Source organism: Ylistrum balloti, unplaced genomic scaffold (assembly GCF_031769215.1).
Source record: "Ylistrum balloti isolate Yb309-2 unplaced genomic scaffold, AGI_CSIRO_Ybal_v1 Utg372282, whole genome shotgun sequence".
In the NCBI taxonomy this organism is placed as follows: domain Eukaryota; kingdom Metazoa; phylum Mollusca; class Bivalvia; order Pectinida; family Pectinidae; genus Ylistrum; species Ylistrum balloti.
Window position 1 is genome coordinate 77,482 of NW_026783061.1, and position 53,269 is coordinate 130,750.

The 53,269-nt window shown below is 36.0% G+C and overlaps 2 protein-coding genes across 2 annotated transcripts; one reads left to right on the forward strand and one right to left on the reverse strand.

The window, feature by feature from the left end:
* Positions 1-3,888: 3,888 nt before the first annotated feature.
* Positions 3,889-22,801, reverse strand: LOC132564446 (uncharacterized). Its single transcript, XM_060229100.1, has 10 exons — positions 22,739-22,801; positions 20,076-20,140; positions 17,131-17,373; positions 16,507-16,662; positions 9,288-9,475; positions 8,227-8,311; positions 6,814-6,925; positions 5,699-5,820; positions 5,034-5,084; positions 3,889-4,229 (listed from the first exon to the last, which is right to left on the reverse strand). The coding sequence occupies exons 1-10, from the start codon at positions 22,744-22,746 to the stop codon at positions 3,889-3,891; spliced, it is 1,371 nt and encodes a 456-aa protein (XP_060085083.1). The 5' UTR covers positions 22,747-22,801.
* Positions 22,802-46,607: 23,806 nt separating this feature from the next.
* LOC132564448 (uncharacterized) lies at positions 46,608-50,479 on the forward strand (the record flags this gene model as incomplete). Its single annotated transcript, XM_060229101.1, is given in 5 exon segments — positions 46,608-46,784; positions 47,134-47,272; positions 47,392-47,503; positions 49,265-49,359; positions 50,310-50,479. Coding segments are annotated over 5 exon segments (693 nt in total), but the record flags the coding sequence as incomplete, so codon positions are not given.
* Positions 50,480-53,269: the final 2,790 nt, after the last annotated feature.

The window sequence follows — 53,269 nt, forward strand, 5'->3', positions numbered from 1 at the left end:
GATCCCAGGTGGGACAACATAACACGCACATTATAGCATAAAGTTAGAAGAAAACCACATTATTTTGAAAATCACAAGAAAAAAGTCTTGGGCAGATAGATGGATAGAATGACAGCCAGATAAAACAGACAGACAGCATATGGGAACTCTAAGTGACACCAGTAACAATGGATAAATAATATTCATATACAGTACGAAACATCTACACATACTGTTAACAATATAAAGTATAAAATCACAGTATCACAGTCAATAAGATGGTGAGATTCCTCAACAAGACATTTCATAATAGTGTAAATAAGTATAGAATACAAAAAAAAAAAAAAAAAATCCTGGGATGGAGGGGTGAGGTTAAGGTAGAATAAATGACACATTATCCTAGGACAATTCAGTGTTAAGAAAATGAAAAATAACTTTGGTTTAATTTGAATGGGAAAGTCTGCCTAAGTCAATGACTTCTCCAATTAAAAGAAAATTCTAAAAATACAACAGTTTTACATAAGTAGTTATTAACTTAAAATCTTTGCTCTTTGTGAAATATTATGTACCTAATAAACTTTACTTCGTTCATGGTTCTTGTAGTGTCTTGATATACAGATATTTAAATTGTAAGTAAAACAACACACATTCAAAACTTCAGAGAGATGTTCATGATTCAGATGATGACGGAAATTACAAATGTCATTTTTCATGATAATGAAATACACAATCACATTTATTTCATTGCACAATACAACATTTGAGCCATGTGAATAAGGTTTTCTTACAAACTTGTTGTTTAACAATGAGAAAATAAACATCTACAAATAAAATTGTAAAAATCCATACTGTTTGGTAATATCTAGTCAGAGTTTGTTTTTTGAAAAAAAAGAAAACCTTTAAATTCAGTTACATATATACGATATCATTTCATTTGATGAACTTAATAAATTCTACTTCCAGAAAACAGAGGTCATAATTTGATAAAACATAATATTCATACATAAAGATGGTAAAGATAGTAATGAGGTCCACACACTCAATATGATTTATCAAAAGACAATATACACTGGCATACATCCAGAGAATTTTGAAATAAATCTACAAGAATCAACCTCATAGCACAAGTAATATAACGGTACACATATTCAGAAAAAAAAATCTGCTTAAAATTGTGATTTAACTAAATATATGTTATTTTGACAAATGAACATTTACAATCAAAATTCATCAGATTTATTTGTCTTTTTTAATTGAATTGTTGACTATCTATTTTTAATTCAAACCCATTAAACATGGATTTCATAATTTCTATCAAATAAACCTGACCAAACATAAAGTGATCAACCAATAAATCTGATAATATCTTAAGACTGTTCCAATTATTAGGGTGGTGTCAAACTGAAAACCCATTTCTACCATTTAATATTCACCTACAAAATATTTTCAAATGAAAATTACATACATGGCAAAGACAAAACAATGGATAAGCCTCATAAATGCCTAAAGGGCAAAGGTCAAATAAGGAGCATTAAACTTTACACTGTAAAAATTCAGAAACATTGAAATGCAGTGTTTCAGTTCACATATTATTGTAGAGATACACACTGTACATTTAAAAAGTGAGGCACATAGAAGAATTGTGTTTCAGACAAGTCCCAAAATGATTCATATAAACTGGTAGTTTTATGGAGGTGTGAAGATATTTTATTGTCTCTTTATTGATTTGCATTTCATACCAAAACAACAAATATTTTTCACAAATTCTCTGCTTTAGCTTGCCCGATGAAAGTCCAAGTTTATGAATTTGTTATGAAATGGAAATTGATAATATTCCTTTTTATTATTCTGTCTTTTTGTAATGCAGAATTATGTGATGTTACATGTTGCACAAACAAACATGTGACAAAACAACTGATACCTGCTCACAACAGCAGATAAGTTAGCATTAAGAAATGACGGAATACTATGTAGAAATCAATTTTTTGATGCACATTTTAATTCTGAAATCTATCTTCTCTTAAAAACTGACTTTGATAGAAGAAAATTTGGTCAATTCTTTTAAAAATTCTCTACATCTAGAACAAGTGTCCAGTTATTATAACAGATACAAAAAGTTTCTATTAGTAGGATTGATATGTTCAAAGTTAATTAAATACCAAACTTACAGGCATAGGTTTTGTCATGGTCCCTGATCTTACAAATATTGTCATATTTTTGATGAGTTTGATTACTAGATTATAAACCGGCTGCCCATTATGTAAATTGGCAAACACACTACACTGCAATCTACTAGTAAACCACAGCGTTGGGACCTTTTCCAACAAATGATCCTTCAGTTTTCAATCTCAGTTGATATCAAGTTACCTTTATTCCATACAGGTTCTCTGTACATGTAATGGTCACCTCTGGTAGTGTAAGTTGGAGGATGATTATACCCGAAAGATTCAGTAATCCTCTTCTGATTGTCGGGCAAAATCTGAAGTGTTTTACATACAATGTACAGTCAAACCTGTTTATAAAGGTCACTAAAGGGAGCAGAAAAATGACTCTTAAAGACATGTGGCCTTTATATAAGAGGTTGAATTACCATGATTAATTGTATTACACCATGAATAAAACATGTGACCTTTATACAGAGGTTAAATACCATTAATTTGATGGTATATATATCTAATTATATGCAAGCCAGGACTGCTAGCATCCTAAGACAAAGTTCATCTTACCTGAAATTTTACATTATAAAAAAATGGAACTTTCGAAAAAAAAAAAAAAAAAAAAACCCACACATACAATATTGAAAAAAGAAAACTGGTAGGTAGGCACTGTGTACGTAGATGATTAGTGTCTGAACCAATGTTCAGACCTAAATATGTATGATTATATAGCTTATTTCTTAATAGTTGTAAAAAGATTATAAATAAATTCATTGCTTAACATCTTTTTAACCATCAATAAGCAATTTAAATTCAAAGCTACCACACTCAGTTTGCCTCGTTATATGAAGCAAATTGCCAAACAACACAGTGACAAGTGGCATCATAGTTATTTCATGCATAACATTTTTGTATTCTTAGAAATAAAAGTTATAACCATACAGCAGTGGATATGTAAACCAAAAGATCTGGAGGACATTCTTCATGGATTGAAATTTGAAATAAACCGTCAGTAGTAAAGGACAGCATTAACAAAGAGTATTGATTTAATCAAAATGTGATGCTGCCTGAGAATATTTTTTTTTCTACTCTAACAGCACATTCATATTCTTAACTTTTTTCATCAATAATTATACACAAATATCACATTAATCATGCTATGAATTCAAATGAACAGTCCTTAACTTTTGACTCTGAATCAGGGCATGGGCTTGTTATTGGACGATGAATCAACATCATACATTGTACTGGAGGTAAAAATCTACACAGGATTTAATTGTGCTATATTCACAATCATTAAAGAAAGTGTGAAATCAAACACCCAGCAGACAATGAATTAATATTTCAGGAAATGTATAACCTGCTATACCAATGTATCCATGAAATTTAATTCCCATGAACAAGCCCATGCATGGTCAACCATGTATTTAAACATTTATATATAAAATGCTTTTTCTTGGAGGTTTCAATTTTTGATACTCTTAATCAACAAATTTCTATGTCCACAAAATAATAAACAAATAAAAACTGACATAGAATTTAGACTGAGTGGAAAGGTGAGCAAGATTTATACACATGATTAAGTACCAATGAAAATGTACATTTTTTTGTAAAACCTCAAAATTTGAGGCGCATCAATATATTCATATATTTTTTACTGTTTACAATAAATACTACAAGAGTATCATTGGCAATGGGCTTACTGCAGGACAAAAATGGTGATATTTGTAGTAATGTAGGTTAAACTGCTGATTTATTTAGCGATCTGGTGCTGTATGGACTCTTCATATGAAGGTGGTGGTCCCTGTTCTGGTCCCCAAAATAGAGTTGTGCTGCCATCCATGTTGATAGGGGGCGCTGTAGGCACTTGAGAACTATGGTTCAGAGATAGGTTAGAATTACTTCTGTGTTGTTGCTCACTACCTCCTTCTTCAATATTTGGCTGATGTTGACGATTAGGTGCTCTATAGTCCCGTCTCCGTGGCGTTTTCTTCTTTTGGTGACAGAAATAACAGATGATAAGGAGAGCAACACAGGCTACTCCACCAATAACAGCGAGGACAATTGCCCAGACCATGGTCACATTACCTCCAACTGTTAAACAAAGGAATAACAGTAAAACACTACTCAATCAATAACAACAACACCTAGACCATGGTCACATTACCTCCAACTGTAAATATAATATTTTCCTGATGAAAATAAAAGCAATTATATGTTACATTACTAAAAACTCAATTACACTGTTGAAACGTTTCGACAAAATGTTTATATCATTCTTTCAATAAAAAGGAAAAGTAAACAAAAGTTTTGATAACAATAGTCAAAACTTGAAATATTCAAAATGAAAAATAAGAGCAATCATTGTTATAAAAATAATGAAATTATTGACCTATGGTTCTTTGTATGTCATTATCTCAACCTTTGAAAAGTTGTGAAAAAATGAAGTGTAACCTATCCTTGTGAGGGGAATGGTCTGTTCGGCCATATACTGGGTATAAGAGCAGAGCTGATGTAGAAATATAGTGATCGGCTATGATAGAACTCAGGGTGTGGTAGGGCATAAAAAACTTTAGACCTTGAAGAATTCTAAAATCACTTCAATCATTTATAATGACCTGGTTTTAAGCAAATTTACCTAATTGTAACCTGATTCTGATGTGATAGTTTACAACCAATGTATGTATGGAGATCACCAGTATAATCTTGTCATCATTTTGTCACTATTTTCCAACTTGGTATACAAATGTTTACTGATCATTTGTCTGATGAAGGTGACAATGTTATCATCAAAATGCCACACATACCAGTTAATTTTCTATTAAACAAGAATTAATGAATATTTAAAAATTATGTATAATGCTATGTTGCTATTTTTGTCTTTTTCAGTTAACTTACCAGAGTCATCATCACTAGCCTCGGGAACAGAATACACTGTTGTTTGTCCAACTGTAAAAAATGATTATAACAACTTGAGTAAAACATATGTACATATATACCTATATATCTATCTAATCCAGATAGGTGACCAATTTATAGATTATTTCTGATATTTTCACAAGTGCAACACTAAAGTGAAAAAATGAAAAGAACCTAGCATATAATGTTTTTTCTTTATCTGGAAATAATTCAGCTGAATCATATTTTAATTATGTTTATCAAATTTCCCAGCTTTTAAAATGGATTTTATTTATTGTACAACTACTGTGTAGTTTTCTCCAATCATGGGACTAAATGTGTCACAAGCATCTAAGGTTTGTGTTGTAATTAGATTAGATTCCATCATAATAACTACCGTAGTTCTCAACTTACATAATTAAATTAATATACTCACTAATTAACAATAACACATCTGATGCTGTACCTGATATGTCCATTGAAACTAAATTGGTATATAGCAGTTTTTTATACTAAAAGTATAACTGACCTGTTATATTAGATTTCTTTTTCTAATTTCAATTTGTACATAAAGGTTTTCATATTTCAACACAGGATATACAAAAGAATAGTTTGTGGTTTAAAAATTGCTGTCATAAAACTTCTGCTAGTAATATTTGACCTACCTCTGGCTTTAGCACACAAGTAGTTCATTTTCTCATTTTCACAATTCTTTGCCACCCAATGCCTGAGGTTAAAATCATGGATGACACAGTCTTTTTCTTTGGACCCAGAAAATCTGTCCATTCTTGAAAATATATAAAAATAAAGCTATACATTAGGAAACAGAGGCCCAAACCTCAAAGATTTCCTTCGAAAGAGCTTGATAACAATAGTTCTGATAAACCTTAAAACATCAAATATCAAGATACAAAAGGTTCATTGTGAGCATTCGCATGGAGTTTCAAAACAGGCTTTAATATTTTTGTACCATTCAATATGTGAAATGTTTGGGTTTATGAAATGGACTTTTTTTGTTTGTGTTTTATTCAATATGTGAAATGTTTGGTTTTATGAAATGGACTTTATTTGTTTGTGTTTTATTCAATATGTGAACTGTTTGGTTTTATGAAATGGACTTTATTTGTTTGTGTATTATTCAATATGTGAAATGTTTGGTTTTATGAAACAGTCTTTATTGGTTTCATTATCAATCAATATGTTAAGTTGTAAATTTTCCCCTTGATCACCTTACTGACATTTGATAGTTATAACATTTTCTTTTGTTCAGGTTCTTTTGATTTCAAATGTGTTATTCATTAAGATTGCAGTCTTAAGTTTGACAAAGGGCTTTAACAGTAACACAACTGAAATAAGTGTAAAGTTTGGCCAAATTGATGAGAAACTTCAAAATGGCACATGACACACTGTCTTGCAATAATGTTTAAATTCTATCACATTTCCTTCAAATGTCTGCTACAATAAATAAGTTTAGCTTGGGACATACTATAAATCACCCCTCAAAGTATTATTTTGCCAGAATTCATGTTTGTTCTGCAACTGAAACCTAAGCCTTATGGTGAAGAGATGGGATTGAGAGTGACTAAAAATTAACAAAACAAACATACTTAAATCATAATTGAAACTTTCACTCCTTACAATTTCATCTGTAACTCAATAAACACTTTTCAGTAAGAGTGACATCATTATGGACTACAAATTAGAGAAAGGCTATTGAAAAATCATCATTATGGACTACAAATTAGAGAAAGGCTATTGAAAAATCAACGTTTTCACTCACTTTTCACTGAGGTAGGTTTCAGAGCCATCTAACCACTGGTAAGTTCCTTCTGTCCTCAAATCATTCAATCCAATCCAAATCTTCGATACCATGGCAATGTTTTCACCAAAGTCTGAAGCAAATATTTAACATCAAAATAACCATGGGGCCTCTTACCCTTTCAATGCTACCATTCATCTTATTTTGTAACAATTTTAGATTAAAAAGAAAAGATAAAACATCAACATCTAGACTCCCACCAATTTCCATCTATCACCAGGTTATCAGCTCATTTTCCAGCAGGCAGAATTTATATATAAACTCTGCCAATGAAACTGAACTCTAATGACACTACTGTGTTGTTATTACCACATGATAAATTTTAATTAAACCATGACTGAGCCTTAATTTTAACCTTAACTATGCAAATATTGATATGGTTATTCTGATAACGGCTAGCTAGCCGAAACATGTCAACCAACAAGAGGCCCAGAGGGCCTGTATCGCTCACCTGGATCTTTATGACCAACTGTACAATATCTGTGCATATGTTCAACAGTAGATGCTTAAAGCAATATGACAAATTACTCCATATGGGTTCTGTCCCTTAGTAGTCAGCCCCCTCATCTGTGCAATTTTGAATTGAGACTTTCTTATGATGTTTCCAGTTAAATGTAATTGATAGCTTTCTTTTAAATCAAGGAAAGAAGATGGTCAAACAATATAGCAGAAAAACTCTTAGTTATAGCTGGACGGAAGACCAAGGACAGCAGAAGCTTACTTGCCCTTTAGATCATTGTTTACAAACACAGATACAACATATTTGAGACTTGTACAAGTCAACAATATATAGCAACAATTAAATATAAAGACAGGAAAAATTAAGGTAGATGTAATTATAAACCACAACTCAAAACCAATAATAAAACGTTTCATACATATCTTTAGTGATGTCACCATGGTCAGTTAAGCCCCGGTTACTGGAGATATACTGATAACAGTTTACTGTATGCCTATAAACACTGCATAGCAAATGGGGTCAACTTAGAATATCCTATTTATTTATGCTATAATTATGAAGAATCTTAAATCAAAATGAAGCTCTTGCAATTCTCTTTCTGATCATGTTTTCTGTATTGTAATGCTGTGAATAGAACATAAGTAACTGGCTAACATGTAGTTTTTCACATTACTTTGTGCAATCCTCTCTGACCTCCAGGGGGCTTGGCCTAATCTATTTTTGGAACATTGTGACATCACAGTGAAAGTTCTTTATAATTTAGTCCAAATTATGTCAAGAAAATTCCCATCCAAATATATTCCTTTAATAAGTCATTGGAAGGTTCTACATATTTGTATATAAGCCTTAGAGAAACTTCTACTGGCCAAATATGATAGCCTTTGGTCAATCACAGGTGTTGTCAATGATTTTACCAAAGGGCCGGATTCCAAAACAGCCCCTTCTCTGATTCAAATTTCCTGTTGGTGGTGCATTGCCCATGCCCTTGTGGTCATAAATCTATAAAGTATAAAGATTTAGGTAACTTGGTTTGTTTTTTATGGCTCCTCAAAATTGTACCTTTCAGAAGCTGTCTAAGTGTTGATAAAATGTGCATGTTATATAAAATATTAATGAAAATCTAATCAAGTGATAGTCACCGTAAAGAATACATTCATGGCATGATTGTGACAAAAAATCATGTTTCCATCGTGCCATTTGGCTGTTTTATGGAAGAAACAATCTCAAAAATGCCATTTTCGATAATAACATTTTAGACACAAAAACTGTGTTTTTTAGAGAATACACCCTTTTATGGGCGTTGGATGCAAACCAATTTTTATCCTATTAAATAGTACGTAATATGCTATTGATGAGAGGAAAAATCATCAAAATGTAAGTGGTGGAACATTTTCAAATGTTGGGTTGAATTAGCCTATGGTTGAATTGCCGATTTTCGAATTTCTTTAGATAATTAACAAAAAAACGAGAGTATTTGCTCGGTATGTTGAGAATATGTACACAGATATGAAAAAAAGTGAGAGAAACACTTTTTCATAAAAATATCCAAGATGGCTACTTCACAAGTCCCCGTGGTTGAAGACATTGGCTGACAAATAGACAGAACAACAAACAAAACATGTTCCTTATGATTTTGGTTGGTTTTCGCATTTACGGGAGTGTTCATAGCTACGGGTGATTGTATAATACCTACATTTATAAGTTTGGTTAGTCACATGGTAACGGGGATCTTTCATATCGAGCCCCAAACATCGGGTGAAACGGTGAACTGTATCCAAACGTTATATTTCGTTTGGCTTTTGTGTCGAGAATGTATTTGACATCGGAGAAGGTCTGGGGAGTGCTGTTAAAGCCACACCTCATAATCTCCGTCATCACTTAAATGTTCGGCGATGTAATCAGGAGCCAGAGATATCTGATACGTTCCACACGTAATGGTTCTCAAGTAATCAAGATCGAGACGGGGAAACAGTACGGAAGATGCATCCATCTTGACAAACTCTGACCTTGCCCATCTAGATAGATCCGGATCTATCTTGACTCTCTGAGCTAAACCATTTGGTGTTGTCAAAAGGTCCTTCATACGTTCAGCCATTAGCCTATCTTTGGCATCTCTCTCTGGAGATCTCTGGTAGATCGGTCCTCTAATACCATTCAGACAGGCTGTGACGGTTCGAAGCAAAGCCTCAATGACATTGATAAAGCTGTTAGACACCAATTGCGTTCGGAAGAACGTCCAGTGTTTCTGACGACCATGATAGGATTCCACAATCCACCTCGATTTGGTGATAGTTCTGTCAAGATTTGCTTGGACGTCAGAATGTTGACTTTGACCGGGTTTCAGGTATGACGGCATGCTAGCATTGAGGCCAGAGGCTTCGAGAACTGGTAGGACATCTCTAAAACCTCGGTCAACGACAACGTTGTCGTCTGGTTGTAGCCAAGTAACTAGCTTGTCCATGACTTTTTTGTAATTGTAGCATCATTTTCGCTGCCAGTGAATGGTCCTACGGTGTCCAGAATGTAGCCATCTGGTAAGGCGATGCTCATGAATTTGTCATAGTTTCTCTTCTTCTGGCCACAGTAGGACATTCTCTGGAGCTTGTGGTCGGAGCTTTTCTGGATATAAATATAGGTGCAATCTAATATGGCAGTGGCTTTATCTCCAAAAAATGCTTCTGAAAAGACAGTATTGTGCCCAAGGAATTGTTCTCTTGTCAAGTGATCCGGACCTAGAAATTGTGGGACTATCGATGTGTCTAATGCCTGTACTATGGAGTGGAAAGTTTTGGACACACTTGACTTGGAAATTCCAAAAAGAGAAGAACACTGACTCTAGGAAATGTCAGTTTTCAGTTTTACCTAGAACAGTAATAGAGCATCGTGTGTAGTCTTGGTATATATACCAGATGAAAGATATGGGGAACAGTGCAAGTGGATTTCGAGGAACTGATCTTTGGACCAACCTGTCCAGGCCATGCATGCCGAGTCATCAAGAGAAGAAAAGCTTATTGTAAACGCAGACTGGTTCTGTGAAAGGACGTGCGACACCTCGAGGAGGTCATTAATGATTTCGGACGATTTTGATGGTAACTGAGATTCCAAGGAACCTCTACCATCAAGGACAACCTCTGTAGACGGATCTAAGTCGTTACCAATAAGGTGAATGGAGCAGACGCGGGATGAGGTGGGACACCACAGTTTGTGTGAATAGTTCAGGTGATGTCTTGCACGTTTTGGTAAGACTGATGATTTTGTTCCATTTTTCGGAAAGGTAATAAGACAAAGACAGCATTTTTTGTGTGAAGATGATACATTCAAAAGATCATGAAGGGTCAGCAACGGCAGTATATGGGACGGGGAGTCGTCTTCTTCCTCTATTTCCTGGTTCTGCTCGGGTTCAGGTTCAGGCTGATTTTTGTTCTGAAGAAACTTCATGTAGCACTTCTGGCAAATAAATGCTTGTTCCTTTGCTGACATCAATCCTTGTTGCACCAGCGTATCTAGGAGCCATTTATATTGTGGACTATTTACATTGCGTGCACTTCTGTTCTTATTGCCACTACATTTCTTGAAGTATACTTGACACTCTTCTCCAACACATTTACCCTCCATCTTGAAACAATAACGATTGGTTTATGAAGCGTTGATAAAGTAACAAAATAGCAAGCCACCGATGATTGCTGTAAATAGCTAATACTTAGTAGTTTGGTACAATTATGTGAAAATGTGTGATAAATAACGAACGACCAATTACACAAAATAACAAGACAATATAATAAATCACATTCAATACCTCCAAGAAGCGCAGAAGTGATTGATTACTTAGAACAAAATAAAGTATTTCATATGGATAATCTATCTATTCGATGTGGCGTGGTCGGCAGGCACAAAGAAAGTGAGACAAGTCAGGGTCCCAACCCTGACAGAGCCACAACGCTTTGGAGATGGGACAATAAAACAAGGAAATTGAGACAAGAATAGCTAGCATCGAGTGAATGATTTCGTAAACGTATAGACAAAGACCAGAAAATACGGATAAATGTACAAGGCCACACGCTCAGAAAATTCAGAAGAGGACAGCTTGAGATAGAACAGTATTCATGTATCAGGGTGTCCTCAGTGTAAATCTTTATATCGATACTATTTATTTAGTCGTTACACATCATAAAACTGTCATGAAAATATCCGCTCTGATATTCAATATAAAAGTTTGTATATAATAAGCTATATAATTGGGTTTCAGACAAGGTTGTTACTCATTTCCCCTTTTCTTTCAATTTACAACCACATTCAGGCGGCGATATGAGAACGTTCCACCACATGGAATTAGCTGATTTTTGGTACACATATGAAACAAGTAAAGCTCTATCTGATTTTCTGATGGAAATTTGCATCCAAAACTATATAACGGGAGAAAATTGCAAATCTATGGCATTTTTCTTCATCATTGTGTCTCTGCAAGTGCATTTTCATCCGAGAATATTTTTTTTTTATGTTTTATGAATAAACACGATGTTTTGGAAATATTTATCAAAAGAAATTTATACTATGTTGCGAATTACAATTTCGTGATAACCTTCTTTTATTTACGAACTTATGTCTTTGATGCTGAAATTGACAACTTTATAAAAATACATTTTCACTGAAATTATGAAATCTGGTTGTCGGAAAGGTGTAAAATTATTTTTCGGAAAAGAAAGTTGAGCTAGATAAGAAATTATACGGGGGCAGGCTCCTATGGAGAATTAACATTACTGGAAACAGGCCCTTTAACCCCAGTGACTTTAAATAATTTTTTTATAAATATTATGATTTTAGGCCTTTTGGTTAAACAGAAGTTGTTCAAAGGTTTAACACATTTGACCATTGTGACTTTGAATACCGGTATGGGTCTTTTCTCAAATATTATTGAGAACCTGATTTGGAATAATATCACTATCCTAGATATCTGGTTGGTCAGAAAAAGTCATTTTAAGGTTTTTAACACATTTGACATCTGTGACCTTGAATATGGGTCAAGGTGATCTCTTTTTGCAAACTTTCTTGGGCTTGATAAAAGGAACATACAGGCAAAATATAATGATTCTAGGCTTTTCGGTATTTCAGAAGGAATCGTTTAAATGTTTAAACACATTTGACCCCTGTGACCTTGAAGATTGGTCAAGGTCATTTCTTTTAGCAACTTTGTAGGACACCATTAGAGAAACATAGAAGCCTAATATAATGATTCTAGGCCTTCCAGTATTTGAAGAGAAATCATTTGAAAGTTCTAACATATTTGACCTCTGTGACCTTGAATATGGGTCAAGGTCACTTCTTTTTACAAACTTTGTTGGGCTTCATCAAAGGAATCTTCCAGCCAAATATAGTGCTTCTAGGCCTTCCAATATTTTGGATGAAGTCGTTTGAAGGTTTTAACACCTTTGACCTCTGTGACCTTGAATATAGGTCAAGTTTATTATTTTTTGCAAACTTTGTTGGGCTTCATCAAAGGAACCTTCCACTTATATATAATGATTCTAGGCTTTGCGGTATTTTGGAAGATGTTGTTTAAAGTTTTTAACACATTTGACCTCTGTGATCTTGAATATAGGTCAAGGTCATTTCTTTTTACAAATTTTGTTGCGCTTCATCAAAGGAACCTTCCAGCCTTATATAGTGATTCTAAGCCATCGGGTATTTTGGAAAATGTCATTTAAAGGTTTTAATACATTTCACCTCTGTGACCTTGAATATGGGTCAAGGTAATTTCTTTCAGCAACTTTGTAGGACAGCATTTAAGTAACATAGTAGCTTAATATAATGATTCTAGGCCTTCCAGTATTTGAGGAGAAATCGTTTAAAGGTTTTAACACATTTTACATCTGTGACCTTGAATACAAGTCAAGGTTATTTTTTTTGCAAACTTTGTTGGGCTTTACCAAAGGAACCTTCCAGTTATATATAATGATTCTAGGCCTTCTGGTATTTTGGAAGATGTTGTTTAAAGGTTTTGACACATTTCACCTCTGTGACCTTGAATATGAGTCAAGGTCATTTCTTTTTGAAAATTGTGTTGGGCTTTATTAAATAAACCTTCCAGCCAAATATAGTGATTCTAGGCCTTCTGGTATTTTGGGAGATGTCATTTAAAGGTTTTAATACATTTTACCTCTGTGACCTTGAATATAGTTCAATGTTACTTTTTTTTCGAAAAATGATTATTGGGCTTCATCAAAGGAACCTCACAGCCATATATAATGATTTACTGGTACATGATTTTGTATATGTATACTCCTCGTGTACTGGTACATGATTTTGTATGCTCCTCGTGTACTGGTACATGATTTTGTATACTCCTCGTGTACTGGTACATGATTTTGTATACTCACTGATACTCTCCTGGACCCAATTTGTACTGGTACATGATTTTGTATACTCCATATATCTGCTTTTGTACTGGTACATGATTTTGTATACTTCGTGTACTGGTACATGATTTTGTATACTCCTCGTGTACTGGTACATGATTTTGTATACTCCTGGTACATGATTTTGTATTGTACTGGTACATGATTTTGTATACTCGTGTACTGGTACATGATTTTGTATACTCCTCGTGTACTGGTACATGATTTTGTATACTCCTCGTGTACTGGTACATGATTTTGTATACTCTCGTGTACTGGTACATGATTTTGTACTGGTACATGATTTTGTATACTCCTCGTGTACTGGTACATGATTTTGTATACGTGTACTGGTACTCGTGTACTGGTACATGATTTTTGATACTCCTCGTGTACTGGTACATGATTTTGTATACTCCTCGTGTACTGGTACATGATTTTGTATACTCCTCGTGTACTGGTACATGATTTTTATATACTCCTCGTGTACTGGTACATGATTTTGTATACTCCTCGTGTACTGGTACATGATTTTGTATACTCCTCGTGTACTGGTACATGATTTTGTATACTCCTCGTGTACTGGTACATGATTTTGTATACTCCTCGTGTACTGGTACATGATTTTGTATACTCCTCGTGTACTGGTACATGATTTTGTATACTCCTCGTGTACTGGTACATGATTTTGTATACTCCTCGTGTACTGGTACATGATTTTGTATACTCCTTTTTCGTGTACTGGTACATGATTTTGTATACTCCTCGTGTACTGGTACATGATTTTGTATACTCCTCGTGTACTGGTACATGATTTTGTATACTCCTCGTGTACTGGTACATGATTTTGTATACTCCTCGTGTACTGGTACATGATTTTGTATACTCCTCGTGTACTGGTACATGATTTTGTATACTCCTCGTGTACTGGTACATGATTTTGTATACTCCTTTTTCGTGTACTGGTACATGATTTTGTATACTCCTCGTGTACTGGTACATGATTTTGTATACTCCTCGTGTACTGGTACATGATTTTGTATACTCCTTTTTCGTGTACTGGTACATGATTTTGTATACTCCTCGTGTACTGGTACATGATTTTGTATACTCCTCGTGTACTGGTACATACATGATTTTGATTTTGTATACTCCTCGTGTACTGGTACATGATTTTGTATACTCCTCGTGTACTGGTACATGATTTTGTATACTCCTCGTGTACTGGTACATGATTTTGTATACTCCTCGTGTACTGGTACATGATTTTGTATACTCCTCGTGTACTGGTACATGATTTTGTATACTCCTCGTGTACTGGTACATGATTTTGTATACTCCTCGTGTACTGGTACATGATTTTGTATACTCCTCGTGTACTGGTACATGATTTTGTATACTCCTCGTGTACTGGTACATGATTTTGTATACTCCTTTTTCGTGTACTGGTACATGATTTTGTATACTCCTTTTTCGTGTACTGGTACATGATTTTGTATACTCATGTACTGGTATATGATTTTGTATACTCCTCGTGTACTGGTACATGATTTTGTATACTCCTCGTGTACTGGTACATGATTTTGTATACTCCTCGTGTACTGGTACATGATTTTGTATACTCCTCGTGTACTGGTACATGATTTTGTATACTCCTCGTGTACTGGTACATGATTTTGTATACTCCTTTTTCGTGTACTGGTACATGATTTTGTATACTCCTCGTGTACTGGTACATGATTTTGTATACTCCTCGTGTACTGGTACATGATTTTGTATACTCATGTACTGGTATATGATTTTGTATACTCCTCGTGTACTGGTACATGATTTTGTATACTCCTCGTGTACTGGTACATGATTTTGTATACTCCTCGTGTACTGGTACATGATTTTTTATACTCCTCGTGTACTGGTACATGATTTTGTATACTCCTCTCCTTTTTCGTGTTCTTGTAGATGATTTTGTATACTCGTGTACTGGTACATGATTTTGTATACTCCTCGTGTACTGGTACATGATTTTGTATACTCCTCGTGTACTGGTACATGATTTTGTATACTCCTCGTGTACTGGTACATGATTTTGTATACATGATATACGTGTACTGGTACATGATTTTGTATACCACTTTTCATGTCAACAAGTTAAAAAAACCCAGATATTTTGCCATCCTTGAATCTCCAGGAGTTACGATCACTTTCGCTCTTTGTTCCCTTGGAACATGTCTTGGGGAAATTGCAGGCACAAGTGAAGTAATCTTATTGGTTCCAGGAGAAAAAAAACTGACCAATCACAGACTGATATGCTCTTTTTGAAGATTACAAAGGAGAGACACCCAACTTCAAAGCCATAACAATATACTGATACATGACCTCGAGATTCTTTTGATATACATCAAAGAATCAAATTAGTATTTTCGTCTTGCCACAAGGAGTCACACATGGAACCTTAAAATTTAGCAATGACATGTTCCAGGGATGCTGAGAGTGAAAAGTTATCATATACATTATCTCTGGAGGATTGAGGATGATACTTTGCTAGGTATATATAGAGAGTTTAGAAGATCATTATGAAATTTTATGACAATTTATATTACATGTAGCACTTGTGAATCTTCTAACTTCACCTTGACATAAACGCTTTAAGTAAAATTGCATTTAGAATTTTTTTATGAATATTGGCTTTCATAATGTAGCTTTCTTTACCTATAAAAACTAAACTTTGAGGTTTATAGACTCAACTCATATCATTGAAAAATCACTTTAAATTCTAATTATTCAGAATTAGAATTAACTTACCATATATTTCGAAATCAAGAGTGACCCCAGCGTGCTCGTAGAAGTTTTTATCGTTGGATGTGAAGTAAAGGTAAAAATACTGACCACTGCTGAGCAACTGGTACGGGTTGGTACTATAACAGATATCTAGTAATAATTTAGCAGATTTGGTCTGACCTAGAATCACAAAAAAAAAAAAAAAAAGAACAAAGACAAAGTATAAAGGAATCCTATGACAAAGGCAAGAGTTGATATAATATCATTTCATGATGGTAGACGTAAGTGTGAAATTTTTGTATTTGTTATTCTTAATGTTGTTGAGTTTTGTTGATACATGTATTACGTTAATCAAGGATTTAACCTTATGCATCATATACAATTGAGAGACACATAAATCTACAACATTACAGTAGATTTTTCTGGTGAGTCCAGAGCACCATCTGTAAGATTTTGATAAGCCCACAGTTACCGAGAGATATAGACAAATGATGCAAGTCTCACTGGAAAAGCTTGAGTCCAGGAGTCAAGTTATTGAGTCCCAAAAATCACTGTAATAAAGTGACACAAAAAGGGCCACAAGGATATAAACATATATGAATAATGTCAATTTATATTGTCCTTGTTAACTCTATACAATATACTGACCATCTCTGATCGACAGGTGGTCGTATCCACTACACAATGCATAGGAGGCTGCCCATTGAAGATCAAGATTTGATACCGTCAGTTTGATTCGTTTGCCAACACCTGCATCAATGATCCAGCCACAGCCCAGATTATCACTGTAGTGACTTTCCCCAATCTGACGGGTAATGATGCTGCCTTTGTTCTGTTCTGATATCCTCCTGATGTTGCCATTACTACAGAAAAAGGTCACTTTGCTTTTGCCTATTAAAACAAACAATAAAACAAATCATCAATCAGCATTAAATGGAGAACACATTGAATGAAGAACACATTGAATGGAGAACACATTGAATGGAGAACACATTAAATGGAAAACACATTAAATGGAGAACACGTTGAATGGAGAACACATTGAATGGAGAACACATTAAATGGAGAACACGTTGAATGGAGAACAAATTAAATGGAAAACACATTGAATGGAAAACACATTGAATGGAGAACACATTAAATGGTGAACACATTGATTGGAGAACACATTAAATGGAGAACACATTGAATGGAGAACACATTGAATGGAGAACACATTAAATGGTGAACACATTGATTGGAGAACACATTAAATGGAGAACACATTGAATGGAGAACACATTGAATGGAGAACACATTAAATGGTGAACACATTGATTGGAGAACACATTGAATGGAGAACACATTGAATGGAGAACACATTAAATGGTGAACACATTGAATGGAGAACACATTAAATGACAGTAAAGTCTGTATAATCAAGTCTTTTTGTCACTTCAAATTTCTTTTTTCTCTTCTTCAAAAAATTACTTTTTTTGTAGGCACTTGATTTCCAAGGTAATTGGTACATGGAAATTAACTAAAACATACTAAGTATCATGCATGAATGCACACTGCAGATTAGGTATCATTGACAGTTAGTAAGCAGATTACAGGTCTATTCCCCTGGGTTTGTATAACCATCATGACAGGAAATAACAAACTTATTGACATCAATATGTAATGAACTTATTTAGGGCATTTAAGCATAAGTATGAATTAAGCAGTTAAACTGGTTGATCCGGTTGAACCTACAAGAACAAGGCCAGGTACAGATAGGGACCAAGGCTGGATTGTGGAATATTTGGCACAAGCAAGTTAATTTCAGCTGTACATGTCCGAAATTATCTTGCTGATTATCATCAGTGTAGTCATATATTTCTGGGAGCTATAAAGTATGATTGAAATGGATGGTATCTTGATTCTAGTTAATTGTATTATGTTTGACAGGAAATTCTGAAACTGTATTTTAAGCTTTACATATATCAGGTCCAACATCCGGTACATGTGCGTTCATGTGTAGTGGTAATATTCAGACCATATGAATTGTTTCAACCGGTTACACAAATACAGACTTTGTGTTTGGCACTCATCATATTTTGTAAATCAGTGTATACGTATGCATGTACATTGTATATGTATAGTGATAACAATGTTGTCATGCTCTGGTGAATCATATAGCTGATATGATTATTAACAAGAGATCCCAGAGGAATCTTGGCACCCACCATTGTTTGATCTATATACACTGTGGAAGTTGGATGTTTTCCTTTATTTCTTGTCTCTGTTTTTGCTCTTAATAATAAGACATTTGAACATTCCTTTGCAGAAATAGCGATGATAATCGTAGCTGCCAAATCCAAAATGGTCACCTGGAACCCATATTGTTTATTCTGATCAGTCATAAGAAAACAAACGAGCACAAGGAGAGACCAAAGGGAACGTGTGAACTTTGAGATATATCCATTCAGTACTTCTTAAGAAATAGCAATAACATTCTTTATTGGCAAAATTCAAGATGGTTGCCTGTCAGCTATTTTGTTTTGCTTGGCAGTCGCAGACTCAAACAGGCACAACTAAGGACCTAAAGGAACCAGAAATTTGAGAAAGATCTACATAGTAGTTCACAAGAAATAGTGATAACAAACTTTCAAAGTTAAAATAAAAGATGGCTGTCTCTCAGAACAAAAATCAAACTGGCACAACCAGGGACCAAGGGGAACCCAATATGAAATATAAGAAAGATCCATTAAGTTCTTCTCAAGAAACAGCAATGACAAACCATTAAGTTCAAACCCAAAATCAAATGGGCACTACATATGAAAGTTTAAAAGAAATAGTGATAGCAACCTTTCAAAGGTCAAATACAAGATGGCAACCTGTCAGCCATTTTGTTTTTTAATCCAACCCAAAATCAAATGGGTACAACTAGGGACCAAAAGGAAGCTAAATATGGAATTAGCGATTACAAACTTTCAAAATCAGCCATTTTGTTTTTCTGATCAGTCTCAAAATACGATGGGCACAACTAGAGACCAAGGGGAACCTACATATGAAATTTGAGAGTGATCCATTGGTTACTTTTCAAGAAATAGCAATAACAATCTTCACTGAAAAAATCCAAGATGGCTACCTGTTGGCCATATTATTTTTTTGATCAGTCACAAAATCAAACAGGCACAACTAGAGACCAAGTGGAACCTACATATTCAATTTAAGAAAGTTCCATCCAGTACTTTTCAAGAAATAGCAATAACAAAAATTGTTTACAGACATACAGACCACGGATGCAGAGCGATTTGAATAGCCCAATGATGATGGTGGGCTAAAAGTTCACATTTATCTCATAGTATATATATACCATAATTACAATATTAACACTGAGTACTTAAAAATCTAGTCTCACAAAAAAACGCAACAAACATTTCTAACACTCAAAATAATACTGACATTTAGTACACATGTTTTCATCTAAGAGGACATGGCTGTCAAGTTTTCAAAAGTTTATATTTAATCTACAGGTGACCGGGAAGTTGGAGAAATCAAATGTTAATATTAGTGGACTTTACAATAATCACTGATACCTAGAATGAAATTGTTGTATAATTACTCACCAGGAACAACAAAGGCAAGAAAGGCTAGTGTCAAGAAAACAACATTCTGCAATTCCAGACAGATTCTGTAATAAAATAAAGTTTCAAATAAAAACAAGCAAATAAAGACAAGAGGCACACAGGCCTTAATGGTAATCTGACTACAAAAACTTTCAGCAGGGATAAGGGTTATTTTTTTTTCCTATGAATGAAATCTTACTAAGAAGCACTGTTTTTCCATGATGCAGATTGTTAATTTTGGTGAGGAGTAGGTAACTGTAACCAATGTAACCTATTTGTTGACAGTGAAGCTGGAGCTCAATCCAACTGATGAAACTTGAGAAGTCTGAAATAGTTGTTGCACAGGAAAACCATAATTGCATGCACAATCATGTTACAAAGCCGCCTCCTCGACTGTGACAAGGTCAAAAAATAACAACACTTTGTTGGCTACCTTTCCTTAACATTCCCAACAATTTTTTAGCTCAATGGCACCAGTGTAACTGGAGAAGAAGTCAAAAATACGTTATTCAAGATGGCAGCCAATTTAGATTTCAGATATACCCGAAATATAACAACACTTGGTCAGGACCATCTCAGGATCATTTCCAATACCCTTAAATCTTTATTTACTGTAAATTGATACGAGATTCACAAGGGAACTTAGGACCTACCATTGTTTCATCTTCATTTGTTCTTTAAAAGTTGTCTCTTTTCCACCATTTTTATTGTCTCCTCTTATTTGCTCCTAATGATTTGAAATTTGAGAATTCCTCTCCAGAAATAGCAACAACGAACTATCAAATACAAGATGGTCACTTGCTTAATGGACCAAGAAATCTAGATATAAAATTTGTGAAAGATTCATCCAGTGCTTCTAATGAAATAGTGATTTGAACTTTCGATGACAAAATCTTAGGTGACCCAATGCCATCAGGTGTTTTGTTTCTCTGATCTGACTGACTATTGAATTGAAACAACTGAGAACAGAGAGGAACCTACATATGAAATTTGTTACAGATCCATCCAATAATTTCAAATAAATAGTAATAACAATCCTTTGTTGTCAAAATCCAAGATGGCAATCTGTCAACCATTTTTATTTTACTAACAGACTCAAAATTGCATTGTAAAAGGGCAAAACAAGAGACCAAGGAAAGCCTCCATATGAAATTTGAGACAGATCCATCCAGCACTTTCCAAGAAATAGTTATAACAATATTTCATTGCTAATACAAGAAGACCACCTATCAGCCATTTTGTTTTTCTGATCAGTCCCGAAATTACATCGGCACAACTAGACACCAAGGGGTACCTACCAGGTACATATGAAATATGAAAAAGATCCATGCAATATTTCTCAATCCAAAGCGATAACAAACTTAGTGTCAAAATCAAAGATGGCCACCTGTTGGCCATGTTGTTTAAATTCAGTTCTATACAAAAATTGTCAAGTACTTCCCAAGAAATAGCGATAATCACTATTTGTCATCAAAATCCATTTATCGAAGGTGGCTGGCTGCCTGTCAGACATTTTTTTCTGATCAGACTTGAAATCAAAAGGGAACAACTAGGGAGAAAAAAAATGTGAAATTTGAGAATAAACATTCAGAGTCATAATCCAAGATGACCACCAGGCAGCCATTTTGCTTTCAGATTAGTCTGAAAACTAGAAACCAAGGGGAACCTACATATGAAATTTGAAAATATCCATGATGTGCTTCTTCAGAAAAAGCAATAACTGATGTGGACATTGATGTTGGTAGGCTAATCAAAATTCATGACAACAGAATTGGGTACTAGAGTGTGTACAGGCAGGGACGTATAATACGTCCCTGGTACAGGTATAAATTTCAGTTCAGACAAAAATCAAAGTGAAAGTTTTGTCTGAAAAGGACAACATCAAAATATAACTATTTTTCTTCTTCCTTTATTCTGTGTTATAAAGATGTGGTACACTTATTTCTTAAGGGTGTGGCCATGGGTGATATTTTTGTTCATAAGTTTACCCCATTATAAAGGTTTTAATTAAATTTAAAAAAAATACATCCTTGATAAAGTTGGTCTTGTCATGTTGAAGCGGACAATGTGGGGTTTTATTTTTTCAGATTAAAATTTTAGCTTTTTGTCTCGTATCTATGTCTACACACCAAAATCTAGCTTTACAGGCAGTTAAAATTTTCACAGTGTTTACACGTCATGACTCATGTTGTGAATGGTTTCAGAGTTGGAATCTGCTGAAATGTAAGTAGTTCGTTACCATGCCAGTGTTGTTGACTTAAAGACAGGTGTTCAGAAATTAATTTCTTCCATAAATTTGTTGTATTAGGTTCGAATTATCAGTATTTTTGCATTCTTCGCATCTTTTGAGTTGGTAACCATGGCAATCACATGTCGGAAATCAGAGGAAATTTTTGATTCACACAAATATTACCTCTCTTCTATTAATGTAATTAATATGTAGTTTATATATATATACATTTAAGGTCGTATTTTTCATAACCAAACTGCTATACCTGTATATCTCAGTAATTTCAGGGAAATTGCAAATTAACCATTTTCAACTACCATACGTCAGTCTACGAGTGTGAATCATTTCGAAATGGAAGAAAATTAACCCGAAACAGATATTTAATATTTGGATATTTACTATTCTTCATGTGGTTGATTTGTTTTAAACTTACCCATTCATAATTTGTTCCTGTATCAGTAGTTTTTCGTATACTTCGTCTCTTTTCCGGGTATTTCGCAAACTCTGTTTTGAAATTGATCTTTTTTCACAGAAGAGTTCCCCGAGTTGGAACTCTCCAAACGGAGGAACGATTGTAAAGCGGGAAATGCTTTTGGCGGGAATAAGTTTTGCCTTTTTAAACGAGTATTTCAGCCAAAACAGAAATACTGCCATTTTTCACACCCGTCAAGATTGTAGCGGAATACTATGGTATGGCCTTTACAATGCTTTTACCAAATTTTACATCGATTATAAACGGTGAAATCTCTGCTATTATAAAAGTCTGTATGACGCCCTATCGCATAAAATGGTTTAAATTAAAAAAAAAAATCATTTCCTTAAATACATTTTGTAGAAATGATTTGACAGAAGAGTTATTTGTCGGGTCTAAGTTTGCTCTTGTTTAAATACATTACAATTTGTATCCAAAGCCAAATTTCGTCACCAAACACTCAAAGAAGAAATAACAGTTTCACAGTGTTAACCGCATTTCATATAATTTGAGCGACTAAATTTGTAATCTGGTACTTTTCTGACATCATCTGTAAGTGACAAATCGACATTGGGGACTGGAACTGAGAACGACCGTGAGCCAACATTTACATCTTGAGCATTCCATGTTAATGTAGAAGGTAGAAAGGAATTGTTAGAAATGGAGTGTCGGATGTCAGGGATTCTGTAGTGACCATTACAGATTGTTATCCCCTAGATAATAATAGATTTGTCAAATAAGTCTGATGACGGTTCGAGTTGAATTATGATTGAAATTCTTCTGTGAAATTTCTGCATATAAACATCCATTCTATGACGGCAAACCATTAAGATATCCTCATAAGTTAGGATTTGTTGGGAGAAAACTGTACTAAATAATTTACATATGTTCTGATGGAAATCATACACCTCGATTTACCATTTAGATAACGTTGATATCTAGTTTGTGTAGATTCTTTTATAGCGTCATAACAGATTTGCGTTATATAAGCCGAACAGAATAAAATATTTGTGAAAATTATAAAATCAACAGAAAATCAGCTAATGAAGTAATACAATTAATATGAAGTAGACACTGCCTAAAAACGAGCGCAAGTTGGCCAAGAAGATGCACATTTTGAACAGCCTGATCCATGTTTGCACTGAAGCGTGTTTTTTTTTTTTTTAATTTGTTGTATATTTCGCAAGATTTGAACAAAACATCGACACATATAAATGTACCAACATATCATCATCAGCAGCAGCAGCAACACATCGTCTTCTAGAAAATATTGTAACACCATGATCAGGCGGTGATTTTGTGGCACAGTTGTAACACACTTGTCTATCACCTAGCCATTCGGGGTTCGATTCCCCGAAGGGATACAGGTTTCCTCCCAAAGTTAGACCCCTCTCTTGCTTACAACAAGTGTGATTTTTATAAGTTGAAATAACAAAGTTTCCATATGTAAGTAAGTCATGCACATACAATCATACACCATGAAGGCAGACAAAGAACAAAACAAAAGACGACAAGATAACGCAAAATGTGACACTTTCCCTTCGCGAAGCTGTTTAAAAGAAAAACACACTTGTAACCCCACCGTGCCCCCGCTCGCGTTGTGTTTCCCGAAGAAAAAGCCAAGTCCAAATTCCTTTCTACTTGTTGTTTATATAGCACAGTGAAGTCCACAAGAAGGCTCGCTCCCTATCACGCTTCCGTAGAGTCAGTCCCACAACCGGAAGTTGTCCCTTTGGCATCCCTAGATCCAAGTGCAATGAGCAGCGAAAACTGCCCAGTATTTATAGGGGAAGCCAAAAGTCGGACAACTCCGCAGGTGGAAATTCCTCAAGAACAATGGTTGATCCTGGCGACCCAACCATATCAAGATTTTGTCAAAATTATACCGATTTGGACACAAAATGCAGAATCTTGGCGCCATTTGTTATTGTGTATGGGATAAGTGCTGATGGATTGGGGATGCACATTTAGTGCAACGACCGTTGATTGGTCCATTCCCCAATCCCAGGAAGCTATTGTCTGGAATGACAATTGGTACTACCAGTCTTCAGACCCACCGCATATTGGTCACTATTTACATATATAATAATCAAATACTTAACAATTACGCAGAACCTAACATCTGCTAAATCGGTCATGTTTACCTTACATACTCATAATGCTGTACTAAGCAACTATATACAATTCACTATCTAAACTATTATTTTCTCATGACCTTGAAATATTTTACGTTATCATTATACAATCATCGTTACTCTGACTGTACTGCACTGTTTATATATACACATCACATGTGTTTATATGAATTCTGGCTACCATTGTTTACATAAGTCCCTACTTGCCTATGCAGTGCTGGACAGGTAAAGGTCATATTTGGTGCAAAATAATATGTACATATTAAAAACTCAATTCCTGTTATAAGCTAAATTAAACAACAATAAATTCATGAAAATTATTATTTTCATATTTTAAATTTCCAACCAACATTATATACAATAAAATACTGCTTCCTGTTCATATAACCATTTCCGGTTTAACAACAGAGTGATCTACTTGATAGTGTCACATCCCTCCCATACACAAAAGAAATATAGGCGGTTCTAAACTACTGACTATATTTCTCAACAATTTTTAACAATATCAAGGTGAAATTTTGGCGCTGTTCTTTAATACGGACTTTTACCTTTACTTTCTTACAGCTTTCACACGCCAATCTTTCGCATGCTACATGCAAGTATTATTTTAACTATCTACTTGAACTAACAAATTATTTATATGTTTATAAATCCCTAACAACGGTTATAAATCCCTAACAACGGTTATAATTCACTGTCACTTAATAATATATATACTGAGAATTATTCGAAAGTCACTCAATCTGTCCTAATAGTCATCTCACTGTGACCCTCACATCAGTTCATGGAGATATCCCATATAATAATATAGTTCCTTTAGAAACCATCACATTTCGTCTGGAAAGTTGCACCGCATTTCCCGTCTTAAAATGTTCATAAGAATCACGAAATGTTCATAAGAATCCCATCTTCTGTTCTTCCACAGTTAGTATAACAGATACAGAAGTATACATGTGTTGTAGTCAGTCTTGTTAAATTCACGTGACTTTATCCTTAATTATCCTTATTGTCACGAAGGACATGCCAAAGGGACTAGTTCCCGTCCAGTTCCTTTCTTATATCAGGATAAAGATCCTGTATCACTGTCTTCCTGGTGGATACCAGAGGGTTATTTTTTACTGTTTTTACCTCCTCTGCTACTCCACCTGATGATGAGGGGTTTGCACCGCCCTCAACGTTGTCGTCGTTGTCAGGTTCACCTGACATCACCTGTAAGTCTTCCCGGTTCCCATTTAAGTTGAGTTGAGGTGGGAAGATTGTCAATTCTTTTAAACACAATTCAGCAAGTCGTCTGTCGAAAATCGAATCCGGTCTAGGGAAGTCTACTTCAGAAGTGCTGTGGCGATGTAAGCGTGGTACCATTGTAACCTTAGATTGCCTTGGTAAATCTTGTGGTACATCAGGCTCTCGACGAGGCAAATAAGGCATTGGTAAAGAACTCAACTCCAAATCTCCCTTAACAACTGACCTTTTACTATACCTACTATTCCTATAATTTTGACATTTATCTTTTATTTTATGCCGAAAGCAATATCCTATCACTAAGAAAGCAATGACTACACTTCCAATTATGAGGTATGTTTGGATAGAATTATCTGATTCCATAGGAACCAATTTGTGCATATTATCTAGTTCCGAATTCAAATGATCAATAGGAATTTCTTTTATAGACTTCAACTTTGGAGGGATTTTGATTGAAGCTATATTTGGAAATTTCTGAGAAAATGGCTTCCATAGTTTAATTGATCCCATAAAGTAATTGTGTATTAAGGCGTTAAAGTCATTAGACAAGTTAAAAGTACTTTCATAATGATGAAAGGATGGTAAGGTCATGAACTCATTTGAGGCAGAGCAGCCCTCATTTAAGCTTATAATATCAATGGGACTTTTCGTGCTAAGGCTGTCTAAAGAGGAAGTAACAGGACCTTTTAGATGAAAGGTCAATGATTTTTCTGAAACAACTACCCAGTGTCCATCAGACAAGTGTTGGGCTTGAGGAGTTGAAGTTCTAGCTTGCACCACTGTGGTACAGTACTTATCCATATCTTTAATCCATCTCATAAAAAGATATATTATACACATTTCATTTGACACTGAAGTATATATTGGATTACGAAATCTGCAGTATTTCTTGACGCTACCTCCAAGAGATAAGATAACAAATTGTGTCTTGGCTTCATTCACCGCCAAGGCTTCTAATCTATAAGAGGCCAAAAGATTTGTTTGGTTTGTTTCCAAATAAGGTAATAAAAGACTGTGTGCTCTATACACAGTGAATTTATCTGATATATCAATCAAAGGAATGGCAATGACTACCATTAAGTCGTCCTGTCCAATCAGGGTTGTACAAGTCACAGTCTTATAAAATGTCCAAAGGTCTACGTCAGGGTCGAAAGGAATTTGCATATTCATACTTAGCTTACTTTTAACATCAATTAGTAATTTCCTTAGGTCAGGGGGTGCAATAACAGTTGGCGAGAGATGTCCAAGAGACAACATATTAATTTGAAGCTTCAAGTGGTTTAAGTAATCTCTAGCTAAACCAACTATTTCCTTAGCTTCACTTAAGGCTCTATCTATCTTTGTATACGTATGTAAGTATTTGTCAATATCTTGAACTGAATGACTAAGATTCATCTCTAACTTCGCTAGATCAGTTAAAGTATCTATTACTTCATTAATATTCTTTCTGTTATTTGCTATTTGGCCTTGGGCAGTATGAAGGATAGTTAAACTTTCCTTAACAACATGTTGAAGGTGTACCTGATTATTTCTTAAGGTCCTAACATTAGTTTTGATTGTATCAATATCATCTTCATCTAATGTACCAAAAAGGAAGGACAGTGCCTTACCTACAATTGGAATCAACGCTCTTTTAGTTCGAGTCTGATGTAGTGTTTTTATATTTCTAAGTTCTTCTTGTAAGAATTCCTGAGTTTGTCTTAAATTTTTAACTTCATGGTGAAGTACTAGTAAGTTATTGGCCAGATTAAGGTCAATTTTTGGGTGTAACTGCCACACTTGAGATTCAACATAAATATCATTACTTATTTCAGAAAGACTGTTGTTTAATTTAGCTAAGATATCTTGGTACGGATTTAAGTCTAAGACAAATGCGACTAACCATTTAGATCTAGTAGTTGTGACATCATTTGTTTTCTCAAAGACTACGTTTTGTCTGATGAGAGTTGCTTTAACACTACATATTATTGATAAGACGAAAAGGAGTGAATTGTTCATTTTAGTAAGTCAGGCCTGGGCCGTCTTTCTGCAATTAAACATAAAATAAACTGTCTAAGTGTTTGGTATTCTTAACAATATCTTGAAATACTTCTTCTGCAATCTTCAATTGTCTTGCACAATAGATTTGGTCTACACCATATCGAAATTCATAACAAAACCTTTGCCAATATTTTATTCTTGAAGGGAGAATTGTCACACTTGGATTTTCCTTACGTAACTCATCAATGTGAGTAAGACGGTATACTTTAACATAGTGCCTAAATTCTTCATGCATTCTTATCTTAACTGATGATTGGGACGCTAAGGCTAAGCGGATGTATACAAGAATGATGTTGTAAATAATGTGAGAACGTCTCATCACATCATGTATTGTTTCCAATAAAGGGTTAGTCATTTCTTCTTGTTTTGTTACATCGACTTGAGGCCATCTTTTACATTTTGTCGACCGTCTACGAGATTTTGTTTGAATACATTCTTTTACTTTGTATGGTTGTTTCTTGAGTACTACTGTTTGAGGTTTCCTGATTATAGCTACAGGTTTCTTGGTATAAGAAGGCTGACATCTTAGACCTAATAATGAACTACGTGAATAATGTGTATCTATTGGTTTATTACTTTTCAGACTTAAGTTTTCGAATCTACTTGTAAGGGATTCAGTTGGAGGTGCCTTGTAAGCCATCGTTCTCCTAAAAACAAAAAGATAGAAACTTATTGCTGGGAATCAGGATGTTTTCTTTTACATGAAGTTTTGCCTAAGGTTTTCTTCCCCAAGCTAATTCGTCTAGCCGATCTCTGTAAATTGGCAAGTCCCTTGCAAAATCCAGGTTTAAGGTTAAAAACTAAATCTAGCTGAGCCATTAACATAACATAGGTCCTATTTGTCATTCTAAACACATGTCTTAAGTGTTTTATACTGTTCACAATGAGTTTACGGGGTTGGAGATTTGCCTGGTTAATTCTATGGTATTTTAAGATTAATTCAGTGACATCTGGTAACCTAACGTGCAATTTTTGTATCTTTAAGCAAAAATTATCTAAGACCAACGCTTCTTGACCTACGTTTATCACAGATGGATTTGTATCTACAATTCCCCATTTGGATGTTGAGCCTTCTTCCTTTCTTGCCATAACTTCCTGCAAGAAAGATTAAGGACATTTTACTAGGAGGCTTTTAATACCTTATATCTCTAAGCATGCCTGAAGTAGTTTTATCGTCTTAGCTAATCTAACTTCTTTTGGGGCATTCTTTTCCTTATGGGACTTTCTCTGTTTTCTAGGTAAATCTACAATTTCCTTTCTACATTCTATTTTTGGGGTTCCTATTTTCTTAATGACATTAACTTCCATTTCCTCATTGGTACTACTGTCCTCAGATTCAGTTACGTCATCCTCTGTCAGGTCCATGTCAACTGACTGTTAGTCTGGGAGTTTATACTGTCTTTTGCATTGTCTTAACTGTGTCAATGGCATGTCTTCATCATCAGAGTCAATAACTTGAGTTTTTTCTGCTAATTCCCGAGTCCTAAGACGTTGCCTAAGTTCTGTTAGAGGAATATCATCCTCGTCATCAGAATCTGATCTTTCTTTTCGTGTTCTTTTAATGACCCGTTGAAGTGGCGGGTCCTTCTCTGGTTCATCATCAGAGCTACTTACATCTTCTGGAGGTACTACATAGGTGGACTTTCTCAAAGGCCGACCTATATTATCCTTAGGCAAACTCCATTCATCAACATTTGCCAGACGCAAATGTCTTGCATGTGTCTTAGTGACTTCTCCTGTGAGTTGGTTTCTTACCTTAAAACTCACGGGTCCTGTTTGTTCAACAATCCTGAAGTATGGTGTCCATTTGTTATCAAGTTTTGATGTTTTTTTATGATTTCTTACATATACAGGATTACCTAATTTTAAGTCCTCATCCTTGCTATTTCTGTCAGCAAGTTTCTTTTGCTTTTTCTTAGCCTGTTTCAAGTATCGGTGCACTAATACAAAGGACTTGTGCTGCTGTTCTAGTGCGATTTTGTGTAAGTCTTCCCCAACATATCTTCGTCTCGGCTTGAGAATTGTGTCCAAAGGAAGAACAACATCACGGTTATATAACAGGAAGAAAGGCGATGCCTTTGTCACTTCACTGGTGTGAAATCGCACAGCGGCAAGAGTTTGGTTCAAGAAAAGATCCCATGTATTTGTGCTTTCTTTGATCTTTTTAGCCATTATATCTACCATGGTTCGGTGAAATCTCTCCACCTTTCCGTTTGCTTGGGGGCAGTAATAAGACGTAGTAATGTGATGTATGTTTAGGGCTTCTAGTGTTTCTTTAACTGATTTTGCAATATTCTCAGAACCATTGTCTGATATGATGCTTAAGACACAGCCATATCTTGGGAAAATTTCTTCTAAAATGAGATGCACTATATTTGCTGCTGATTTATCAGGTACAGGAAAAGCCTCTGGCCATCCTGAGTACACATCTACAAAGGATATTATGTACTTATTCCCCGAAAGTGTTTCTGGATAGGGACCTGACAAGTCCATGGCTATTTTTGCGAAAGGGTAAGGAGGAATGTCAGTGTCTTGTAGAGGGGGCTTGGGATTAGCACTACGTCTCGTCTGACATGTAACACACTTCTCTATGTGCTGGTGTACTTTCTTGTACATCATTGGAAAATAGTACTTCTTACGCATAGTGTCATAAGTTTTATCTAGAGCCATATGACCTAAAGACTCATGATGCTGCTTAATCACAAGTTCCTCAAATTCCTTAGGTATGTAGAGCCTTAAGTTTGGGTCATCTGAGTCTGCGTTTGACAGATAGTATAAGACGTTGTCTACTACCAAGTATCGCTCCTCCTCATTCTTTGTTGCCTTACCATTACTAAGTCTTGTTCGCAAATTCTTTATGTCTGTGTCATTTTCTTGGGCATCTTTAATGTTAATGTCTTCTGGTAAATCCATATGAGGCTTAATGATGTCATCTGGCGGATCTACTTCACAACTGGCGTAGTCTTTAGGACGGAAGTAATTGGAGTTCAGGGCACCTACTTCTAAGGTTCTATCATCAACATCTAAGATATCTTGTGCTTCTTCTGGAGCACCTTGAGCTTCTTGAGCTTCTTCACTGGTATCAGAAGGTTGTCTAGACAGTAAGTCTGCACAACAATTATACCTGCCCTCTATATATTCCACCTTACAGTTATATGCTGCCACACTAAGAGCCCACATAGACAGTTTCTTATTTGTAGTCTTTTTATCTGAGAAGATGTAACAAAGTGGTCGATGGTCAGTCCTTATTACAAATCTACTATTATGTAAGTAATTGTCAAGCTTTTGTAATGCGTACACTACAGCAAAGGCCTCCTTCTCGATTACAGACCACCTTCTTTGTGTTTGACTGAGCTTATGTGACAAGTAATATATTGGCATTTCTTCACCCTCTTTCTTCTGCGTAAGACATGCGCCTATGCAAGAATCTGAAGCATCCGTATAAAGGATATAGTCTTGGCTAGGATCTGGGTAAGCCAGTAATGGTATTACTGTTAGACTTTCCTTAAGAAAATTGAAAGCATTTTGGCACTTTTCTGACCATTTGAATCTTGCATACTTCTTTGTTAAGTCTATGAGAGGTTCAGCTATCTTGGAAAAATTGGGTATAAATCTTCTGTAGTAGCTACACATTCCAATAAATCCTCGCACTTCTCTGACACAAGTTGGAGATGGTAAAGTTCGAATAGCTTCTACTTTCTTAGTGTCGGGTTTTTTCTCCTTCATCTGTTATAATAAACCCAAGATATTCAGTTTCGGTTTGAAAGAAGCTGCATTTCTTAAGTTTTAACTTGAGCCCATGTTCTCTTAGCTTCCTAAGTACTATCTGGATATGTTTAAGGTGATCCTCTGGTGTTTTACTATAGATCAAGACATCATCAAGATAGGCAGTAGCAAACTGCTCACATTCCTGTAAGACAATGTTCATCAACTCTTGGAACACAGCAGGGGCATTACTTAAACCAAAGGGCATCCTGTTGAACTGGAAAAGACCTCTATGGCAAGCAAATGCTGTCTTAGGTTTACTTTCCTCGTCTAACTGAACTTGCCAATACCCACTCTTCAAGTCTAAGGTAGTAAAGTGCTTTGATTGGCCAAGAAGGTTTAAGATGTCATCTATCAAAGGAAGTGGTACTGACATGGGTGTCACAATCATATTTAGACTTCTAAAATCGACACACATCCTTTTGCTGCCATCTTTCTTGTCTACAACAACAAGACCAAAGGACCAAGGACTTCTTGACCTTTCAATTACTTTAGCCTCTAACATCTCATCTATGGCTTCATTTATGACATCGCGTTTGTTGAGTGGGGTGCGGTATGCACGATTTCTTATAGGTTTGTTGTTTCCTGTGTCAATATGCATCTTCACTGTGTCAGTATGACCTAAATCTGAGTCTTTCTTCGCAAATAGGTCTCTATTTCTTTTAAGAAGTTTAATAGTGTCTTCTCTATATTTTTCTGGTACACTTACATCTTCAAAAATCCTCCTTACTGTTGCCATTTTTGTCAGTTACAGTTGCACTACTTATGTCTTTTGTTTCTACAGCTGTTGCCTTCCCTACTACGCTACCACGTCTTAAGGTCATTGTTCTATTGGTATTGTTAACTAATAAGACTGGTATCTTAAAGGGATTTTTTACCTGAGCTATACATTCCTGTAATACTACCCCGGGTTCATTATTTAAACAAGGTGTCTCTTCACTTGATATTTCAGGAGAAATATTAAGTAATCTTGACTTGGGCACTTCAAAGCTTCTAACAAGTTTAATATTGCATATGGTAGCTGTTTGTGGTCTTAAGACAGTTTTCTTGGTGATGCGAATTATAGAAGCAATATGTACATCTTCCTCTAAGGGAACATATGTCTTTCCTATACGCATGCATGCCAAATCAAAGTACATTCTAACGCCATTTTTTCTTAACCAATCTAGTCCAAGAATACAGTTCCTATTCATTCCTTTAACAACATAAAACTTGTGACTTAAGGTCATGTTTCTCATTTGAAAAGGAAGTTCAACAGAACCTATTACCTCGATTGGTGTACTACCGACTGTCTGGAGGGTCATGTTTTCTTTTCTTAATCTTGGCTTCTTTGGAAAAGTCTTAAAAATCCTATCATTAATAAGGGAAACCTCAGCTCCAGTATCTATCAAGACTCTAACTCTTTGTTTACCTAATTTTATCACAGTTGTACTTGGGTTACCTGATATATTTATTGTCTTAGATACAGGATTACTTGACCTAATTTTCCTCTCTCCATCGGTTTCCTTATGGGGAGAGGTTTTTAGTTTAACTGAGTATTTCTTGGGTAACTACCACTTAGGCGAGGGCAATTTCTTTTTATATGTCCTACGTTATTGCAATGCCAACACACTAACGTGGGTGTATATAACCGGTTGTTTTCGTGATTGTCTTGTCTTACGTCTTGTCTTAAAGCCTGTACATGATTAGATTTAGGAGGAACTAATGGTGGTTTTGCTTGAGAGCTGTTTGTTTGGGTGTGGCTATTGTCTTTATGATTCCTTGGATGTTGGAACCAACTTTGTCTATCCGAATTGTACTGTCTGAACCTTGGTCTGTCTCTAGAAATGGGGTGTGACCTTGCCATAACATTATCTCTTTTACATCTATAGCATTGTCTTTGTCTTGAATGGTCTATTTCCATAGGGACAATTTGTCTTGGGTCGTTGTCAGTATGTCTTAAGACTGTTTTTGGTTCCAATCTTTGGGAATCTACTTTATGAAAGACATCACTGTCATCTTTTCTTAAATCAAACCGTTTTCTTAAGTTTTGTTCCCTCATTGCTATGCCTACAGCGTCTTCTAAAGTCTGGGGGTTTTCGCTCATGACTTTCATTTTAAGGTAGTCATATGGTCGCAAAAGGTATTAACTAATTGCCAACACCCATTGTCTTGAGCATTAGTGTAAGCGTCTTCAGCTATCTGTAGAAGTCGTTCTGCAAATATTTGCACACTTTCAGTGTCTTTTTACCTAGTTTTTCTCAACAAGGCCAGGGCCTGTTGTGAGTCTGTTATCTCAGCAAACCTTTGCTTTAATAACTTCGTTAAATCCTCCCAACTTAGGATTCCATCTCCTTCCATAGAATCAATGTACCTTTTAATAAAGTCACCTACTGACCCCGTACTTGTCTGGTAAGCTATATTTGGTATGGACCCATTGTCCAACCCTACCAATTTAGCATATTTTTCGATTTCTTTGATCCAAGCCTGAAACTTTGAATGGCCACCTTCAAAAACCTTTACTACTTGAAACACACCCTGTGCTGTCATAGCCGCCGAAAGACTTTTGAACTGTTGCGCCATGCTTCTTATGAGTACCTCCCCATCATCTTGAGGAGTCCCTCTCCCAGCGGCACTTGAGGATGGATTTTCCCGAGGGGGGAGTCTTTCATTTAACTGGGGGGTACCTAGGCTAGCCATTCTCTCAGCAATACTACTCATTTCTACATCTGATAACAAGCTAACCATGACGTCATAAGATATCCTACTTCCCTTACAATTAATAACCTAATTGTAAACAATTGAAGATGCCGCCAAAGGTCAGTGATAAGGTACAAAATGGGAAAAGAGTTCCACCTACCTTATAAGAGCCAATCCAGTTTAGATGTTGTTACTGGATCCTGGTCACGGCACCAAATCACCTCTTGTAACCCCACTGTGTCCCCGCTCGCGTTGTGTTTCCCGAAGAAAAAGCCAAGTCCAAATTCCTTTCTACTTGTTGTTTATATAGCACAGTGAAGTCCACAAGAAGGCTCGCTCCCTATCACGCTTCCGTAGAGTCAGTCCCACAACCGGAGGTTGTCCCTTTGGCATCCCTAGATCCAAGTGCAATGAGCAGCGAAAACTGCCCAGTATTTATAGGGGAAGCCAAAAGTCGGACAACTCCGCAGGTGGAAATTCCTCAAGAACAATGGTTGATCCTGGCGACCCAACCATATCAAGATTTTGTCAAAATTATACCGATTTGGACACAAAATGCAGAATCTTGGCGCCATTTGTTATTGTGTATGGGATAAGTGCTGATGGATTGGGGATGCACATTTAGTGCAACGATCGTTGATTGGTCCATTCCCCAATCCCAGGAAGCTATTGTCTGGAATGACAATTGGTACTACCAGTCTTCAGACCCACCGCATATTGGTCACTATTTACATATATAATAATCAAATACTTAACAATTACGCAGAACCTAACATCTGCTAAATCGGTCATGTTTACCTTACATACTCATAATGCTGTACTAAGCAACTATATACAATTCACTATCTAAACTATTATTTTCTCATGACCTTGAAATAGTTTACGTTATCATTATACAATAATCGTTACTCTGACTGTACTGCACTGTTTATATATACACATCACATGTGTTTATATGAATTCTGGCTACCATTGTTTACATAAGTCCCTACTTGCCTATGCAGTGCTGGACAGGTAAAGGTCATATTTGGTGCAAAATAATATGTACATATTAAAAACTCAATTCCTGTTATAAGCTAAATTAAACAACAATAAATTCATGAAAATTATTATTTTCATATTTTAAATTTCCAACCAACATTATATACAATAAAATACTGCTTCCTGTTCATATAACCATTTCCGGTTTAACAACAGAGTGATCTACTTGATAGTGTCACACACTATCATATATATATTAGCATTGCAACAAGTTAATTTCTATTTGTTATTTCTAATTGTTCCATACAAAGTATTGAAATGGAGAACTTCTACTAGAGTACTAGCTTGATGGCTGTACAATGTTTTGAGTATCGGGTAATTACCTTGAATGGTCTAAGATAACTGGTTTGAAAATAAAAATTGTGGTTTGGCCTATGTTTCCATGGTAACAGAAAAAGTATTTAAATGGCAATCTTCCCCATAGCGAAAGAGACTACTAGCTTATTAAGCGTAAACAGTTTTGAGCAATTACCTTGTCAGAGTATTGGCTCAGAAAAACTGAAATTTTGATGAGGGTCATCGGTTTCAATGGTAACAATAAATGTATTAAAAAAGTCACTGACAGCATATCTAGACTATAACAATTGATAAAAATGATCTTCAAAATAAATGCATAAGTTTCCCTTTTAGAGTTACAGATATTGCAGAGAGGACTTTCTGTCATCTTTGCTTTAAAAAAAAGAAAGGATTTTGTCAAAATATGGTGAAAGACAATATATTATGGTTTTAGTCGGATTTGTAAAGGTGGTGCTTATATGTTTAACAGGTTTTCATTATTAAAATCACAATGTTCTCTCCCGCCGTTTTCTTTTCTCTTTGCTATCGAGAGTTTTCGTTCTGTTCATTAACAAATCATAAAATGCTTCAGAACCTTCGGATTTGTAAGCAATTTTAACTTGTCCTGGTAGCAAAAAGAGGGTAAAGTTATAAACCCTGTTGAGACTATTCTGTTACACATTGTAATTAAGAAAATCAATATAAATATATATGTTTATGAAAACCACAATATATTACATAAACTGCATTATTCTAGATACCCCCCCCCCCCACCCCACCAAAAAAAAAAAAAAAAAAAAAAAATCACCACTAATAGTTATTTTATCATTGTGCCTTATAAATGTTTGCTGGAAATTTTCGAAACATTCAAATACATGATCATAATTAGTTATCGAAAGAACATCCTCATCTTGCAGAATTAATATAGTTGGGAGATGGACGAGTTTTTCGTCAAATCGGGACCATACGTCACTTTCCGTGAACGAGAAACACATCGTCTCGTTCACGGAAAGTGACGAAAGGTGCCGAACATTAAACCGGAAATCAGGTACACCGGAGCACAATCGAGCTCAAATCTTGAATGGTTAAAATTGCAATTTTTCAATGAGATATTTGTTATATACGTTTCAAACCATTAAAGTATATGTTTGTTAAATTTATCTGAATTATTTAAGACTTTTAGTATGATTTCATTTCTACATGAGAGCTTAAAACAATATTTTGTTGGTCTAAATAATTTTCAATCCATTCAACGGGTCGGCAGTTGTCATTGCGAGCTGCGGCAAGTGCATTGTGGATAATGAAGTTCCTGCCACACTTCCGTTTAAAGTTGATCGTATGGGCAGGTTGTTGGAGTTGAATTATCACACACACACAATACTATAAAGCGCTCGCTGCGCTCGCTATAAGCACAGAAGAAAATTTATTGAACAGCATAAATTCTTAAAGCCCCAATATACGTAAAAATCACTATAAAAAAACAAACTTTATCTTATTTTCCCCGTAATATATGTAACAAAACAGATACTTTCCTCTTATTAAAGAAAATAAAACTGACTGTTTTCAATTTAAACAAAAATTGAAAAAATCGGAAAATAAACAATGTGGGACCCACAATAATTCATACATTACCGCTCGTAGCGATGACATTGCGCATGCGCATATTCCGCGTGTGTAAACATGGCAGACACAGTACAGACGTTCACCAGTCGCTTCCTTTTTTTCTAATCATACATCAAGCCAATTCTGAATTCTTACGTTATAGTTGTGCGTCGTATCGTTTCTAAACTAATTATTCCTTCTAATAATTTCCCAAAAACTGAACGTTTATCACAGGAATACCTCAAGTCTTCGCAAACAATGTTTGTAAACAAAACCTTACCGTAGACATATCTGCATGTGCTTCCTCTATAAGTAGAAACCTCAACTCTCGCGAGATCAGGTCATGAACTTTCCGACGTGGTTCGGCAACAATCGTAATTTCGATTGTGGCGTGTTTAAAATGGAGGTGTGTTTACAAATAGCGAGTTTCAACTGCTCATATATCAATACTTAATGCACAAAGTCATGGTAACTATTGTTTGAATAACTTAATTTTAACTACATCTTAGAGAATATCTCAATAATTATGTGTGATTCTACACTAAATGTTTGGTGAATGTTACGTATATTGGAGTTTTAAGTGTGTTTACCCAATACTCTGCACAAAATCTATGATCACTGACTTTTAATTTTCGGATTTCCCGATGTTCTACATTTAGACGGTATGACAGGGAGTATTTCTACCAATTTCGCTGCCCAAACTGACCACAGAAGATATATTTTGATGCTGACAATATTTTCAAATGCACTAGAATGAGTCATGAGACAGTACAGAACAGCCAGAAATATTCCAACTGACTAGTCGACTGATGTACCCTAAATCTTTTCCAATATTTTGTGAGATTGATACGGTACGTTTAACACGTATTTTTTGTTTACGCAAAACACTTTTTTCATGACTGATTTATAAATTTAGTTTATATGAGTAAACAACTTTGCATCATAAAATATTTCCATAAAAAAGTTCGGGATTTTCATCTTTCATATAGAAGTAACATCTATTTTTTCATTAAAGGTAAAAAGCCAAGCGTTTTTGATGATTCCAGCTCAAAACTTTTTTGTTTTCATTACTCGTGTATTTTCCAATGTACATTAGATTTTCTATATTGCCGTATTAAGTAGATGGTCACCAGATGACATCTGAACGTTGGTTGTAAACAGTTTTCGGTGGCGAAGACTACACGGAGGTAAAATGTGGCGGAACTGGACAGGATCGATCGTCAGCATCCGTCTGGAGGTCTGAAGGTCTCGGGTTTGGACCCCAGACGGTCGTATAAGGCAAGTCTGGGTAGTCAGAATGAGAGGAAAGACAATAACCTGCAACTCCGTCGAGTTCAGGTAAACAATATTGTTGTGTAGGGTGCCTCTTATGTTGTACATGTATGCTACAGGGTAGTGACGTACATATCAACCATATGGGTTGTGAACTACGGCCTAACTGTTAGTTAAAAACAGTCCAGTTGGCAATAAGTTACATAGTCTGCATTTTAAATACAGCTTGATTACTATAAAAATGATTGCTTGTTTGAACTTCAATATCGCATGGACTGGTTGACTGTGGTCTTGATGACGTACAAGTCCCATTGGACAGACACTGTAATAAACTGTCACAGCGGTTATTTCTGTCTAATGAATCGATTTGCCCTCGGATGAGGTTTTCAGAAAACTGTAGACTCACACTTTGAAGTCCCCACTCGGTGTCAGATGCGCTTCAATGTACATTGGCGCTACTTTTAGCTGATACGATCCGCATGTTACCATCTGTAGATATTTCATATCGAGTATGGTGAACTCGATTGAACAGGCGTCGAGCTTCACCCAGTTGACCCTGTTTCGTCTAGAAAGGTCAGATACATCAGCTATCCTTCCGGTTAAGATATTGAACAGAGTCAAACGGGATTGCACGCGCTTAGCGAAGCGATGGTCCCTAAAGGTCTTCTTTGTTGTAGACACATAAATCTGTCTCATTCGGCCACTACCACTATTCACTAGTAATCTCTGTCCCTGTAGAAGATAACAACGAATGGACACTGAAAACTTGAATCATGAAAGATATCCAACAGATCCCTTAACCAACGGTCATTACATTGTCATCATCACTTAGCAAAACTTTCAGACTTTCGAAAGTACTTATTTCATGATCTTTGCATCGTTTTACTCCAATAAAATGGCACAATATCATATAGTGTATACTCCTCGGGAATGACAATGCTTACAAACTCGATATACCTGAGTTTCTTAAGCTTACAGTATGATGATTTAAAGAGCGTGATCAACACTTTTCTGAAAAAAATTAGGAACCAGCTAAGATTACAGTTACTTTGTTCTCTTAGAAACACATGAAATATTGGTCTTCAACTTAATCCAGAAGAGAAAGAAAACTTTGACTGTAGAAGAGCATGATCCTCTATTTATGTAAAAGGAACAAATGCTATGTTATGAACCATAGAAATATACCGCCTCGTCTTGATATGGATAGGTAATTGTTGTTTGATTAAATACAGCTCGGTATGAAAAGCTGAGAACTCTGCTTCAATTTTCTTACAAGAATTTTTTTTTTCCGCTACAGAATTACGTTTCATGTGTAACATTACAGGTTTTAAATTATGTTATGAGTTATTGTATTAAACAACTTGATCTATTGAATGTAACAGACTGTCTGTTGGGATTTTGAATAATATTTATTTTATATACAATTTTCTTTGTTCACTTCTGTTACGCATTCGTAATAACGCTAAAATGCTTACTTCAGTCACAAAACATAACACTGATATACAATACACAAAATCTAATATTAAATTTGTTGGTTTATTCTTTACCGGATATAATATTACATATTGACACATGCGCATGTGAGATCAGCATTCTATATTTATCAAATAGATTGTTCAGCACCAGTGCATAAAGTTACAGTAAGTAGTCACACCAACAAGTACCTATTATCGTGGTGTTTATAGCTCCGTGCAGATCTGGCAGTCAAGGTAGGTCGTATTTTATTTGGCATATTTATCAATTGTCATTTGTTTATTTTTATTTTGTCAAGCTTCAAAGTATCAGTGATGGTCAAATATGTGCAAAACCGCATTGACATAAAACCTAACGCTAGACCTGAATCGGTGATAAAAAGAAATTGTTGAAGACAATTCCATAAAGATATATCGATTCAAAGCGACTTGGCGACATATGTCACGTTACCCATGTTTAGACTAATAAATACTCGTCACACATGAGTATGACATTTAATGAGGCTACCGGATACATTGTATATATGGTATCAAAGTGCTATTTCAATTGACCACCATTACTATGTAAACAGCAGTGTAGAAGGCATATGAACCTTTCTTTGGAAAACCCATGGTTGACAGTGAAATATTATATTTTGTCTAAGTATTATATATCATTCTAAACAACCCTGAGCAAATTTTCTTGTTTAATAGAACTGAATTAGTGGAAATTCCACATCGAAGGACCGTGAGTCTGGGAAGTGAATTGTTCTTAGTCGCAGGGCGTATTATACTCCCTAATGGAAGGAAGTTGTTACAATTATGAAATAACGTTTTGATATCACATGAAGTAAAATTCTTCAAGTATTATGTAAGATATTTTATGATTTCGGAGGTGTGAATTGTTTGGAATAATGAGAGATAAATATCCTGTACTTTTTAAAATACAATTGTCTATCATGTGTCTCGACTAATGATACATAAATGTTACGATATATGTTGGAATACAGAAGCCCGCATGTTTGGTATTCACGTACAGGATATACTATCTATAGTTTGGAAACTATCTCCGAGGCGCAGTAAACTGGGTGATTTTATTTTTATATATTCATGTATGTTAGTGTGTGTTCACCCCAAATCCAGCAAGCTTTTATACAAGTCAAAACCATGGACCCGAACACGTTCCGTGTCGCTTATTTTGTCACAATAAAAAAATCACCAAGAATACAAGCAACATTTAATATATGTTTTCATTTCAGTAATAATTACCATAACTTTAGTATGCAAATATGGTACCTACACCCATCTTTGTATCCCAAAAACAAAAGATTAAAAAATCCCGCCCTCCCTACGATCCATGAGCCTTCACGTCATGAACATAGAGTGATCTCCCTTCCTCTTATCTTTATGGTTACCGGAGCGGGCGGACGTGCCTTCCCTTTTTGTAGCATTAAGTTCTGCTTGTAGCCGAGTAATTCTTTACTCGGCTTTTGCTTTATACCCATCAATTACAGTAATAGTCTATTGCAGACTATTATTTCGTTAGTTATCCTGCTTATTTCGGCCTTATTCGGCCGGCTTTTGTTCGGCCTTTGTTCGGCCATTGTTTGCTCCACGTACCGAGCGCGTGTCCATATGTTTTGCGCCGTTCGGTTTTTGTGAAGACTTTTGCTATTTTTTTCGGTCGTATTTCATTATTCGACCGCTTTTTTGTTTATTCATTTTACGTTTCGTTAGCTTTTGCTTACGTTCGTGCTTGAATTTTGGAGTTGTGTTTTTTTCTCCATTTTTTTGTTGCGCTTATTTGTTTAATAACATTTGTTATTTTTAACAATTATGACTAGTTCGGGGTTGCGTCGTGGTTCGGCACATGGGTGTTTCCATTTCTTTGGAGAGCAGGACCCCAATGATGCCTGTCCCTTATGTCGTCCTTGCAGCGAGACTGCGCCGTGCGAACTTTGTTCGCACGCCGGGTCCGCTGTAAAGGTTCCCCTGCCCGTTCGGCGAACTTCTCGCCGGAAGAGGGATTCGTCCTCATCTTCCGGTAAGAGGTGTAAGCCAGCCAGGTCTTCTACCTCCGGTCCTGAACCGTTGGGTGAGTTTGTTACTGCTGGTGGTGTTCTCGTTTCTCCGAGCTCCGCCCTCGAGCAGGGGTTGGCTCTCCCTGTTCCGGCGATGCTACTGTCGGAAAGGGACTTCCGGTCGCAGGTCTCTGATTCTTTCAGGGACCTCGGCGCGCCAGATGGCGTCGTTGGTGGGGGCCATTTTGACTCCGGGCCTGTACCTTCGGGTATAGGGTGGTTAGGGGCCACTGACCTTTTGTCAGGATTGTCGGTGGCTACGGGGATTAGTGACACTGAGTTCACTAATCTTAGTGTCAGTGCGGGGCCTGGTTTCCCACCCTCACAGGTCCCTGGCTCTGGGGCTTTTCGCTCAAGTCCAGACTTTCCTGTGCAGGGTTTCCCAGGGGGTTTCCTCCAGGGGTTTGGGGCTCCAGGTCAGGCTTCCGGTTTTCGGTCGCCTTTTCCCCCGGGCTCGGGGTGCCGGGGTGCCTGCGGGCACTTATTGCTGTGCCGCCCAGGCCAACCTTTGGATGGTTATGGGTACCAGGCCGGGTTTCCACCTGGTGGGAGTGGCGGTTCATCCTGGTCCTTTGGACAGGGTGTCCAGCCCCAGGCTCAGGCAGGTCAATTTGGCCAGTTCTGGGGTCACTCCCAGCCCGCGGGACCGTTCCCATTCCCTCAGGGGTTTCGGTTCAACCCCATGGGTCTTCCCTCCTTTAACCTTTGGGGTATGGTCTCTCCATCTAGGAGACGATATAGCAGTTCTGAATCCCCCCAACGTTCTGCTACTTCGTGGGGCCGTATGGGCCGGTCCTGAAAAGGTTCGCCGGACCTTTAGGACTTCCGCTTCCCGCGCGGACCCGTCGGTCTCCTGCTCCCAGGGGTCGGTTTCGGGTCTCCGGGCAACTGGCCCCTCAACCAGCACAGCTGGAGTCGAGAGAGCTGGCTGCCTGGCCCGGCAAATCGGTGGACCAGGTGGTGCTTGATGCCAGAGAGCACCACAAGATGGAGAGGATGTTGCGCCTTTCCATCCAAGTTCTGTCATATATAGACTTCCTGACAGTGAGTCTATACAGGGTATCCGACTTGCCTGAGGGTCGGGTACCAGAGACAGAGCAGGCCGACATTCAGGACAGACTCACAGCTGCCCTGAACGCGGCGTTTCGCTTGCTGACTGCCCCCTTCTCTGGCTCTACCCTGTTTGGGGGAGCACTTCCTTCTGTTCAGAAGGATATGAAGGAGGACTCAGTCGCTTCAGCACTTCTGGTGAAGAGGTTTCAGTCTGATAAGGCCAGCGCCTCGCAGAGGTCAGCGCCTCCCAAGAAGAGGGCTGAGTTTTCGGCTGCGCAGTCTTTTGCGCAACCCAAATCACAGCCACGCTTCAAGGGCAACAAGGGGAAGGGTCGGAGCTTAGATTACAAATAACATTTACACAGTGTACCATCACACAGCACTCAATCTTATACTTTTTTTCTTTTTCTGAGATAAACATTCAATTATACCCTGGAATAGCTAATGGTCACTCACGGCTTCTATACTGTTTCAATCACGCGCACGTCCTCAGCTGTTTACGACGTTAGATATTTTTTATAAACTATACTAAATGAAATATTACATATACAACTACTCGAAAAGGATAATAACAGCAAAATACAAAACATCCCTAAAGAAGCACAATACACATTAACAACACTGATCCACATGACTGAACCGCATGATCGCCTAATTGTTTATCTACAATATTAATTAAGAATGGAAGAAAATAGCAAAATCGTAAAGTTAAAATTACTCGCCACAGTCTGATTTGTGCCTGAATAACCATGCAGTCTTCGTAGAAAGCAATTACACAGTGAAATTGATCAATTAAACTCAAAGAAGAAATTCCGAGCGTCTGACCTGAATTCGCTCACCTGGTCACTTCCACCCTTACGGTAGGTAAAGGTTAACATAAACGTAGACAAAAAAATACATACGAATGTGACCTGAACGTTATAGCAAGAAATTCGCCATAAGCGTGATTATTATAAACGTGACATACTGTATGTTCACGTTAAAAACGAAATTTAAGTTGAAAAGGAGGAAACAGCTGTATAATACACTTTGATTCATCGATGGGTTCTGCTGTATCTTTTTCTAGATTAAATCTAAAAGGTGCTCTTCATTTATGTGTCTTTTGTTTCTTTTTACATTATTTGACTTCATCTCAATATAATTATTTCATTGAAATATATTCAAAACAAAGTCAGAGACTACTTTCTACCAAGCTGTGTAATATGGGTGATGATTTCAATTCCTTCTTGTTAATTTTCCATTTCTGGATATCAACATCCCGTCAGCATAATCATTTGATGTGTATAGGTTGCAGTTGATATCCAAGACTCTCTTCCCGTTATAACGATTTTTGTACAAGACATCGTCACCTGACGAACTAACTCGTAACACAAGGAGTCTAAAGGTAAAGATACAGCTTGGTGAAAATGATTGGGAAGTTTTACGGTCGTTATAGTGAAAAATATTATATTTCTTTGTGCGATATGAGTTTGAATAGGTTTGATATATATATATTCTTTGACCTCATCTCAATATAATTATATATATATATATATATATATATATATATATATACATGTAGATATATCAAATATATTTTAAACAAAAGTTGAATATTAAGTGTGATGATTTCAATTTATTCCACTTCCCTTCATCATAATCCTTAGTGGTAACATGTTGCAGCTGATTCGATATTCAAGACCCTCTTCCCGTCATCATTTTGATGAAAATGATGGGGAAGATTAACGGTCGTTATAGTGATGTCATTGAAAGACATTCTATTTCTTTGTGCAAAATGAATTTTGATCGGTTTGATATTTGTTAGTTTGTCCATTGTTTTAGTTGTTGTTGACCATGTTCTCATTACTTACTTGTGTTGACCAAGATATATAAGGCTAGTATTGGTCATGAAGTAGAAGTCGCTTACTCCTCCAGAAATCCTGGTCTTATTCTCTTTGTACTTTTTCAGGAGTTCCCGTGTAATTCTTTCTTTTGTTCGTTTTTAGTTTTACTATTTGTTGAATTTGAGTTTGGAATATAATTATGTTGACATGTCGGTATATCTTGTTGTTTTTCTCCAGTGATTTCTATAATTTGAAAATGGTAAACAACAAACAAAGCTTATTAATTGGACTTTAATCATACCCAAAATAATCTTCCTACCTGATACAACTATAACGAAATCGGATCGTAACTTCATGATATAGCCATTACACAAAGAACGAAATATTATTTGACAAAGAGCCAAACAATGATATAGGAGCAGAATTTACAGATATTGTACGTAATAGCTTAGGAAAAGATGACAGATAAGGTCAGTTTACTTCTAAATTAAAGTAAACCAGAGACATCTGAAATTTTGTGACTGCAAACATTTACCCTACAATTGATCTTAGAGAGGTCGGTACTACACAGGAAAATGTCTAAGCATTCAAACGCAACATTTTCGCGTCATATTTCATCATTTTCTTGATTGGTAGTCATACGACAATGTCACCACTGATAATAACGTCGCTCCATTTTATCCCAAACCATCCCGTTTGCAGGCCAATTGCTCAACACAGCAAGCCAAGGTAGAATAATGAAGCTCAGCTACTGAAGATTTGCCCCAACGAATAGTATCGGGTCGTGCTTTGTCCTCTTGGCTATTACAGATAAATCTGTTCATGTAGCCATAAAATATAACCGTAGCCGCCAGAAATGAAAGTTTCTCATTTTAAATTTACTTTGTTGTGTAATCGTGTAGCTAGTCCAGTGTTCGGTCAATTTCCTAGACTAATGGTCTTTTTCTCAGCTGCCAGCAGACATAGATTGGACTCCCAAGAGTGCAGATGTGTTTACGACACTCTGTTTTTATTGGATTTGTTTCCTCCCCATGAACATGTACTTATGATCATTCTAATCATGCAGAATATCACGTTAACACGTTTTAATTGTATCTGTATCCACGTGTCCTAGTCGTATTTGAAGTTGAAGTGAACCGAGTTCCACTACGCATGCCCTAAATCTAAAGGTGACAATATATGTAAGCTTCCCTATCTTGTTCATCAATCTGGCAACCTGCACCTTTCGAGTACTTGTGTTTTGGGGCGGCATATTGTGGTTAAATTCAGTTGAAATTTAAGACACTAACACTGGTGATATTTTTTTTTCTAAAGTGTCCGCATAATCAACGAATATTTTGTTTACCAGTGTCTTTTTTTTCGAAAAGAAAATGGCAGACAACAAAAAACAGAAATTGATAACAGGGCTTACATCTCATCCCAAGTATATTTCTGCCTGGTATAACTACGATGATGTCGGATCTAAACTTCAACATGAAAGTGGTGAGATAAACCGGGATTTCTATCTTACGAGGAGTCAGATATCTTTCTTGGAGTTAAATGTGCATGTACGCGTTATATAACATATCACACAATGTGTAGGCCATTTTCGTGGATATTTGATGTTTCAGTCATATATACAGAAATAAATAGATATATGAAATGACGATAAAGTAAACTTAAAGATACGTTTGTGTTGGTAGAGCTTGAAAGTGATATACGAATAAGAAAAGGATAATAATTTATGGTTCTGGTACAGTTAAACAAAAGAAACGAAAATGATTTGCTACTAAAGAGAACATCGAAAGATAAATACGCTATTCAGTCTTTTCAATCATTCTTCCCACAGAAAATATAGAAGCGTTGTTCATTTAAAATTGATAACCAGTTTTCGGAACAATTTCTCTTGCATCACAGGATATCATCCCGAGGGATTCAAATGACTTGACCTTGGTTGACCTCGGAAGCGGGAACTGCTCCACAACGAGATTTGTAATAGATGAGCTAATAAAAAGGCAGAAAATGGTCCAGTTTTACTCACTGGACATCTCTGGTGGTAGGTTTAAACATCGTGATAAATGAGAGTATACTGCTGTAGTTCATTGTTGCTTTACTTTCCAGGCGGGTCAACAAATCAAATGAAATATTTTGAATTCCTAACGATATTTTTTTCAGATTTCCTGATGAAAGCTTCAGCGATGTTGTCAGAGGTATACGATAATTCACTTGTTATTCGATCAATAGCTGCTGATTACGAACAAGGAATTAAACATCAGAACTAGTTTTGGTGGATTTCATTACGTTCTTGATTCCATGCCGTGGAAACTCTATAGACTATATCATGGAAAAAAATGACCCACAGTTCTGGATTGACATACACAAGCAGACCCTTATTTCCTCAAATTGGTCAGTCCAACAAAAAATATAAAAAAAATACCAACATGGCAACAAGATCATAATTCAAACTCAAAATCCATAAAACTAAAAATGTGAACAAAAGAAACATGTACACGAAGACTCCTAAAAATACAAAGATAATATGACCAGGTGTTCCGAAAGAGTAAGTGTTCTCTGATTCATCCGATATCTAAACCTTGGTCAATCAAGTAAGTAATGTCATGTTCTTAAAGGAAAACAAGGTATACTACAACGAAACTAACAGGCAACCTAACGAGCATCAAATACGTCCAACTTCATATAGCAACAAGAAATCGAATCGTTCTTTACCATGACGACCATAAAACCTCCCCACGTATGTCATCTATCTGAATCTTTAGATCTCTTGTGTTACGAGTTTGACAGTCAGTTGACGACTTCTTGCACAAAAATCTTGATAATTTGAAAAGGCCCATGAATATCGAATCAACATGGGCTGGAGATGCAGGTCTATCGATATCCAGAAATGGAAAATTCCCAATGGGAAAATTGAAATCATCACGTTTATCATTTAATTTGATGGAAAGCTGTCCATGTTGATTTTGTTGTAGGAAAAAATCAAGATAAGTAGCAGATGTAGAAGAGTCTGTCGTATCTTTGATTTCCAGTTCTGGTGGATATATACGATGGACGAAGTAATTAAGTTTCTTGTTATTTAAATACAAATGCCATAAACAATTTTGAAGGTGAAATTAAACGATCTTGCAAGGTCATTGAGACTTGTTTTGATCAGCCAGCTCTTCAATAAATTCAGCCTTGTATGAAAACAAAAACAAGACAGCCAAACAAACAGAGGGGCGCAGTTGGTTCCCATAGGTAAGAAGATATTGTCAACTAAAAACTATCATTTTTATGATTTCTTCCTCTGTATGTTTCGTTTTTTATTTGGACGTATTTTTCTTACGAAATACGCTTCAGTATAGTTCACAACCACATATTGATTCCACCGTTCACCCATCTTAGAGAAGAAAGTTGTAACGAGAGGAGAACGAACGTTCCTTCTGTTTAGAAAGGGGTATGGTGGTGTACATGGTGAAAAAAATCAGATGTTCTTATAGAACAAATGTTTTTAGAAGAGAGTGTACTATTATATTCTACTTCTTGAGGAAACAGCATAACAATAAGACCGTGACTCAGATTGGATAGTACCTAGAATGGAAGTTAGTAGTTTTGACAAAGGCTTGGTTGAACAGTTAGAAGAGCCAATAATAAAAAGTAGTTTATATGGATTATTGTGAAATTCAGGGATCCAGTATAAACTTGGGAGGTCCGTTTTATTATCATTAATAGGTATTCTAAATGATTGTGATACAAAACATCTTTTAAAACACTGCATAATGTAGAGGCGGGGTTTCCTTCTTTATCAAGCAAACCCAGTTCTTTTTGTTTGCAGGAAATATAATAATAATTGCAGACAAAGATCAAGTTATTGGACGACGTATCTGCAGGCACAATAACATACCTGTCATGTAAATCTTGAAAAGTTTAAAACAGTATATTTAAAACACAGTTAAACTTTTGTTCAATAATTTAATGTTATTTCGATGCAAGAGAATATCGTTTTGACAGCGAAGGGTTTTTGTCTGACGAAAATTTGTTGCAGGCATGCCAGTGGTGTAAAGTTCATTTTATGGTTTGGTAGCATGATGAACATGTCGTTTGATGACCAAGTGAATACTCACGGGATGATATCTTCGATAATGACAGGTAAGATTTAAGTAAATTTTCATGTCAACAGACGAACAATGTTTCAGTTAGAGTTGCGTAAGTAAATAATAAGTCGCCGTTCATAAAATGTTTTGGAAGAATTGAGTTAGTAATGTCATGTTCTCAGAGGAGAGAAAAAAGATAGGTTGAGAGACTTAATGGTGGTATAGTTTGATGTTAACGCAACAATTACGCTCATTTAGTTTGCGATCGTCGTCACACAAACACGTACGATGTGAAAGTGACTGTCAATGCATGTTTCGGCATGTCACTTACCAGAATCAAAGACTAATCAAAGGGCAAAGAAGTCGGTATGCCACGTCGACGATTATCATGGACACTAGATGTAACCAAAGAATATCAGACATCGGTTGCTGTACTTAATTAAACACAACAAAAATGAATCGTAACTGCGTGTATTTTTGATTTGTGACTTGAATTATGTTGACTCGTGGTGCATTCTTAGTCTGCCACCTGATCTGAAACCGCCCTACCTCTGTAGTCTCTCCATGAAAAGTTGTCCATATTTCTTAACCTCATTACTCGATGGATCGTTTTCAGAATCTATTTGTGTGTTCCCTTTGGTCCCTTGGTGTTTCCGTTTTATTTTCCGACGGATCAGAAAAAACGCTGGCTGACAATAGGCAATCTTGAATTTTTTGGCGTTGAAAGACTTCGCAATATTTCTGTATAACGCCAGATTGATCTTTCGTAAAATTTTATTTGATTGCTGGACTGATTAGAAAATTCAAACTAGTAGCAAAAAATCAGGATAGAAGACAAAAGATTTAGATTTCAAAAGAACAAATAAAGGTCATACGATGATGAACCCAAAGATACTTCTGGGATATCTTGTTAGTATAGTTCTTGTACTTGATATTTCAAAGACACGACTGGAGAAATAAATTGATATTTGTATACAATTTTCATGCGTGTTCTTTCTTTTCCAGATAAATGTCGACTTGTGATCAGTGTTGACATCACACAAGATAAAGAGGCTATACTTAAGGCTTACAATGACGATGCAGGTAAGTCATTTCGACAACACACACTTATCGTAATGGACCTGATATCTTTGGGAATCAACTGGTGGCTGACATTTTTACTGACCACGTTCATCGTATATACCCACTATAATTAGAAATTTAACTCAGATAGAATCTTCTACATCAGTCGCTTATCTCTTTATTTTTCTATTACAAAAAAAAATGGATAGCTTTCAATTAAGCTGTATGATAAGCGTGATGATTTTGATTTCTTATAACCGTTACTCGTCTCAGTTAATTCGATATTCAAAGGCCTTTTCTCAGTATCACGATTTTCCGTGCTAGAAGTTGTCATCTGACGGATAAACGTGTAACACATTATTTTCAAAAGATGCAGGTTGATGAAAACTATGAGGGAATTTTACGGTCATCATATTGATAAGTAATTTACTTCTTTGTGCAATATGATGCTGGACGTGTTTCATTCTCATTTGTTTGCCTGTTGGTTCCGTTGCTGTACATTTTCTCATTCGAGAACGTGCCATTGCTTACTTTGCTTGACCAACGTTTATATGGCTATTGTCGTCGATTAACCAAAAGGCGTTTACTCTTACTCTTCTGGTCCTATTCTCCATATACTTTTTCTGAAGTATCCATGTAAATATTTCTATTTTCCTTATTGAGTTTGTTTGTCGTATGATTATGGCAACCTGTTGGTATCTTCTTTCTTTTTATTATAAGAACAGTCCGGTTTTTATGAGACATAATCTCCTTTTAACGTGTTTGTGGCTACCCACTCAACAAAATGTAGACTTATACCACACCATCTATAGCAATTGACGTAAAATGTCTTGCACGAGGATATTTTACAATACAAACTGTTGAACCACTCAACTTGGTTTTCACCAGAGGTTATATATGTTTTATATGTACTCTTCTGATTTCAAAACACATGTATGCTCTTACAAAGACAGCCATACACTTGAATGATTTAACTAGGACCATGGACTGTTCATCCGGAGCTTTATGCCAAGCAATAGAATATTTTTTATATAGATTTACGTCTGTAAGCTTGCGATCACGATCATTTCAAAGTTATGATCATGGGGTGGGAGTCTTATTACATGTTATGATGTTATGGCCTAGAAGTTAAGCCCTTAGGTATTGGACCAGACCCAAGGGTCAAGTTTTATAACATGATCATCTCGGGTCCCTTGGTTGAACATGCGACTGCATGTCCATACATTGAGGTGGTTGGCGTGTTCTTATATACGCTACGGTAGAATGCTGTATGATTTTGCTTGATTATTTGTATTGAACTAACCATCCTTAACCGGTACTTCACCACCGACATGTTCGTATGAAGTTATCATTTAAATCATGCAATTGTTTTCGATATTGACCTACTCATTCACTCCTTCCACTCAAGAAGCGCGTTCAGTAACGTAACTCAAGGTCGCGTGGAGTACAAAAGAATCTCCAAACACGAAAGAGTTCACATGGTTACCATGCACGGCCAGAATATGCACTGCAAGTTTAATTAATATGGATTTTGATAACTTTCTCACTTGCACAAATTTTAAGGACAAGCAAAAACATTGAGTTTTAGAATGAGCTGCGTTGAACGTTTCTAAGTAACCTTTTGAACAAAGAGCATAAAAGTTCTAATAAAGGAAGATTTTATGAATTAAATGATTAAATTTTCATCTCGTTTCATCTAACTTAGATCACCTGTTTATATCATTACCAAATCCTGATGAATTTTATTTCAAAATTGTATTCAGAATTAGGTAGCTTTCTCTGAAAAAGTACAGTATAAAAAATAAAGGGCGATGTTGTAATTACAAACTGTGTAGGAGGGGGTCTCAAAATGGTGAATCTAATTTTTTTTATTGCCTCATTGAAACTTATATGGGTTCGTAGACTTTTCACCTCGAAAGGTAAATGACAACTACTGTTCAACACTAATGCAGATAGGGATATTTTTGATAATTGTGGTTTTGAATATATTTAGCAACTGTACAACAGAAATGTAAAACTTTATTATGGAAAAACATATTTCAGCCTTGGCAAAATTTATCTATTAAGCAAAATAAGTTGAACTAAAAGTAAATGTGCTAAAACACCCATTTGGTATAACAGAAATTTTAAGTTTTCATCGAATACAACTAACAAAGTTAAGCTTCAGTTACTACTTTGCATAATTATTACTATATATATCAGATACAAACAGAAAGAATTGCAATACTACAATGTTGCCTTTCAGCATTATCATAACTTCGTCAATATATATGTTAAAAGAGTAGTAATGGATATATTCTGTTTAATTCATTGTTTCGCTTTACTTTATCATTCTCACAATTAATGAAAAATGTTATTCACTTGTATGTCTTTTGTACCAAGTGGTAGTCACTGCTGGTGAACTTTTAATTCCTAGAGGTTTGCCGTAGCCTTCTTGCAACGTTTGATTCGTTCGAATAGTGACACGATTCAGAAAATACACATGTACCTGCTGTTCTAAAATTATATATATATAAAAATACGAAATTTAATCAATTATCGGCCTGCTGCACCTCCCCGTCTAGATTTTGACTTTCCTTCCGACCAGTTGAGATTTTCCTCAGTTGCCTCCTCGGCTTCAAATTTTTCGCCCTTAGCATCACTGACGAGTCCTTGAAGGACAAACAGCTGTAGGATGCAGTTTAATTCATTGTTTAGCTCTACTGTATCATACCTTTAATTATGAAAAGGTGATATTCACTTGAGTGTATTTTATTCCAATCTTATTGGAATTAACAAATGAATAAAAACATGTCAATGTATTAATATCAGGCGTTCCCCTTGATCCTCAAAATATGTTAACCTTTATCGTGTGGACAAGTATATACGACACCGGACTGTGCCCATATCTTTATGGATGATAA

Excerpts from the sequence above, each read along its gene's own strand:
- LOC132564446 (XM_060229100.1), bottom strand. Across the intron at positions 5,821-6,813 it reads GAAACCTACCTCAGTGAAAA|AATGGACAGATTTTCTGGGT; the intron begins GTGAGTGAAAAC and ends TATATTTTCAAG. Across the intron at positions 4,230-5,033 it reads GGCTAGTGATGATGACTCTG|TTGGAGGTAATGTGACCATG; the intron begins GTAAGTTAACTG and ends TTTGTTTAACAG.